The 72,089-nt window shown below is 39.2% G+C and overlaps 5 protein-coding genes across 7 annotated transcripts in view; 2 read left to right on the forward strand and 3 right to left on the reverse strand.

Annotated features, from left to right (window-relative positions):
* Nucleotides 1–336: 336 nt before the first annotated feature.
* Nucleotides 337–41,453, reverse strand: LOC141899450 (fibroblast growth factor receptor-like 1). Of its 2 annotated transcripts, XM_074785762.1 has the most exons (8): nt 41,400–41,453; nt 36,209–36,308; nt 18,326–18,598; nt 7,509–7,547; nt 5,798–6,079; nt 4,322–4,443; nt 3,512–3,749; nt 337–2,851 (listed from the first exon to the last, which is right to left on the reverse strand). In XM_074785762.1, the coding sequence occupies exons 2-8, from the start codon at nt 36,288–36,290 to the stop codon at nt 2,502–2,504; spliced, it is 1,386 nt and encodes a 461-aa protein (XP_074641863.1). In that variant the 5' UTR covers nt 36,291–36,308; nt 41,400–41,453; the 3' UTR covers nt 337–2,501. The 2 variants fall into 2 exon arrangements, with proteins under 2 accessions (XP_074641863.1, XP_074641864.1); XM_074785763.1 differs by lacking the exon at nt 41,400–41,453 and having other exon boundaries at nt 36,209–36,312.
* A 1,918-nt stretch (nt 41,454–43,371) lies between these two features.
* LOC141899851 (L-proline trans-4-hydroxylase-like) lies at nt 43,372–47,720 on the forward strand. Its single transcript, XM_074786419.1, has 9 exons — nt 43,372–43,665; nt 43,949–44,045; nt 44,520–44,601; nt 44,954–45,052; nt 45,139–45,230; nt 45,312–45,402; nt 45,713–45,842; nt 46,721–46,872; nt 47,355–47,720. The coding sequence occupies exons 1-9, from the start codon at nt 43,659–43,661 to the stop codon at nt 47,478–47,480; spliced, it is 876 nt and encodes a 291-aa protein (XP_074642520.1). The 5' UTR covers nt 43,372–43,658; the 3' UTR covers nt 47,481–47,720.
* Nucleotides 47,721–48,801: 1,081 nt separating this feature from the next.
* LOC141899628 (glutathione hydrolase 1 proenzyme-like) lies at nt 48,802–55,822 on the forward strand. Its single transcript, XM_074786043.1, has 12 exons — nt 48,802–48,937; nt 49,485–49,703; nt 51,443–51,568; nt 51,692–51,768; nt 51,937–52,129; nt 52,291–52,448; nt 52,692–52,838; nt 53,178–53,308; nt 53,609–53,790; nt 53,959–54,184; nt 54,813–54,926; nt 55,449–55,822. The coding sequence occupies exons 1-12, from the start codon at nt 48,888–48,890 to the stop codon at nt 55,602–55,604; spliced, it is 1,779 nt and encodes a 592-aa protein (XP_074642144.1). The 5' UTR covers nt 48,802–48,887; the 3' UTR covers nt 55,605–55,822.
* Nucleotides 55,823–58,974: 3,152 nt separating this feature from the next.
* Nucleotides 58,975–62,451, reverse strand: LOC141900427 (protein rolling stone-like). The gene is made up of 2 exons (XM_074787321.1): nt 62,366–62,451; nt 58,975–59,814 (listed from the first exon to the last, which is right to left on the reverse strand). The coding sequence occupies exons 1-2, from the start codon at nt 62,444–62,446 to the stop codon at nt 58,993–58,995; spliced, it is 903 nt and encodes a 300-aa protein (XP_074643422.1). The 5' UTR covers nt 62,447–62,451; the 3' UTR covers nt 58,975–58,992.
* Nucleotides 62,452–62,828: 377 nt separating this feature from the next.
* Nucleotides 62,829–72,089, reverse strand: part of LOC141899964 (SMC5-SMC6 complex localization factor protein 1-like) — a 13,645-nt gene continuing 4,384 nt past the window's right edge. For both annotated transcript variants that reach the window (XM_074786612.1, XM_074786611.1), the window contains exons 7-20: nt 72,051–72,089; nt 71,662–71,835; nt 70,699–70,874; nt 70,095–70,277; nt 69,519–69,651; nt 68,431–68,572; nt 67,837–67,991; nt 66,883–66,995; nt 66,226–66,323; nt 66,068–66,139; nt 65,787–65,933; nt 65,149–65,265; nt 64,300–64,398; nt 62,829–63,258 (exon numbers count right to left, since the gene is read on the reverse strand). The exon at nt 72,051–72,089 is cut by the window's right edge and continues 27 nt beyond it. In XM_074786612.1, coding sequence (XP_074642713.1) covers nt 62,882–63,258; nt 64,300–64,398; nt 65,149–65,265; nt 65,787–65,933; nt 66,068–66,139; nt 66,226–66,323; nt 66,883–66,995; nt 67,837–67,991; nt 68,431–68,572; nt 69,519–69,651; nt 70,095–70,277; nt 70,699–70,874; nt 71,662–71,835; nt 72,051–72,089 — 2,025 coding nt within the window. In that variant the 3' untranslated portion in view covers nt 62,829–62,881. The remainder of the gene's footprint in view (nt 63,259–64,299; nt 64,399–65,148; nt 65,266–65,786; nt 65,934–66,067; nt 66,140–66,225; nt 66,324–66,882; nt 66,996–67,836; nt 67,992–68,430; nt 68,573–69,518; nt 69,652–70,094; nt 70,278–70,698; nt 70,875–71,661; nt 71,836–72,050) is intronic.

The following is a 72,089-nucleotide window of genomic DNA, read 5'->3' on the forward strand; positions in this document are numbered from 1 at the left end:
GAGAAATCGGATGCCCCCGGCCACCGCTGAACTCATCATCCATAGAAAATCCAAAGGAAATCACGGAAATACGGTATCGCCGAGGTAGCAGACGTATTTTCAATTACCAGCATGACATTATCAATCACATGAAACCAATTGACTGGAACTATCATTATTTTACCAGTGCGGGGAAGGCACGGCTTATAACGAGAGAACGAACGAGGAAAAAAAATCATTCGCATTTCATACATCAGTAATCATAAGTACTTAATTTTCTAAGTACAATCACTACAATATATGTTTATATATATATATATATATATATATAGGTATATGTATTAGTATACATCACAAAAATACAGGAAAACAATACTATCCGTCGCGAAGACGATCGAAATAAAAGTGCCACGATTAGAATTTAGAAAATTAAATCGTATCGTTACTTTAACGGAATGCTGCCTCGTTGTACTAGGGGGCAGCCGATAGTCGGTATCAATACACAAGTTATGCCTTCTTAAAACTAAACGCGGCCTTATAGTCTATTGTAGTAGGATGCCTACTATATACCTTGTTTTTCAATTACCCTGTGAACGATTTCTTATTCGAACGAACAGACGCTTCGTTTTTATAGATTTTATATAGAAGCGCAAAATCAACGCTCGTCTTAATCTTAATTATATACCCTGTCATTCGTGATCATTTACGTTAGTGTATATTGAATAATGAATAACGTTTTACGATAATTTCTTTTTTTTTCTTTAAAAACTCAAAGAGTACCCTGATTACTCCAATAACCCTGTTCACGATCATACGATGAATTGCGAGAAAGGCTGAACACGAATGATACCTTGCTTCTCCTCGGATCGGCCGGGTCATTTTAGTAAACCGCAATGAAATTTGTTATCAGTTCATTTCTACAGCTGCTCGGTCTGTTATGGTTAGCCTGATTATGATTTAAAAAAATAATGCACAGAGTAGATAGGCGGCCGACCGGGTCAACAGAAAGGAAAAACAAGGTATCAATTTTCTAGCCTAAAATCATACTTTAAATTAATTTTTTATGAGTACCCTGATTAATCCAATTAATGAATGAATGATTACACCCTGTTCACGATTCACGATTCTTTCGAATCCCCCCACCCGCCCCTAATTTTTAACCGCTCGTTTTTTCATTCATCGCAGTATTCAACTTCGCGATATTCGTTTTTGTTCTATCATAATTTTACTCTCAGCTTGACGAAAGCCGTAGCGATGAATGCAACGTGCACGATATTATGCTTGAGTACACCTCAAATCGTGACGAAACATAACGAACAGCATAGCTGCGACAACTTAAGAGGCCATCCATTAAGTATGCATCGAAATCTAAATTAAGACATTTTTGAAAAATTCTGAGAGGCTTTTACGTCAATGTTTAAGCCTCAGGGGCCGGTTCCGTAGTCATGGCTTAGACTTAAGACCAGTCTAAGACCATCTTAGTTCTATGGAAAAACTAACAAATTAAAAATTAAACAATGATATTGTTATGACTGCACGATAAAACCGTTTTTGAAAATGGCCCATAGAATTGGATAGAAACGTCAAATTATCATTCAGTTTTTTTTTCATTATCTTGTGGGATTTCACTTCAATTATATCAGATAGTCACTTGTCTACGGAAACCAAAACGATTTGACGAGTTGTGCTACAAATTCTCATCCTCCCCGGGCAAGGGTTTCGTGCTGTGACCGACTCAAGCGATGCCATCAGGTTCGAATCCCTGCCGGGTGGGAAGCGAATTCTTTGTGTACAGAAAATTTTTAGACTATGAATACTTAATGAATGGCCTCGTTCGATGTACATGAAATAAATATTCAACATTCAAGAGATTTAAGAAGAATCGATGTGAATCCTAACAAAAAAAGAAACATGACCATATCATACGTATATAGTCAACATATTTGTTTTGATAGCTTGACATAAAAATTTCATTTTCACGATAACTTTCTCAAAATGACATTAATAATGATAGCAATGATAACAATAATAATAATTATTATTATTACTACCATCACTGCGCTAATATACAATATCATCAACAACATTTAATATGTAAATAATAATAATCTTTCGCACACGCATACGTATGGTAATTTACATTTTTAAAAAAGAAGAAAAAATAACATATTTCACGAGTCGACGACGACGACGTTGCCTCAATATACAATGACTGTGTGAACGCCTTTTTTCTATTATTACCCTGTTGTCCAGTTGAGAACAATACTGTCTATACACCGATATAATAACATATACGGACATAACCAAAAAGCACATGCCCACATTTCGTAATTGGTTCATTCCTTTTTTTTCGTTAAATAATGAAGCTCGAGAAGAGGTTTTTTGTTTGTATGTTTGTGTATACAATATATCACATAATCGTCACGAACAGAGAGAGAGAGAGAGAGAGATAGAGAGAGAGAGAGTCAGTGAGAGAGATAAACGACAAAAAACATCGGTGACTAATAGCGGTCGTTACGGAACTAGCATTCACCGTACATAGTGTGTTGAGGCGTTTGCATGTACATTCTCTGCATGTTCGACGAATTGTTGAAGTCCGACTGCGAATGCATGTCCGAATTGTAGTTTTTTAACATTCGTTCGGTGGTCGGCGCAGTGCCCGCGCCCGCGGCCGTGCCCGGCGCGTAGCGTTTCGCCGGCGTTTTCTGAGGTTTCCTCGTGCATTTTTGGCGCACAACGATTACGATGATTATTATTATAATGAGTAACGCGATCGGAATGCCAATGATTAACGAATAGTTTGATATATCGTCCAACGGCGTCGAATTGTGAACCTTTTTCGTATGGCGGTCTAATGGCTTCGCGTTCGGATCTGAAAAAAACCGAAAAAATTAGAAAAATAATGACGGTACTTCCAAGAATCACCGGCAAATACATGGGGTCAGTTGCTCTAAGGTTGGATAACCAGCGGATAACACAGTTACAATGCAATTTCAATTATCACTATGTCAACTATCCGCTGGTTAACTCTAAACAATTTTTCAGCAACCGACCCCTGCATTTCATTTCCTTTAAAATGGTGTACAGATTAGGTTTATCAAACAAGATACTGCATAGCTAATTTAGATTCAATGAAAACATATGTTTCAAAAAAGCGTGAACATTATCCAAACAATAAGGATCTCGAGGGATCGCCACAAAATGGCGCCTAGAAACTGGAAGCTTCTTTATTATCTCTGAGTTTCATTTATCTGGTATTATTCTGATCGTTAAACTATGATGAAACCGGCGATATTTAGATAGTCCATTGGCAACGAAATGATTGACGGAAAAATCTGAATTAAATGTCGAACACATTACGGTTGAGTGGGGATGTGCTATTTCGATCGGGAAAGTGAAACTTGACTATAGGAAAGTCCTTGATCAAGATACGTTACGCACCGCATTAACGGGCGATTCTGTAAACAACATTATTGAACGTTAATGCACCCGTAACTAGATACGACGAATACTCTTAACGGCGTATATTTACCTGGCGTTACCACTAAATATGCTTCTTTGTAGTTATATCCGCGGTTATTAGCACCAAGACACACGTACATGCCGGCATCTTCCGCTCGTGCGTTGTGAATTGTCAGTTTATTTAAATAGGAGCCATCTTTGCGGAACCAGACCTCTCCCTTTTTCAGCACGTGTAAAACCATGCCGTTCACTTCGATAGTTTGATTCGGCTGCGTGACGGGCATTTTACTGTCTAACTTTTTCAACCACTGAAACGGTTAGAGTATAGGATGATGAATGATACAATCTATATAGGAGCCAGTTGCTCAAAAGTTAGCTTAAGATAACCGGTGGATAAATATCATAGTTAAAAGAACTTTTAATTGTCACTATGTCAACTATCCACTGGTTAACTCTAAGCAACTTTTGACCAACTGGCCCCTGGTTGTACAGACAAACTATCAGAGGCTTCAGTTGAGATCTTTTTATACCCAAAATATCATAAACTGACATGCAACCAGACCCACGACTAAAACAGAACCATAGTACAGTGGAACAAGTACCAGGTACTCCTCTCTATCAAAGGGGATTAAAAAAGCATCAAATTATTAAAATGGACTTTTTGAAGCCACTTTCCAAGACATAAGTTCTATCAGTTCCCAGTTTTCTCAACACCCAAATCCCGAATTCCAAGTGTAGAGTGCTATCTCAGCTTCTCGTTGAAGATTCAACCTTTTTAACATTTTCCGTTATAATCGAATCGTAGGAACTTTGTCCAACAAATGTATTATTGTATAATAACATTCAGATTCACTTAATACACAAAACAAACAACACTTACCGTTATATGAGGAGCCACCTCGCTGCGAACCTTACATTGGAAGGAAGCCGTGTGACCGAACTGAACAGTAGTGTTCACGGGATGTGGTGGAATTAACTCCGGTTTCAACATTAGTTCGCGTTCTGTAAATATCATAAACATCGCATGTTATATCGTATAAATATCTTAAGTGTATGTGCCAGTTTTTCTTAAATGTTACAAGAAGACCGAATAGCCGAAAACTAATGAAAATCACTACGACCTCATGGTACAGAATTTCATATGAAAATCCTCTCTCGAGACCTCGGAGAATTATCGGAGCATTATCAAATCCGATAGTTAATCTTAGGTCCGTATAGTTTTTGATGGACAAAAAACTAAAGCGATCACGGTCTTTTGAGCAACACAGGATCTCGAGAGAGTATAGGCTATATACACTTTATAACGCGTGTTGAAAAAAATAGCAATATAATTCTGCAATACAAAATTACGAAATCTGCTAATTTCAAATTTTCATTAGAAACTACGTTTCAACTAGTCACTTCCGGCCACCATTCCATTTGACGATGGCTGGAAGTGACCAGTCGAAATGTCGTGGCTACTGGAAAATCGAAAATTCGAAATAAGCAGATTTCGAACTATTTCGTTTTATTAATCAAAGATTGACAAGGTTGAATAATAGTAAATAAGAATTTGAATGATCCGGTATCTGCAGCAAAATTTACAAAATCTCTGACGTTGCCCACACTCTCGACTTGAATGTCTCTTCGCTTCTTACGCGAGAACGGACATAATGGAGACGAGAATATTTTGAAATATCAAAGGTGATGCAACGCTCCAGAGGATGATGTCATCTTTTCCTCTGGCAGTCGTTGTTTCGTTCTCATCAATTTTCATTAATGTATTTTTATATGCTGATGTGTTTAATGCTCCCCGCGGTGGTAATTTATCCTAAATTATGCAAACACGAATATGCTTATCGTTCCCATGGGCTGAATGAGCGATATTGTATTGCGTAATAGATCGTCGGAAAAAAATATCCTCGCTTATTAATCGTGAATTAAAATTCTTCCTCTTAGGCGGAAAAAAAATAGAATTCACCGCGAAATATATTCTACAAATCAATGAAGACTATTTGTTTTGTAAACTCGCAGAAAACGAAAATATTGTTCTTCATAGATAAGCTTATTCAAAAGTTTTTTATTCATTTATTTTATCAAATTGACATTGAAACTTTCGGACAGCAAGCTTTTTCGCGTCTAGCGCCAAGACTTTGTGGAATAAATCAAATCTTTCCGATTTATGTCATCTCAATCTGGATCAGTTATAAAGACATCTCAAAACCACTTTGTTCTGTGACTATTACGATAAGATTTACCCACAGGGGCGCATATTGCTCTGTACTATAGGATCCTTGCGCGATATAAGAACAATTTATCATTCATTATTTCTATCAAATTTAACACAAGCCTGTGGCACGTAATTCCCGAATCTTACCTATTATTTTAAGCTCAAATGTGTAATTTACATATCCGACGCGGTTTTCGGCTCTGCACATATATTTGCCACTGTCCTCTTTATGCAAATTGGCCAACTCGAGCGTCCACTGGGACTTCTTGATTCCTTGCGTTTCTCTCCATTCTCCGTCGACCTGTTTGAACCAGGTTATTGTCGGCCGCGGTTTACCTTTCGCTTTGCATTTCAGCCGGATGTCGTTGCCGACTGGCCGTAGTATCGGCTCCCTCCGTAGCTTCTCCGGGTGTACGAACAAGGGCGCAACTAGATTTCGAGAAGAAATGGCCAATTAGAAAAATAAAAAGGCTTTTACACCACCCTCGATGACACCGAAATAGGTGCTGCCAATATTCGCAATCGATTTAGGCACTACGATAGATAAATCAATCATAAACAGAATTGCGAAATCGACAAAACTGTCCAATACGTTCTATCATCAATTTCACAATGTAAACTAATGGAGTAGGTTTTTTTCCGCTTCTGTATATAAACCAAATTCAGCCATTTTGATGAAATCTTGAATTTCGCTGTTTTGCAATTGAATGATTCTAAGGAGGATAAACCGATCAAAGTGAAAATATTTCCGACATTTTTGAATCCACTGTTACGAAGATATAAAGAAAGAATTCATTTCATTAGGACATGAATATCTTATGAAAATAAAGAGATCAAACTGAAAAGTATGTTTTTGCAATTTTTGAATCCATGTGTACACATATAAAGAAAAGATCGATTCAGTTTGCACCTGAATGCAAGCCACAAACCACGGAAATTGTAGTCCAGTTTTTTATTGCTTTCTTTAGATTTTGTTAATAACAGATTAAATTCTATATCGAATTACGTTCCGTACGGCAGGGTCAATTTCCAAGGCAGATTCTCTCCGGGATCTCTCAACACGATCGAGATTACAACCGAAGGATCGGATCTCGATCGGAGGAAAGCAACCAGAAATCCCGGAGAGAAAAATCGTTTGTCAGCAATAAGAGTATCGGCTGATTTCGCGGAAGCTACACCGTTCGAAACTAGCAGCAAATTTGAAATCAATATGGCTGTTGATGATTGGTTAGCGATGAAATATAGCTGATTGCCAATTTCGAGTTGCTACACGGAATTCACACCCGACGCATTCGTTCACCGGGGAACGCAGATACGGAAGGCTCCGAAGAGACCCGTGATTTGGAATTGAATTTCCTCCGCGCATTGATAGCGTATATAACTCGAGTTAACGCGGGCGAAAATTTGTTACTAGCTTTATGGTCGGGCTACACAGTGCGCAGAATTTATCAACTCGAAATTGAGCGGAATGAACTGAATACGAGGAATACCCTCGGTACAGGGAGCGAAATGATTATACATAAACGTTCGAATCTCCTACCGAAAAAGACACGATTGAATGGGTACCCGCAAAACCAGCTATCCCACCAGATGGCGTGACGAGCAGTAGGTCGTCGGTTGTCAAAAGTGAACTGGATTTTTAGACTCCCCAATAGGTATATCATCACAGCACCCAGAGAAAAGTTCATTTCGATTTAATTGAAATGTAGAAGAAAACGAAGGCGGACGACCAACTTGCTACTAGCGAACCTGGCGGATCCTCGCCTGCCATGCGTGGAATCCTCGATTGACACAGCAGCACCCCTGCGGGTACCTCATTGACTTGAGATGATGAATATCGATATGAATTTACACTTACTTCCCGGTGAATTTGAAAAGTTCGCCGTGGTATTTCCATCTGCAAAATAGAAAGACGAAAATTTAAAAAAAAAACGATGATATATTATTTCAGACGTGATATAGAATCTATTACGGGTAAGGGTTATACATGGTCGGATGTGACATTTTTGACAAGGCGAGCATTTTGTTCGGCTTATCGTTGGGAAATGGAAGAGGATTTCTGATGTCCCTGAGGCAGTAATTAATTGACTTCATACGACAAGTGTGAGTGAAACAAATTGCTTTCTGATCAATTTCTGCCCAGTCGCAGTTGCTTATATACGGGTGGTATTTAAATGAGATCGGACGACGAGAAAGTAACGCTCTGACCGGTTTGTTGCAGCCGATTATCTGACCGCGGAGCAACAGTCAATTGTGCGCGCGCGATGGCCGTTCGGACCACGTAATTTCGAGTGACGTCTAGCAAGGAAGGATTACTAATATCGCAGTTGATTTGAAGGCGCCGACTTTCGATACGAACTGGCGTGCCGAGTAATTCCGAACACGGCGTTTTGTGCGCATAACCTGAAATGTGTCGTTCCAAATCTCTTACTATTTCGATCATTTCTTTTCCGGTCGAAAAGACCTCATCATCCCGAAATATCATCATTTGCTCCACTAACCTACATTATCATTATTGTATAAGAGAACCTTGTGGCCTTCTCTTCGTTATGTCATTATCGTCAAACTATTTGGTTTCCAGCATTTCAGATGATTCAGGTTTCATCATCTAGACGTGCCTTATCGTTTTCTGAGAATCTGAAAGCGACCTCCGAAGCATTTTCAAAAACTTAAACCGACACCAAACCAAACCTACATTTCTATTTTTCTGTAAATCCGAAACAAAATGGCGGCCTTTACGTAGTAAAGCGGCCTCCGAAGCATTTTCGAAAACCTTAAACAAGAAACCAAAGCTATATTTCTCTTTTTCTGTGAATTCGTAACAAAACGGTATTTTTCATACTTATTCAGGAATCAGTGATCAAAGTAGAATTTTCTGATAATTCTGATAATTCGTATCACGGTATTTCTCGACGATAAGCAGGCCTCGGCAACCTTCGTTGCAGAAATTTTTCCAGTTTTTTTTCTCTCCCCGCGGACGATTTCAGTCGCATATGGCGCGGCATTAAAAATACTAACTCTCCCGACTAAAATTGTTACCAGACGAAAACATGAAACGATTTTCAGGACTTATATCAGTGCTGTTGAAAATCAACGTGTCAGTAGACTTCTGTGTTAATTCATTCGGAGCTCTCTGTCAATCACAATCGGATGTATACACGTAACCCTGACTTTTTTTCGTGAGTCATTCCATGACCGAACGCTCTCGTATCCCACAGGAAAACTTGGGCAAATAACATGCATGAATTGTGCAGCGTTTGAGCTGTCATTGTGCGCGCGCGTGTGTGCGTTTATTGTGAATCATCTAATTAGAATATTTGCATAAACATATCATATTATTATATCCCTCGATTACAGCCGACATGATTCTTTTCGCCGACCCCGAAAACCACTTTCCGCAGCGAAAGAGACGAACAATTCAAACAAAATATCTTATGTTTTATGTTTTTTCTTTTAAGCGCGGAATTTCTTCAATATGCTCGATCGGCCGGTCGGTCGATCGTTCATACCTCTTTTTGAGATTTAGGATTGAGTCTATTAGAGTTTGAATTCTTAGAATAAAACTACAATATTCGATTCAGATGAGATCCGGATAAGAATATATACCCTACTGATTTCTCTTCGAACTGAATAAAACATTATTATCATTATCATAAAGTATATATATCTAATATCAAAATTCCTTAAGACTGTCTTTATGCCTTTTGCTAATATTCAAGCCAAGAAATATCAATATTCTGACGAAATACATAGTTATAAGGGTTTATTGAGAAGATAGTAGACCCTTAGCGACCAATGATTGAGAGTGTGGCAGGTAGCGATTGATATTCGAAAATACTTTCGAATGCAAATATTGCGTTCATCATTACATCGAAATTATGTGCGAACTTTTATGACATAGCACGCTAAACAATACACAAGCACTATCATAATATTATATAAGCAAATATGCGTTATGTAATACAACCTTTACTGGTGGCGCACTGAGCAAATTTTTGTTCGGATTTTCCATAACAACAATTATATCAAATATTGTTACGCAATGCGGCCGGGATGGAAAGGTATGGTTGTATTATATTTGTATTTATCCGGTCGAAGATCTAACAATATATATGAATATCATTTCGTATATCGGTGCCATGATGCTCTCCGATTATTTACTTGTATTTGACAGACGTTATGTTTGTCTAATACATTAAATATTGATCGTTAGGTAAATACGACGGAAATTTCTGCGAAAATCTACGCCAGCCATAGGCTATACCGCACGAAGACTAGATCCGTATACCCACGGACGAACGAGGCATTCGTCAGCCCGAGGGAATTTTGTCTTTACCGGAAATCATTTTGAGACAAACAAGTGCCTGATTTATCGCGAGACCGATCTAATATATTCAAAATATTCATCAAATATACAAAAAGCCCATCGGAATAAGATGGCGTAATTAAATTTTTCCTGATTTTTCAACGCGACCGCCGCGAATCGACCGAGTATCGATATTTCCTTCGGCGTTTCAGCGAGAGATGGAAAAATAGCTCTATCCAAGAATTGTTTCGAATTTAAAACTGTCGCGCGGTACAAAAACAGCCTCGGCACTCGTATTGAAGCTGACACATGTTAGTTAAACGAAGTTAGACTCATGAATACTGGTTGTTTTTAATGACCGCGTCGGGCGTTCTTCCTCCGCGCTGCGCAGCTTGACAGCTCCAATTCTAATGCGAGTCTAAAATCGTTAAAATTCTGTTCACGCCGGAATATTTTTCCCGGCAACGACGCGTAATGAAATTACCGAAGACTGGCTTTCAGAGATTACCTTGTTTCAATCTCTGGGCGGCGTATATAAGCGTATAGATCAATCGCTACCTCGGCGACTTGAAATTGAGTTCAGACGTTCTGACACGGGATCGACGCTGATTCATTCAAATTCGAAGTCCCCGCGAACGCGGCCGGTCATAACATTATGCGACATTTATTTAAAACGAACGACGCGGACGCCGCTCTAAATAAACCTAAAATAAAGGGATCCCGGTTGCTTCGTTATTTCCCGAGGGAGACGGCATAGCATATAGCAATCACGCCACAGTCAGTTGAGGTCTTCATGTAAAGGCTTTCTGGTTGACTGACGACGTCAAAGTGATTAGAAGCGTTCGTCGATCATTGATTGGGTTTTTTTTCATAATCATGATAACATTTGAATAATTGGTTTACGGCAAAAATGCTTGTCACAGTGATAGGAAGCATAAATGGATTGCCCGTAAGGCATTCAGATCGAGTGAACCTCCGAGAGACTCTGAACTATGATTGAAAGCCACGGATATTTTGCTGATCGTGATTTCCAACGGTCGAAAATACGACTGCTGTTACTCGAACTTGTTACAGCCGCTGATGATGAACAACTTGAATCGAAAGCGTCTCTTGAAAAGTATGAGCAGCAATCACGCAATGGTTTTTGGCCCGTGCCAAAAGGAGCAATCGTTCACAAAGGTGCTAAATGGATCCGTGCCTGTCTAGCCCGAACAGAAAACGTCGTACCAGGCCCGGGCCAAATTACTCTGTATGAATTGCTACTCGTTCCGGAAGTGTCTCATTTTGTAAAAATATGGTGAACCCGCTCTCTGATAAGGCGCAGGCCAAATTTTACTCGGGCCTGATCCGGGCCAAATTGTCTTCGAGTGATCGCGGCTATAGTGTTGCATAAGTATGATCTTGTAGTTTAGCATAGAATGTACAAACTACATTATACGTCCGTGATCTCAGCAACACCGCAATATGTAACGGATTCTAAGCTCGTTATAAGAAATGTTTTGAGAAGAAAATTTGTAATTCACAAACAAATATATCAATGAATTGGTGCTTTCATTTACGCAAAAGAAATCTCGCTTCAAATCACCACCTTCATAAAGCATTATGTATCGAGTTCATGCATTAAGGAGAGCTATTTTTCCTCTTCGGAAATGTTGTTGTTTCGGCCTCCAAAGCGTAAAGACGTATATGATTGCTTTTCGCTTTTTGCAACAGTAGTTCTCTGTGTGCGCTATTCTCCCATTACTAACTAGTTCGAAGCGGCAAATTATAATAAGGGGTATCCGCATAGCGCGGCGAATAAGCCGAATGAAATGCCAGCGTCGAGCAAGCTGCGTCGGCAACTGGGCCTCTGACCCCAACCATCACGAGAACTCGACGGTTAACTGTGTTTCAACAAACAAGAACATCGACTCCGGTGGGCAGGGATTGTGTAACCGACCGTGCTTCGCAGACATAAGGGATATCCGATTTACTAGAGGATGTAATTTTTTATCGTACCCGTCCAATATGATACGGCCGCCGCCGAGATAAGCGAGCTTTTAACAGGTAAAACGGTAAATCGGATCCCGTCTTATCAACTTATTGTGTTTTCTGCTCGACGCCGACCGGCATTTCAATCACGAAACATTTCAAACATTTTCGAATGAACGGCGCTCGAGCAAGAGCTGATCGTAGATTCGAATATCAACAAAGCAAGTATATTTGAAACGGACAACGCCGTAACATGGCTATAGTTCCTATAGCGAATGGCCTGTGTGATGATATGAATCAAGAAAATTTGCCGGACGAAAAATCTGCTCTTCGCCCTTCGACAGTATGGAACCGAAACATTGTGTGTCGTTTCAAAAATTCGCTGTTATGGGGGAATTTCAGATAATCGTTTCCAATAAACATGTGAAAAAACAGATCGCCGAAAGTCCCTGCCAAAATGAATCAAATTTTCAAGGACAAAAGGACGCTACAACGTACGTAAACATATTTCAGAACTTTTGTTAATTAGTACAATGTGTTTCATTCAAAGTTTTCAGCTATGAAAACGTCACCTAAACACAAATACTTAAAGATATCGCCATACTTGAAATTCTGGTTCATTCATTCACCAGTGAAATATGAACACGCACGAAGTTTTATACATAAAAAGAACGTTGGTTCTATAGAAATTCGATGAGATAATTTATTCGTTGACGAGTGATTGACATTGCGGGGTGTTTGTCAAAACGTAAAATGAGCAAGATGAGAAAAAGAAAAGCCAACTATGTGAGTCACCTTTGTTGTTCTTGTAAAGACCGTGCCCTACCAACAGGATCGTCAAACAAAACCGTAATTATATCTAGCTGTATGATTGACAGCAGGTATATAGGAAGTAAACAATAATAGCCGAGTATGTATACATTCTTGCCGTGACAAACTTTGCCCCTGAGTTCATATACCGTCTTCCATTATTAGCCATTTCCCGAAGATATAGTGTACACTTGCACGCCACGATGTTTGGATTTCGACAAAAGCCTTTGTCGCGATATCAAACACATGGCATTCGACCGGGACTGGAGACATTATAGGCCATCTATAGTTTCAATTACAAGCTCTTTTTGAATTCAATGCTAAAATCGTTTGATCGCCCCCGACTTATTCATGTTCTATTTTCGGCGTCCTGGACCGCTTGAATACGCCAACATCAACGGCATTACAAGGGATTCTGCTCTTTCACAATTGCTGCCAAACCTCCGGTCCTCGTTCCGTTGAACCGTCCAACAAATAGAATAGAAGCGTCTTCAAACCGGCAGCAGAAATCTGGGTTTGCCTGTAGGCAGTCTGTGCGCGCACCGGGGCACAAAATGGCAAAGCTTATTCATTTCTGTTTGGAGGAAGAAGAAAAAACAACCCGAAATAAAAGGTTTTTCATCCGCATCGACGCTCTAAAAAATGCCAAATTTCTATTGACGGAGTTGCCGGGCATCTTTGTAAAACTACCTGCTCGGGAGGCCTCTTAACATATCATAAATCATCAATATAAAGTGAGTAATGACAGCGCGCACACTTCTCCTTCTGGGCTGCTATCAATAATGCCGAGCAAGTAGAGAGATACGGTTAGGGCTCCGTGCATTAGTTTAACTATTGACTCTAAAACGTTACCATGGTTTAACTCGAGCACCGGGACTTCTCCAAGCGTTAGTAAGCGATGACCCGGTCAGAAAATAGGCCGTTCGGGGGCAGGTAGGCTCCCCGCTAGCGAACCAATTTGTATCTGGCTGCTAAAACTTCTGACAGGTTTTGCTAACACTGACGAACGCTCTTCTATCTTATGCGAAAACCCATTAATCACTTGACACGTATATGAGTGAAAGATGGAATTATAATGTACAGGCTATCTTTATCAATACTTAACAACAACTAACAAGCATACGAGTAATAGCGTATATCAGCCATAATGATATCGTATATACAACTTGCATCTCAATACCGTTCTCATAACAACTTTATGAATACCTGTCCACTAAACAACACGCGTTAACCCTTTAAAGCCCGGGCCATCCTAGGAAACTAATCGAATGTGAGTGCGTGACGCACATCCCTATCACCTGCCTTCTATAATTTCCCAGAGAGGGAGTTTGTCAACAACCAGTATGCTGGGCAGGATACAGAATCTACATCCCGGAGGAATCAGGCCCGATTCCCGTCCGCCTTCATACTTGGCGTCGACTCAAAAGGTGCCTTGGGCTGTAAAGAGTTAAACGAGCGCTCGTTTCTGCGCGATTCATGCTTCTCAACGCAGAAACTGTCGAGCACTAAAAACAAACCCTCAAGTTCGTTCCCTTCTCTAGACGCATGAAAGAAACACAACCCTTATACCATTTACGGTTTCTACGCGTTTAGATATGGATCGACCTTTTTGTTACGTATATGCATCAATCTCAACGGCACCGTTCTCTTTTTTCCGCTAGGCGAGTTAGAAAAAAATCGATCGTCTTTTTTTGAGTTGAATTTATCTTGATAGCACCACCACCGCGTGGCATTCCAACTTTCGCTGCAGTTCGAATTCCTGTACACCGAACGCATCGAGATTGTGAGAGACGTCTGAGATTTCCGTTTGGTTAAAGAGAACAAGTTTGCGAATGTTTGGCAGTTACTCGGATGAAGGGTTCATTGGAGTGCATAACAATGTTTGATCAACCTCTCCATGTCAAAAATCACGCACTGCCTATTTGGTGAACCCATTTGCCAAAGTTGAATTTCGGGTCTTGTGACAAACAACACAGGTCAATCTATCAAACATCGATGTGATCTCGAAAGTTTAACTAAAATCTAATTTTGATTCGAGCGTCGATCGTGATAATGTGTATTCAATGACAATCGGGGGTTCCAAAGAACTGTTGACCAAAATCTCCCCCTCAATCGTTTTGCTAGAATTTTTTCTCACGGCCAAGTTTGAGAAATGCTTCAGTTTGAAACAATAAAGTGTGAACCATTGTGCTTATTGAGAACTTAAAGTGTACACATCCAAATTAAACCACACTTTTCAGGTAAACCGGGGCCACGATTTGAGTCATGAATGAATATGTATACCACAGACAAACCTTTCGAATACAGGGACGGATCTATAGAGTCTGATTTAGGGAGGGGTGCAACCCCGAAAAAAGGCATTTCATATAATTACAAAGACACCCCGAAAGAAAACCCATCGCAAAATATTAACTCATTCTTGGAACTTCGTATGAATTTAAACTTTTTAAGGTATACCAGTAGTTGTTTGATATTTTTCATTTTCCAGTTAAATTTTAATTCTAGGGCAACTTGACATTTTAAGGGGCGCACCCTCCCATAACTCCCCTTGGTTCTGCCCCTGAAATACGGTGATGTTATTTGTTGATTTATGTTGGGCGAATATGATTCTATAATGGATAAAGAAATCCAATTCCGATTCTGAATTCGAATTACACCCTTTCCCTGTCGCTGTCCTAATGCAAACCATCATGAATTGAAAGATCTAAAACAAACATCATCCGGGATTAAGAATAATCCTTGTAAATAACTGTTGTCATGGTGATTGTAATCAATCGTAGCTTAAAAGATGGTCTAATTTGTTGGTCATGTTCGACAACACACACGGATACACGCCATCTTTGATGTCGAATCCAACGACCTCGCTGAGATGAGCGTTGCGAATGTCGTCGCTGCAAATATTGTCACATCGTCCCTCGGCATGAATTCGAACCTAATGGCATTTTCAAACAATACCATACGAAATAATATTTTCGAAGTTTAGAGCTTATGATCGAACGCATTATAACTCGGTCTTATACCAATCTCACAGCGTCGGCCATCTTGGAATTAGGTTTCACCACTAATATAAGAAGGTCCCGCAACAATAACGAACAAATAAAGTCCGGAAATGTTTCCTTGAGCTGTTAATTTATTCAACGTTTCGACTATATTCTGATGTTCACCATCTTCGGGAACACTGAATTCAGTATCGGCTTCAGTTGAATTCAGTTTTTTCGTCATTATTGTGGGATTCTCGTTATATTATCGTCGCAATACGGATATAGTGTCTCACTAACGGTGATAATACGGTGACCAATGTTTCGATAAAAAAGGTCAAACCAACCGACGTTCCGTTTTACTAAAGTTCGCCAATAGTCAACCGACTACACAAAGGTCGCCATTAGTTCACCGGGCACGCAGCTATTTGACTTGGCACCATCGGCTTCACGATGTCGCCATGTTCGAATCTCTGCCGACGAGGGATGAAGCAACTGTATCATTCACCGAGATACTAAAACTTAATATCTGCATTATCGGTCGCCGAAGTTGAATCTTCTGCGATCGCCACACGGATTACAGAATCATATAGACATGTAGAAATAGGATGACAGACGAGATTTGATTGATTCACACGTTGCGACTGGACGAGACACACACAACGCACGCCGTGTAAACCCCCGATTAAAATATATCGATGTATGATCCGAATCCGTGTGTTATAATCATTGACGACTTTTGCAGATGTAAAATAGATGCAGATAATTTTTTTTAAATACCTCAACCCACTGAGAGCCACGCAGGGCATTATTGGCTGGTTCGATGTTTCTGTTTCTCAATTGGGGAGAGACCAGAGAAAGACTTTCGACCAAGAAACTCTGTCGCCACCGGGATTCGAACCCATGAAATTAGATTACAAAAACTCTGTGTGAATTTATAGATTTGTAGATTGTATTTGTATAGGTTAGTTTATTCTAAACTGGGAAAACAATAAAGATAATTACCAGGAGTTTTGATATGTTGTATCAAACTGGATGAGAGTTCGGTATGCTTTATTACCAAATAACAGGCACAGATTCGTGTTTGCTATTCAGATCAACGTATATTGTTATAATTTCGGAGATGATTTGGCGAATGTGCGGAATGAAATCTTGATTGAGTTTTGAATTCATGCGATCTCCGTTCGACGTTCGGCAATCATAGAAAAAGCACTCGCAGCCCAATTAGTTTTGTTTTCAATTTCCACGGAGAGTTCGACTGAAGCGAGATTGCAATTACTCATGGTATGAATCAGATACTGACAGTTCTTCCATTCACACCGCTGCCAAAGGCGCGTAGAGAGAATGACTTTCTGACATCGCTACTATAGACCCGATACAACCTGATCAGCGCTCCCCCGCTGGCCGGTGAAGTATGAAAAACACATCATGGTCGCCCTTATCATCCGTATGAATCGGAGCGATGACCGCCACGCGGGTGTCAGGAGTAGATAGCTTTATACAGTCTAGTCGCAGTTGTCACAGCGGTCAGCGCATGATTCAACATCGCCCGCCAGGGAAACCTATTTACCTATTGTATACAACTTTTTTACCTCAGAATGATATGACATTTTTACTAATGCGCTTGTCCGCGACGTCTGGTTCATGGCGATTGTCGGCGGATTATTGTCTCGATGCGGAAAAAGATGCGATTAAAAGCGAATTCGTTATTGCTCAATTGTGAAAGGATGGACAGCCGAGCAGACGTGCACTGTCGCCCGAAATTACGTATCAATACGCAGCGTGTGTTTCTAAACAAACGAAAACCGTTGCGCGCCCGTGAGTCACTTGTATACTTACGCGCGCGCGGACGCTAACGACAGTAACTATGGAAATGGCGAATGATGGATTACATCGACGTCGCCATCTACAATGACATTTCACTCGCCGGAAATTATTTGAGATATCTCTCATTTGACAATCGGAAAGGCATCGCGGAATGCTTCGCTGTCTACAAATTTCAGATGAATTGATCACCATTCAATTGAGACAGCACGTCGCGCTACAGCGCGGCCCTATATGGAGAAATAAAAACAACAACCTGACCGCGCGAGGGCAGAGTGTTGAATAATTTATAATTTATGTTATACTCGCTTTCCGGAAATATTCAGGCAAACTACGATAATGTATTTCCTTGGTAACCAGCCATCCCATTAAGTGCAACGGCCCCGCATAATCTAGTTTAGGGATGCGTTGAATTCCGGAGACTGGACTGCGCATTAGACTAACAGCAGCTCCAGGGACGTGTCATCTTTTCAGAACAAAGGATATGTTTTCCAGCAGAAAAGAAAATTCTGAAAATGACATCTGATCTAGAAACATAACCTGGATGTCAAAAGCAGACCCCGGTAAAAGCTAATACCGGGAATCATTCGTTTTTTTTTTGTCAGAAGTGTCTTGGTGTTCTCTTTATTCCGCCTTCGTCTTTCTCGAAACTTCACAACAACCTTGAGCCAGAGTTCGGTCGGTTTTCGTGACGTTTTATCCGGCTAATGAGCCGCCTCGTTCACACCGGTGGTATCTTTAAGGAGCGGAATAAGGGCCTCGCTTAAAAGCCAGGCGCGAACTTACCGATCACTTTTAATGTAATGTTGACGGACACCGAACCAAATCCATTAGTAACGGTGCATCTGTATACACCTGAATCTTCCATGATTACGTCTAAGATTCGCAGTCTTTTGTTCATTACTTCAAATCGCTCCCAGCCTCCGCCGATGATTTGCATGTCTTTGTGCCATTGGTAATACGCGTCCGAGTCGGATTCCGCCGGACACGGAATCTTCGTGTTGTGTCCCAGGCGGGCCGTGTGGTATTTCGCCACGCGCTGCGATACCACTGGTGGACCTGAAAAATATAACAGAAAAGAAAAACGATTTAGAAAATAACATTTTTTAGGATCACGTTCAGGAACTTCGTGAAACATTCTGCGCGCAACTTTTATGGAAATCGAACCGTTTAAATCGATGGCAGAAATTTCGCGAAATTTTCGTCGGGCAAATTTTTGCCGAAAGCAAACTATGGCTTATACTCAGATAACAAGGAATTAGCTTTTATTCGCATTCAACGGTTGCCCAGGTATATTCAAGCGGATCCAGGGATAATAGTCTCTCCGACATCAGAAACCTGTTACAGGAAATCTATACTTTCAAGTATAAAGTCGTGTACTCGACTTCTTCTGTCGTTTCGCAGCCACATGCGTAGCTCTTGCGAATTGGAACCGTTTTAGAGAACCGGGCGCGGGTCCAACGAAACGAAGAAAAAAACTTAGAAAGTTGAAAACTTCTGGTAGAAACGCAACCGATAAGATGTATGATGAAACCGTCACCTGATTTCACCGAATTAGTTTATTATTACGTATATACTAGAAAATACCCAGCCACGGCATGGGTAGAAATTTGATTTGATTTGATTTGATTTGATACATTTCATCGCCACCGTAGTATGATTCCTCACAATCGAGAGTGTGCGTTCCTTGTAAATTGGAAAGATTCGTTGTATATTATCTGAACAAATCCTAAAATCCCTGTTTTTGCATCTACGTACATGCATTATCTGAAATCTGTATAATGGAATTACGAAAATAATTCGTATGATGTTTTAAACAAATAAATCACTCAATCATAATTGCGGGGAATGGAGCCACACCTAAAAACTAACAAAAGAAGAATGTCTATAAAAACGAACCGAATGCATTGAATGATGCGTTGTTACGGAGATAATGCCATCGCAAGAAATGCCACCGGAAAAAATGCTATCAAAATTCAGTGAAACAAAGGAGAAAATGCCACCAGGTTACTTTTAGTAAGAAAAAAATAGGTTAAACGGCAACCAGTCAATGATCTCTTTTTACTTGATCCTTTTGCTTTTTACTTCCTTTTCCCTTAACCCCCTAGTTTGCTTTGCTTTGAATATATTCAGTTTGTTGTGTTTATGCCGTATATTATTCTGTTTCTATCATTAATACATAAATGATAAGAGTCTTTTCCTAGTACGTATTCAGAGTTGATTAACTATACTTCGGACGTGTTATCATCTGGATAGAGGAAGCGTTAAAATAAACTATAGCGTTTAATTATCATAATGTATTCATTTTAGATTGTTGGAAAAAAAATTATAGGTGGCATTTTTCCTATCCTAATGTCATTTTCCATTGGTGGCATGTTTGGCACTGGCATTTTTACCGGTGCTAATTCTCCCGGTGGAATTTTTCCTACATTCCTATATGATGAACGCCGTCCTATTCGTTCGACTTCCGGGGGATGGGGCGAGTATTTCGAAGCAGAAACACGGTGAACGCTGTAACCGTACGGTTGGGCCCCGACTGCGGAAAAGAAATACTATCGATAAGAACCAGCGGAGGAATATACCGGCTTATCACGAGACCACTAAAAAACTCCCCGAGCGATCGTTTTTATAGTTTTACGTCTACTTAAAGCTGCGATCGCACGAGCGTTTTTGGAACAACCCGACCAAATTTTAGTACGGGACAAATGATTGCGTTCGAATTGCAACTGGTTCCGTTAGTGACTCACTTCACTTTGCACTAGTAGTTTTAGATGTTAGTTTTTCTGGCCCAGAATTTTATGAAGAGTCGAAAATCAGTGGTTGAAACGTTCTATCGATGATGGTTTCATTCATCGTCAACTGAAACAAACGGGACATTGTTAAGTATCGAGAGAGTGGTTTACGTGTGAACGCGCTCTCTAATTAGGCATAGGCTAAATTTGACTCGGGCCTGATCCGGGCCAATTTAGATAAGATAGCTTTATCTTTCTGAAAATTTGTAACGAAACATATATAAAATCATTCATCGGATACATGACGAGTGAAAACAATATTTCATACACAATATGAAATGTTGTTACAATATCCCGGGCCAAATCGTCTCCGTGAGATCGCGGCTTTCGAGGTGGCTTCATACAATGCAGTCGCAGTCGTCACCATTTCTTTCTCACACAATCGCTCGCCTCTCTATCGACGGCATTATTTATATAGATCGGCCATTTATCGACATAATCGTTATTAGAAACATCGCGTTCTGTACCGTTTTAATGATTAACTTTAATTATCATATACCCAATGATTGGCATATCTCATAATCAAACGTTGATTAGGTGACAATAAACGACTATTAGGACTATATATCATTTCGCTCTGATGGCTGTCAATTATCATACCAAATGTAAATGATACCATATTTTTCGCGGCCAAATGACTATTGCGCACGTATTATACGTGCTGAATATAGCGTGAGTTCTGCCGTTCTGCCTTTTTCGAAGTTATATCGGCCGTTCCCAGAATTTCCAAATACGAATACCAACAATATACGATTCATACGAATTATGTCTATTCACCATATTTTATACACATCCACGCTACAGAGCATGATATGTTAAGTGTTGCTGGTATTCTACAGGACGACCAGGTGACTGGATGACTAAATTGCAGGTCGACAAAATTCGATGCACTTAAATCTAGTCAGCTAGTCGTCCAGTCAACCAGTGGGGTAGTCATCCTGTCCTCCGGTCGCCCAATCAACCAAGCTCCTAGTCACTCTAGTCCAGTCATCCAGGGCCAAATTCGGTTTTCGTATCTAGTCGAATAGTGGTCGGAACTAACAACCGAATGCACTTGATTTTCGAACTATTTCCGGAATATAGTTCCGACTAACGGACATTCGGTTTCGTTTAGTTCGACTATAGTCGACTAACTCAGATAACCGAAGGTGGTCCAGTCGGACAGTCGCCCTTTACTTGTCACCTGTCTACAGTCTGTCGGCGGGTCTCCGGATAAGGAACTGCGTCCGATCATTGACGAATAAACTATCTAGTTAATACGTCCATGGTCCGACGTACGGGACATCTTCCTAGACCTGTGCACTATTCCACCAGATTTTACACACGGGCCCGGGATAAGTTATTCACAGTCCTGGCATTATTGTGCAATAGCCTGATCATAGGAAAATGACAAGCGCCCTGGCTGTCTAAAGATCGCTGTCAGGTATTTGGGTTACCTGCTGATCGTACATAAACAAACCAGTTCTCGAAATAACAAAGAAAATCCAATTTATCGTTTAGAAATTGCATATAGGCTCGACGTATTGTATATCTGTTCATGCCATACATGTGTTTTCATTTCTGGTAGAATTGTAGTTTTCTGCGTTTGAAAAGAAATGGACTTCTTTTAATTTTCACCGGTTGAATTCGCATTTGATGCACACATATGTGACAGCTAGGAGGAAGCGGTTTATTTTCTTTTCAAAACTATAACGGTAGCATTTGAGAATGCGTTTTATGCTTATATTCGTTTGATAAAGGCTAAAAAAAATCATACTTTGTTCTCATTTATGCCGAGCTTAAAAATTGACCCATACGACAACCAATCTACCCTGAAAATTCCTTTTTTTCAATTCAAGTATTTTCATCCAATTATGTATTGGATTTGCTTAGAATTCAAAGCCGATTACATAATGCTGTGAGAATATTTCGGTTTTAGTTTGACTTTCGATCTGAAATTATAAGGCTTGAAAGTTTATTCCGTTATTTCTACTTTCTGCTTTAAAGTTGGCCCAGTCGGCCGCCATTATAGACTACCCTGTACACTACTTTTTTAAAATCACGATCAAGTTAACCATAAGAGACCCGGCAGCTATAGAAGTGAACTGATTACAAATGTTATTGCAGTTTACAAAATAACCCACCCAGGACCCAGTTCCACAGTAACTGTGGTTATAACTGTTGTCACAAATGTTGTGAGTTAAGAGATAACTCATTGAAAATAAACTAATTTTAACTATGAGTTAACTCTAACTCAGAACTACGGAACCGGATCCTGTTGATTATGAGATACAAAGTATCATTTCAAAATTCAGCCATATATTCAACATATATCGGGATCTATAGATTGATCCTTCGAATAGAGAATCGACTGCAGAAAAAAAACCCGACGTGACTGCGACAAATTTCTTGTTTGCGTGCTCAAATTGAATTACACTCGCGTGATTGACACTGGATGGAAAACGTGTTTTCACATATTTACGGCGTCGTAATACGGCCCGAGCTTGATTAAATGCAAATTTTAATTGATATGTAAATGAGGCTGTCCAGCCACATGTCAATTAACGTCAGTTTACTACGGAACAGCGGCGAAGATGCCGAATTCTGTGATTACGGTATATTACTACGGGGAATTGCATCAACCGTGTTATTAAATCTAATGAACACGTCGCAGCTTAAACGGCATTATGAACGAGAATGTAAAAATATTTATGAAATTGATTCGCGACCGACGCCGGACTTCGATATACCTATACGTAAATGGAAGACGGATAAAGAAGATGATTTTTTATACTTGTACATTTCAAACATGGTTTATCTAAATTTTATATTTTTCACTAAATACAAAAGCTGGCGCAAACTCAGGATGAAGTTAATTCGCTATCGAATTTGTATACGCGCCATTTTCTTCGCCAAGTTCTGTTGTTTCCCTATTTTCACAGATTTCTAAACACATATTCAAAGGGAATTTAGTTAAGCTTCTATCGCTTTCGGTGAAGGTCGGTAGGGCCTTACTTGCTTTATGCCCAAATACTTTGATTGTTCTGTTTTCCATATTTTCACAGATTTCTAAACACAAATGCTAAAGCTGGTGCAAACTCAGAAGAATTCAGTTAAGTCTCTATCGATTTTGGTGAAGGCATAGAGCCATTTACTTGCTTAAACCCAAATACTTTGATCGTTCTGTTTTTCCATATTTTCACAGATTTCTAAACACAAATGCTAAAGCTGGTGCAAACTCAGAATTCAGTTAAGTCTCTATCGATTTTGGTAAAGGTATAGAGCCATTTTCTTGCCAAATACCCAAATACTTTGATTGTTCTGTTTTTCCCTATTTTCACAGATTTATAAACACATAGAATCGAAGAGAAGGAAGCGACGTTCAGAAACCTAATTTCACCAAATTGTTCGAAGCTTTTTTCTCAGCGCAAGTTTGTTTTAACTGTATAAATAGAGGAACTTTGCTCGAATTAGATTGAGCAGGTAAATAAGATATCGGCTGCCTGGAAACTGCCACCGAGACATGCTCGGAAGTTATGCAATACGATTTGGCACGCAATTAACCTGACTTCTAGAGCAATCGGGAAACTAATGAAAGTAATTCAATATTCACTTAATAGAATCATCGACCGACCGTAGTGCTGCAATTCCGACCTACTACACAATCTGATGACGTAATACACACTTATCGCACCACGACAATGGCAGAAGTGTTTCGGCAAACATCTCGAATGTCGGCATTATTAAGTGATGAAATTCTGCCTCGAGAAAATCAAGAAAAATAGCAATTGTGTCTGTATATTTCAGCAGGTGCATTTGGCCCGCTTTGCAAGTTGAATTTATAAGCTAAATTTCCTAAATGATCTAAATTTCCCAACTTTTTTCCAAAATGAAATTCTGCGCCAAAAAATCACGAAATCAAGCTATTGTGCTTGTGTATTTGGTCCGCTTTCACCAGACTTTTTATATGGAAATTCAAGCTCCGATGTTTTTCAACGTCTTTCGATTTTATTTTCCCGATGGGGACATTCAGACAGCCATCAACTTTGAAGAGCAGATTGTGTTGTCTTTTTTTTAAATTTTCAAACAGATCCACGCCGTAGCGCCATCAGATTCCCGTCATCAACGCGTCAAAACTCTTCAATCGCGCACATCTCGCTAGAAACGCTTAAATACAGGCGACTCGGCAGAAATGTATAAGTAACGTTGCGGCAGATCTGATGTGTCAAGCATACACGAGTCGTTATTTCGCACATAATCACCGCGCTGCGAAGTGCTTCTCATCTTGGTGACTGTCGAGATGTTTAACTCAGACATCTGACACCTATAAGTCATCCTCGAGAGGTCTACTGCTACATATCATACAGTGATATATACGGCGCTCAGTACATGCAAATATTCTGCCTTTCTACTTTCACCCTAGTCAAAGAAACATCATACGTCGTTTCTAATGTTTCTGGCCGTTTTCAAAGCAGTTAAACACGTACAAATCGGCAACAAACTGAAGAAATCTAAAGCGGGGAAACTTAAGGGGTACTAAAATACAGCCAAATACAATAGTTAGTCGCAAATTTATTTTCCTACTATACAAAAAGTCGCATTTTTACCGATAGCATTTTTCCTATGGTGCAAAATTTTGTGGCATTTTTTTCCGGTGGCATTTCTTCTGTATACCACATGGCTTGGATCTGACCTATACGAACAATCATCTCGAGCTCGTTGATATGACAGTTCATGGACAGTCTAAAGACTGAAATTGACTCAACTTGGTCTTATCTGAAGCCTAGAGCGCGTAGATCCAATCCTGTTACCATACAGACTTTGGAGATCCCTTCAAATCGAAGAAAGTGTTCTTTCTTTTTCTTCGGAATAGCGTTTCAGAGAGATTTTGTATACCGGATACGATTAGGAGATCTTTGTTTTATTCTCTGGCATAATCCAGCTCGGAGAAAATAATCGCGTTGCCTTCCATAACGTTAGTATCCGAGGGTAAACTATATCGGCGAGGTTTATCAACGAAACCGTATTGCTTACAACCGCACCACATGGCTGCAACGTGGTTACTAAAAGGTTGAACGTTATACCAATTTTACTGACGAGCACTCCGAATATCTACCATTCTAGCAACTTTTATTTTATAAGTAAGGATCACTTTGAGTTTGTAAATATTTCGTGGTAAATGCCAAATGTGAAATCAATTTATTGTCTAGAAGATTATAGCTAACTGTATCAATCGATTTTTCCAAAAACATAAGAAAAATGGGGAAACACTTTTCAAACTTTTTCCCCATCACACCGAAACTATTAAGCCGTCAATCATCCCGTCGTCGTCAATTTGCGCAGTAAAACGCAAAGCTTAGCATAATCTGCGCAAAATTCGTTTACAGGATAAAAGTGTCGCGGACGTAAATAATGCTGACCACAGATGTGCCGGTCATTAAATACTGATAATATATGCCCCGGGTAAGGTGAATGCCGCCGCGAGTTTCTAGCTCGTATTAATATGTTCTATTGTCGTCTGGTTTGCGAATGTTTATCCACAGATATTGCAGTGATTTATAACTCCAATTATGCGTTCATTAATCTTGGTGACGATGGCACAGACTGTCTTATAGCGCGATCGCACCGGCTGGCTGATTTTGCCTTCTCCACCACCGACTAGGCGGTTCGAAGATGATTCAAACGATCCGACTATCAACTCAGAGAATTTTGTACAGTTCGTACTAAAAACAAAACGAAAGCAGATTTTCAGAACAAAAGTCTGGATCCAATTTTACAACAAAAAAAAGAATTATCATATTTATTCACCTAGTATAAATGATATGCGATTATAAAAAAGGTGCTGAAACATACATATGCTCGGAAAGCCAATAGAGACTTTTTGTCCCTTTAGGGATCCACGCACCCAGAACCGTATGAATCCAAGCACCCAGAATCATGATAAGTTCCCATTTCTGCAATGTCTATAGTCGCTATAACAGTCAGGTTTTTGCTGGGAATCGGAGCGCAGTCGACATGATATAAGCTAGGCTACGATCGCGGTTGCTCTCAGTTGCGTCGGTATCGGTCGACATAAGTCAGCCTTTATTCAGCCGGGCCCAGCTAAGGGCAGAAGGTTAGCTACCGACATCTAAACTGTCGATTTTCAACCGATCATCGGGCGAACCAATCTTGCACTGTGCTTGTAAGATATGCGAATATATATATTTATATATATAACCGAAAATAATCGCATTGCGGGATAGAATTTTTGATCAGCGAACGCTGCTCCGTCGAAGAAGATTCATCATGTTATGTCAGCGTATTGTCAGCTTATCTATACCCGAACAGGATTGAGTAAGGCAGAGTAAGGCATGTTAAACGGCTATACAGCTAACGAACGATAACTTGTAGCATTTGATGCGGCGATGTTAACCGTACCGTTTTTCCATCTTGCGCCTTACACATTATTTGTCAGTGCACAGATGGGCAGGATGATGTCTCAGAAGCTTTCGATAATTTAGTCGGTAACCGGACTGTGTGGTTTTCGTTACGCGAATGATGGCTTTTTTAACCGGCTCATCTGACAGCCAACGATCGGGTTACCGCCCTATACCATCGATAACAGAATCTACGAAAACAACTTTCGATTCCACTTGAACGAATCGTATCGTTCGTGTGATCGAATCCTGTTGCTGATAGATAGCATGTCTTGATTGATAGGCCTTCGACTTATCCCTCGAATAAGTGGAAAAATAAACCCTAGTTCGCAATGCCCTAGTGGCGCGCTATACGTAGACTTTTTTCTGATACGTAGGTTATGGTAACAACGGGTGTAGAAATATTTCGGTGATCGTTGAATGAGAGCTATGTGGTACATTCGCCATCAAAAATGCCACAAAGTTTACTCGGAATATCTACCGAATAATGACAGTTCGTAACTGGTTCGTTTATACAGAAAGTGTTTGATAACAACACCTTCTTGCACCGATAGACAATTAGCATACAGGCATCTTTACTCACAAATACTTCAATTTGACACCGAAAGCGACTGGATATACCGAATCTCTAAACAAAAGATTAGTTACCACAACTGGTTACACTCACGGCGTTTCCCGACAAATGTCTAATATTTGTGTTCGAGGTCTAAAATATTTATGTTTAGATGTTTTTATCAGGCTCGGATACATTAGGGCTGAAGTGCGTGGCAGCGTAAATGGAAACCGGTAGAAAAATTCTGTTTACCCTTCAGAAACGGCCGTCTAAAAGGAACCACTACATCATCCGGAGGATAGTTATTGGAGAGCGACGAAGAAGTAGCCGGTCGGAGCAATCCTCTTCGCTTTCTAATGGCATCGGCTTGCAGATATCATCAACTGACATACTCGGCGTCAAGATGGCCACTTCGTTTGCCGAGTGAAAGAGTTAACAGAACCAAAACTTTATGTCTTGGTATAACTCGACGTAGAATGACATTTAGATAACTATAAATGCTTTCTAAATTTAGGCTTTTTCATTAAAACGCCGGCATCGATTTTGACGTGTCGGCGAAAACAGGCTATATATTCTGCGTTACGTGTGAAGGCTACCTATGGCATTTTCCTCTTGAAACTTAACTCACCGGATGTTGCACGTTGAACGGCTCGCGAACATCAACAGTTTACGAATTGACAGCCCGAAGCCGTGATAGAAAAGAACAGCTTTTATACACTTGAATGCGAGCCTCCAACTGCAAAAAGCCAACACAAAAGTGTTGTTTAGCTGGCGGCCATTGATAACAAGTAGACGATGTTTAATATCAAAATCATCGATAAGCTGCAGTGTTTGAATTCCTCATCGGGTGAACTTCGTAAACGGGCGAAATATAAAAATTAGAGATTGTTAGTTCACAATATCGCAATTGTCGTTTCCGACTATGCGATCTGAATGGGAACAGCAAAATATGCAATGTACGGTCTGAAAAAAAACCATGATTCCATGAGGAAGATCACGAGATGTCCGGACGCAAGGCTAAACAAGAAAACTAACGTGAAAGTGTATTGACGCCTTAGAAAATAACTTAAAATTGCTTAAAATTGTCGATGGTAAATAATGTTTATATACATTGATACCCGCGTTACTCGAAGGGGTTCTTTGAATCGATGTGCACTACGTCATCAATATTGGCGTTTCAAAATAACAATTATAATTGCGCATTTTGGCGTTTATTTTGTAATTAAACATATTTCATAACTACTATCATTATCTTATCTTTGATAAATTTCAATGATTACTTTTTGAGAGGATGTGCACTGCGTGAATACATCGGGGCTAGACTGGTTGCCGGTCAATTCAATTCAATTATCGATATATTCAAATCCGAAATAACTTTATTGATCCTTGATATCATATAACGTATGATATATTATTCATTGTCGACAATATCAAGCAATGGTATTTTTCAAGGCGTCAAAATACACAATTGTAATTGCGATTTCTAAACGCCAATATCGATGACGTAGTGCACATCGACACACACAGCACCCATTAAAATAACGCATAACAGGTACTGATGTACATAAACATTATTCTAACGGTCTTTACGGCGACAAAAATACGTTATCACGGTGTAAAAGTGATATAATGCCGTCCACGGAGCTCAAATAGCTGACTCAGGATTGTTTTTTCCTGCTCGACATTAAGTGTTGATCGCTTATGGGCCATTAATTTCATTAGTTCGGTTATAATGGACTGTATGAGTGTCGCTGAGGGATTTAAAGCTGGGACATCCAATGATTCCCAGGGTCCCAAATCTTATTCCGGTCGTCGTTTGAGTTGAAACCATTATGCAAGCGATTAATAATTAAAAGTTACGTCCCGTTGGGCCAATTTCACTATAATTGAAACAGAATAGTTGAAAACCTTAAAAAATAACCTGATTATTGCTCTCGCGGTTCTCTCAGTTTTAGCAGCAAATAAAAATCAAAATTTAAACATTTTCTTTTTTGATTAGAATTAAAAAGCACCAATCATCAATCTTTCAAATAAGAAAGCTATTTATATGCTTTCGTGAAGTATAAAGTTGATTTGCTTTTCGTAATGACGGTTAGAATTCATCGATTTTCGAGATAGTTGAAAACTAAATACTTATCGGTAGATTTCTCCAATTCAGACAATTTTCATTCGTACTAGCATAGGGTCTCTCAGATCAGTCATTCCAGAATTCAAGGACACTTCAAGGAGAAAATTTTCGATGAGTGTATGCCTCACCTTCATATCCCAATTACTGCAGACTCCTCCTAAATCGGTACTGTTTATCTCAGTAAACAGTTCAATTAGGTGGAATATGTGTGTATAGGCCTAAAACTTTCTTAATTGCTAATTTCTCAAAATTCAAGGAGTTTTCAAGGAGTTTTGGGCATTTTGCTCAAATTCAAGGATATGCAAGGACCTTGAAAAATAGAATCTAATATAGAATAGAATAGAATATTTTCGGTTTACCATTTGTTTACAGTTAAATTTTACGTCTCTAGGTGTCGTGGGTGTCGTCTAGGTGTCGTGGCTTAAGGGGAGTAGTGTGACAAACGTTTCCTCACCACCGCCAATTATGGTACGATTGAAAAAAAGGATTTTAAAAAACCCCATTCTATAGTCAAACACTTCGCGCCGCCCGTAACGTATTAGCGACAAAACTCATTTTCTCCTTGTAAACTTAAAGATGACCTACGAATTGAATATAACTTTGTAAATTTAAACCTATATACATTCATTCGGCCATTCATTTATTCCTAACAAACAAATTGTCAGTATATTTCACGAAAATTATATATCATGGACTCGTAAATATCACCTCTAGAAAATCGTATTTGTATTTTGTCGCTCTATAGATATGTTGTTTCTTTTTTTCCTTGATCTTTTTTTTTCATTTATAATCATGCACTTTTGATTTATGATGAATGAAATGAATTTGAATATCTTCCTCGAAAGCGATCTTCGGCGAATTCGTCGCGTGACGTAATACGTAAATCGATGGTGCATTTTTAAAGACATCAAAAAATCAAAGAGTGTCAGAGAAAGATTGCGTATTGTCTGAAATCGTCTACCTTAAACGGACCGATTTGCATTAAAAAATATTTTGGCAGACGCGAAATGACACGAACCCCGAATATCCGTTTGTCCGTTTGACTGACAGCTTATTCGGGATTAATTTTACTCATTTCGCAGTCGCCATTTTCGAATACGCGCAGCCGAAGCGTCGATTGTCATTCAAATCGTGCACTGCACAACCATAATGCGTCTTCCTGAATATTTTTAGGATTGAATCGTGAATGGAGCGTTTTTCAATGCATCTTTTATCCGGCGTGGCATTTTCATATTTTCCCAAGCGAAATATGAATCGACTTCGAATGTCGCCGGCTCCGGCCTTGTATAGTATTCAATCAGTATACACGCATGCCGCAGTCGGAATTAAAGCATCGGAAAAATCATTACTGTTTCGTTCAAACATATGCGATAGATTTTCTTTATTTCGTGTTGGCAAAAGTAATTTTGTAAACGATCAGAGAAAGTTAGAGAATAAGTATCGATTCCTGTGAATGTCGAATGTGTCTTTGTCTGTGAGTGCTCGAGAGCGCGTTTAGGTCCTCAAAAACACTACAAAAGTCGTAGATAAAGGTGTTCCCAAATCTAGACACCGAATATTACAATATCTGCCCCAAGGCAGGCGTCATTACGTTTTTAATATTCAGGGCAAGGGCGAGGCATCTGCCGACAGAGAAAAAAATCCATCGCGTGCACGCATGCAAGCATGCACGTGTGCGCGATCTTAATGTATTCCTAATGCGCTGTTAATAGATAACCGATAAATCTGTAAGTTTTAATTAAAGCGTCCACTGTCAGATGAAATCCTTCGCAAGAAATTATGTTTGATTAATATAAGAATATCGATTGATGTCGAGTTGATAAATAAGAATAAACCACACGCGTACGTATTTATAGTGTGTAATTTATTGCGAAATGCGAGGTTTCGACCGGGATTCGAACCTGATGAAATCGAGACTTTCTCCAGTTTCGCGACGTTATCAGGCTCAGTGCCTGTCAAGGAAAGATGCGTCAGAAGCAATTTCGATTTTCAATAAGATTTGAAAGACCTTCAGTCAATACATCCGGTTCAGATTGCGCAGACTTATCCGATTTTGCTAACATCCACGACGGTGCCGAGCTTTTTTGATCCTTTGAGAATGGATGACTTCTCATTTTAAAAACCATTAAAATTGTATCGAGATTTCGAAAAATCTTGACCTAATTTTTCTTATACTGACTTTCCGAAGGGAACTGTGACGATTTTAGGGCGTATGTTCGCTATCACCTACACCACCCCCGCCCCCCTCGGAAAGGGCCTGAAATCAGGGATCAGTCGCACAGTCTTGTGTGGTCACTCCAAATTTTCAAGACAATATTCGGACCGTGAGATCTAGGAATGCTCTTGCAAGATAATAATGCTTAGATATATATGGATTATTTAGCAAGGTATCGGCACAACAGGAAATCGTCCCTCTATGTTTGACACAAAACAGTATGATCGCGTATAAATATTACTCCATAAGCCGAACACAACAGATTGACACGAAAGACAACATTGTACTATTGACATTACAACTTTCAAGGAGTGGTATAAAATTTCCGTTCAGAATTTCACGGGATTATTTCCCCTTGTGTACAAAGGCTTTTCGATTGAAATATACGAACGCCTAACTCAATTTGGCTCGCGGTCCGCCGAAACAAAAGCCCGGGTCGGTGGCGGTTTTCTACGGGGGCTATGTTTTCATAAAGGCCGAACATGAATGCCGAATGCCAACGAGACTGAAATAGGCCAGCATGAAGTTTTTGTGCTCGGTCTCTTCAAGTTTGAACCCTAAACTAGTTACAAGTTTTGTTCATTTGACAGCGCGTCCATTCAGGTCGGAGACGACGCTGACAGCGCCCATTCACAGCGTTTCTAAAGATTCTTCGACAAAAAACCATCACAATACAGCCGAAAGCTAACAATGTAAAACCCCCTCTTTCGTCCACATCGAAATACGCCAACAGTCGTTACTTGGAGCTGTACATTTCGACGAAATGTTTCCAAGTACCGTACATACATACAAATCCTTAGTCTAAAAATGACCCGTAATCCCAATTCGACATCGTTTCGCGCGTTATGGTCGCACTTTCGAGATGGAGGGGGCAACATCTCCGAAATCTTGTCGAATTCTTTCTAATATCTAAACTAAACAGATTCATTTGTTCAACTGAAAAGCCATACTAAACAAATCGATATAAACATATATAGTTATAACATATCTTTTAAAGCAGACAATTTCTACCGAACAAGATGAAGATAGTAACCATAACCTAAATCCTAACGTTGTAGGCGACAAATATTTCGAATCTATTGAGAAATTCTAATTCAAATGGTAGGCGACTAGTTTTTAAGAGTTGTGTAGACGTTTTTTTCGTAGCTGATTTCTTCACTGCAGCACAGGAGATAAGACTTGGTGTGTGTGTGTGTGTGTACTGCGCGACTTGTTCAACAATCTTGATTTCTCTTGACAAGTCTTCACGGGAAGTGTGTGAGATATGATAACTGGTTTTTGATGTGACTGACATGCAAGCACCTCCACTTTCAGATAGTGATCATAAGCACTACTATAGTGACACATTCAATTAACATTCTCCTTTTAAGGAGAAACATCGACTCGGCGAGCATGTATATGCGCATATATATGAATAATTGCCCGTAGCTATATCTACGTAGTCCAACGTTGTGTATATAAATACACGTAACATCAAATCACTTCAATCAAGGAGATAGTCAACACACTCGTCGGTCCCGCTATCGCCTAATTGATGAAATAATTCACCTGATGGACGACAAGTACCCCAATCCATGAGCTAAACGCGATTCGAGAATAACCTTTGTAACCTACATACGCGATCGACGAGGTTATGAACTCGCGATATACGTATACTTGTCGCCATGTGCGACGATCGGAAGTCAGCCCATCTGCGCAGTCACAGAATGGCTATCACCAGCCCAACACGGCCTATTCGTGTCATTTCAAGTCAGTTTCATTTACTTGTAAAAATGGTCTTAAAATAGCTAGAGCTATCGTAAGAATTGACGTATGTTACTACGAATGCTAGTGAATAATGAATAAATCGTGTCGATGCAGTCATTATAGGCTAACGTATGTCTTTCTGACGATCCAGACCTCTATGAAGACCATATCGACGTCGGAAAAGCCATAAATAATTTCCTGCGCAAGAGAGTGTAAGGGGTTTAATTTATGACTGTGGGTTTTTTCATTGTGGCTTGGCACCTGACGCACAATGCGACGCCATTGACAACTCGATAATGTGGGCCATAAAATTATTGTCACTTCTGCTGTTAGCGAACGACTACAAATTACTCGGGTGATAAGGGCAGGCATAAATCTTGTACTATGATACCTCAGAAACAATCCGTGGCTTTCACACTCGAACTTAGCTGTGAACAAATGTATTTTCTATTTAGGGTGATTTATAGCGCTATGAATTGCCCCATTAGCCCGTAATGCAGTATGAGAAGCCGTGTAATTTGTCTGACATATATCGTCACATTGAACTCGAAGATATTTATTAGTTTGATGACAAACCTCGCCACTGGATAAAGATTAAACTATGAATACCTAGAGTGCCTTCTACCGAGTGATGGTCTATGAACCAGGAAAGACCATAAACCATGATTCACGTTGGCTTAGTTTGGTTGACCGTATATAGATTTCAAATCCGGCCTATTCTAAACAAGCGTTTTGCAATTTTCTAATATCAGGCCAACACTGTATCGGGTGCGTTATGTACGAGAAAGTTACACGCGCAATTTCGGCCTTGACATTGGAGAAAGATATTCGCAAACATTTACCCCTGAAGCTGTCAGAAAAACTTGACAATGTTTGCAGTGTGTTTACCATCTGTACTATATAGATCTTCGGGCACAGATGGTCGCGCGAAACAATTTCTGTCTCATTTACTCGACGAGAACAGTTGTTTTCCGTTCTTCTGATAGGATGATAATTTCGCTCGGTTCGATCTATGTCACGATCGGCCGCTATACGTCCATTATTATTCGCACAGACCAGACCAATTAGCGTTATGATTATTATATTTTGATTGGCCTCTCGATATTCATTGGGATTGGGTATTCATACGCTGCCCGAAGCCTATTACGCGGTCCATTGTCCTTCGCAGTCGAAAGCATCGATTCTGATTTACTGATACTTGATTTTGAGAGTACCCAGCATCCGTTTTTCGCGGATCGGTGTATGTCCCGAGTCTTCTGCCAAGCTTATCAAATAACTACATATCTAAATTCTAAATTCTCATGTCGGATTTAGACGCAAATTTGCGTTTTCATTCTCATCATAAGCTGCATAAAATAGCTCTATTTACTTCACCAGATCTGCCAAATCGCTGTGTAAATCTTATCATTGTTTGTCAATGTCTAATGCATATATCAGATATCTCTACATTTACACTATAGCACTATGACCTGGCCTGTCAATCACCAGGAATGTTGAACAATTAACGCCGTAAATAAAGCGTCGACAAACGAAAATTTAGGATACGTGGCCAAAAATTAGCAATTCAGACATTCCCAATACTAAGTTTATAATCCTACCGAACTTGCGGGAATCGAACCCACTTCCAAGGATCTAGGTTAGAATTTGAGCAATTACTAAACGAATTTGCAATGGCTAGATCCCCATATGCCTTTTCAGCAAAGACACTGAAAAATTAAATTGCTCTTAAATGGATCGATCTTTTGTGTCATTACGGCACCATATCTGTTTGTAGCATGCATGCACGGCATGGCGCACGATACCTGCAGATTTGCAGCAATTCGGATCTGGCTGCACTGTCAATCCTGGCTGGCCATCAATCATAATTTATCATACTGCATTTTCTGGTGCGTCTGAACATTTTGCGAGATTGAGAAATGATAGCTGGCGGTGTCTCTCGATTTTATTTCACAAACATGTGATGCATCAAACCATGGTGAAATCATCGGAGCCAAACTATACCGCGCGAACGAACGAACGATTACACGTGATCAATTTTGCGTAGTGTCAAAACTAGACCGTTCTCGTGACATTTCTAAAAAGGCTCTTTAATACCAACCCATGATCATGAGAAAAAAAATCTTTTCTCAAGGCAACACGTTTGCTTATCTTACAGTGCAAGATCGGTACAACGAACATCGATGAATGAGAGAACCACAACCGATAGCTCGTTATAATCCGAGGTGAAATCGAATGTATAAATCTCATTTTTGATTCAATAAAATCCGAGTTCATGGTTTGTGTTCTACCGGACACAAATGTTTCTTAATGATTTAAAGAGCTATTTCGTTCAACTGGCGTAAAATTTAAATACCTCATTTTTTATACGTACAGAAATGTTTCAGATACTTTGTTACTTCAGTGCAATGTTATAAATATCATATAGTGCGCTCGTTGCATATATGTCTACTAATTGTATGTACTGTCAATTTTCTTTGTCTATAATATGTATTATAATGTATTTCGTAACTGGCTTTTGTTTTCCGCAAATTTGTAAATTTTGTGAGCAATAAATCTATCTATCTATCTATCTACGAGGCTCAAAATCGCCGCGGATTTCAACACAATCTAATTCGGGTTTTTCAATTAAAACGGCTGAATAACGGAGATTCAGATTACATGTAGACATCGCAGTTGCTTTTAATATAAGGTTATATAAAAGGTAATGAAACGGAAGAATTGCACACACTGTGTTGGTAACAGCTTAATTAATGTATATAAGTCTACGTATTCAAACGTGCTTAATCACATTCGATGATGAGTGTACAGTTTAATTACGTAAGAAAGTAATTACTTACCATAAGCCCGACAAATATTTATTATGACGAATAAATATAGTAATAATCCACTCCAATGACGATACATGGTCAACATAGCCATATCTTCTAGTTGAAAAAACTGAAATGAGATTTTTTGAAAATAGCGTTAGATCGACATGATTTCGAGTCCGTTCCTACGTCGATGTAATGGTTATAGGGGAACTATTTCCGAGAGACTGCAAGCGCCTGCGGGTATGAATGTATTTTACATAGAAAAACCTTCGAAAGTTTCTTAACGATTAACATGTTAACATTATTACTCTGTCCCTGCGATGTCCGGGTTGCGGGCAGTGTAGATGAAGCGCAATCTTTATATCTTAAAGCCTCGGTCAAAATTACGAAATTAAAAATGGCCAAAAATCCGTCGCCGTTTACATGTTTACGGCCGATCCATCAACGGACCTGTCAAAATGATATGCATTTGTCATCTCAGATAATGCAATCGACTAGATATACACGCACGGGCATTGATAATAGCGTAAACTCTGCGCATAAATCGGAGAGGTCACTTCTAAAATTAACAGTACATTCGGTGTCGAAATCTGCGACCAAATCTTCCTCGAATTCACGAAATAGCATCTGTTTCTAATACATATACATAGATGTTTTATGCTTACCCACGTTTTGCGTCAAAGCTATCCATTTGTTAACATATACGTCTATGCGAACGTACGTTTTATTTACTAATCTAAGTGAATCTAGCGCAATGTTCAGTTGCCCGTATTATAAATCCATACATTACGCGTTTTAGCAAACGATAATATGCGAATGTCTGCATGCGCGCCGCCGTCCCCTTTTCTTAACTGAACAAATCTGTCTTCATCTGCCGCATATAATAATCCCTGCCTTTGTGAAGCCAGCCCATGCCTGGCGGACAATAGGACCTTTCATTTTTATGGAAATAAGGCCTCAAACGCTTGGACGGTCTATAATTGGTTTTCAATACACTTCTGCATGAAATACCGAGTATTTTTCTCTCGCGCAACCTAAGTGGCGGGGCTAAAGCTGACAGAGCCCCGGGGGGTTCCGAGGCGTTTCTTGTAATGCGCGCTATAGAAAGTGTGTATTTCGCCAGCGGGTCAATCCGACGACTACGGAAAAAAACTACTATACGTCAGTCTGAAGATCATACAAAACAACACATGCTAGACTATTTATAAGTTACTTACTTGTCAGATATTTGGATATGTAACAGTCGTATTCAACTTTTGACAGTCTGGATAGGTTTGCTGTTACTAAGCATTTTCGATTTTGGCGTTCCCGTCACCCGGAGTAACATAGCGAGCAACGCGCAGCCTCCATCCGCTTTGCTAGCGTTCGAACTCTCGCAATTGCACACACAGAGCAAGGGCGAGTTCATTCATCGAAGCCACAGGAGGCGGAATAAGCTTTCACTGTTTAACACGTTTCACGCAGAATAACGGCCGTTGTTTGTAACCGAGAACGCCAATAATATCCCGGCAAACGGCGAAGAACTCGGCACTTCCCGTTAAATTGACAGCATCCTATCCGAGATATTTCATCGAGTTTGACTTTTGACGGACAGCTGATATTTTTGTCTGACTGTTAATAGCTTTCTTCTTAAAGCATGACTTTTTACTTAGCTGACGCGTCTATAGGAAAATAACTTCGCCGATTAGAAATTGCGCGCGCAATCTATTCTTCACATTTTCTCTCTCGGTTCTTGAGTTTAAAACTTCGCGAATGAAAGCCTTGTTTCACCCGAGAAATCGTAGGGCAAAAAGAAGGTCATCAAGAATTATGTATTATTTGTTTTCGAAAACGAAACACGAACCAGCTATTCAAAAAGAGCCCATATTATCTGCGATACTTCGTTTCAGGAATCTTTTTGTACGCTAACCGGTCCTAAAAATTCATCTTCTCAATCCTCGCACATCTGCTTCCGCGCCCAAACACCTCAGGCACTTCCCAACGAAAATATATTAGTTTCTCTCAAGTGGTTATCACGTAATGATATTGTAATGATGTCTTGCTTTACAATTGTACATTGTTAACTAAATGCTCGATAGCCGGCCTGACAAATGTTTGTGTCAGACGTTGATTTATATTTTCTAATAAAATCTCGACCGCGCGGCACTAATTCCGCCAGCGCAGGCGGTGCCGAGGCGGCTCACCAGGCAATTTGTTAATTTGGATAGAGATGGAAGTTTGATGGGGTGTTTACATGGTTCGCGTCTCGCTAAATGCAGAAAACCATTTATTTTGTTTCTCGAGTAGTGTATGTAGGCTGGTAGTAAATCTATGTTATTACGGAGTTGCGCAAATAAAAAATCCTCTTACAGTTAAACCAGATGGCAGCACCATCAAGTAGCACCGCCTGTATGGTGATTCATTAGATTAAATACCCAACAGGCGTACGAACAGGGGGTGGCCTTTTGCTACTTTCCCTTTCATTAGGTGGGTTGCTTTCACTTTTCAGCGTTTTAGAAGACCCACTCGGATCTAAATCGGAGATAAATTCCAATTTCCAATCGCAGGCCGTCACAACATAAAATTTATATATATACGTACGTTCCAATGCCGGTAGCCAATCAAAATAACCTTGTTATCATCGCTATGATGAATAAAAAAACTTTAACTCTAATTCAAACATTAACTTTCGCTAGACCTAACGCCTGAACCTGAATCTGGATCTGTCCACGTCTAAAAATGATAATCTCGCGAGGAGTGACGAAATCCTTAGCAAACAATTAGAAATTAAATATCGAAGCCTAGAGATCCAATTGAAGGAACAACACTTAACGATGAAGAGAGATTTGCTCGGTCAGCGGAGTGCAACGACTCTACCTCTGAAATAAGTAACATACACCTGTAGCTCAGGGAATTTCTAACCAGATCTCCGAACACATGGCTGCCGCGCCGAGATAATCGAGAAAGCTCTCCGATTACTGCGTGTACAAGCGTTGCAGGTGCGGAACGCTGAAAAGCCGTCAAATCGCTCAACAAAACTTGCAGACGAAAACAGGTATAAAACCCCCAGACACTGATGAAAGTGTAGATTATCAGAATTGCATTCTATACAACTTCAATTCTTGTCTTCGCTAGAGATCATAAAATCTAGTTCTTCAATTTTGACCAATTTGTGATCATACGGAAAAGAAGGCCCCTATAGTTCATGTGTGGTCTTCATTTTTTCCTTTAAAGAAAACAACGCTAATGTTTACACGCGAAACCGAAGTGTTATTGAGAAGGAAAATATTTGTCCAGATTTTCGCCCGCATATGAACTTTCATCCCGGTATTTTAGAATCCAAACTTTTTCTGACTCTTTTGACGATTTTCGAAAAAACCGATCGTTTTTTCGATTTTGTTTATGTTGTTGATTGAATCTTAGCAAATCGTATATCCTGATCCTATCGTCTGGGAATTTGTTGGTCAAAATTAGGGACTTGATATGCATGTAGCTCCACAGTCGGAACTTGAAATTGACATCGCTAAACCGCCCATCTGCACAAAACTAACCTATTCCAAGTGAAATAACATTTTAAAGGACTAAAGACTGGATTCATTCGTACGGATTATTATTTCATTCTATGATCAATAGCAATATCGGTCATGATTACATTTTGAAGGAGTGAACTTCGGGCGGAAATCGTCGCTCATCTTGCGTAAACCATCGTTATACGCCGTTACTATAACAACGACCGGTAATTAAATTTTCTCAATTTCCAAGGCAGTTTATTGTCGTGCCGTATACGAAAGATCGTAACGCGTTTTTGAACGCGGGAACGCCGAGGCCGCGTAGATCACGGATCGATGATAATTGCCCCGACGCGTCGACACACACAGAGCAACAGAAATAATATTTGATCTGATCGTCAGTCACGGCCGTGTTTGTTCGATGCGGCGAAAACGAACGGTTTTAGTGGATTTCTCGTCCAATATCCGCGATATTCTATATTCTGGTATGAAAATGTGAAAATTTGTGCCAGCACGCCAACTGTTTAAACACCGAGATCGTCTGATGAAATTATCGATTTTCCCACTCAATTGTGTTTTCCGGGGATGTTTAAAACGGGTGGTATATATATATATATAATAATGCAACAGGGCTATGGAATATTGAACAAGAAAGCTAACTTGATTGACGCATGAAAAAATAACACATTTTCAAATATTGATAATGAATGATTAATCATAAAATGCAATTTATCGGACTAAATCTTTCGAAAATGTGCAAGAAAAATCTCTTGATCATAATTGTGATTCTCATGGTGCATTAAAAATGCGTATCTTTTTCAGATTTTGGGGGGTTCGAAGGACCCCTCCCGCATACGCCCCTGCCATCTCCGCATCGAATTTCACGATATATAAAAATACATTACGACAATAACTAGAAAAAAGTCGTCGTCCATACTCAAATTTATATGATGTACGGTCCAGCGACGCCCAGTCCCGAAAACTCTCGTTTTGGCCAGTTTCAATAACGCGCCGCAAGAACTGGGGACATATATCATATAGGACGGCTATTAAACACGCATGCGCAATTCTGTCGCAAGCTAGGTTCGAATGCCACATTTTGCAAGTATTTCTTGATAAAGCGTTTCCCGAAAGAAATGTTTTGACCAGGTTTGATCTTGACAAAAGTTTGAACTGGCTACAGTGCACTTAAACAGTTTGATAACACTTTTTTGCTGAAGTAGGAAAATATCGTGGCCGGCTTATATCTGCGAATGCGTCAATTTTCATCGGTTGGTATTGGGAGCCGTGGGCCACGTTACGGTAGAGCGCACATTGAAGAATACAGTCAACCCCCGATATACCACCCTCCCATATACCGCCACCCCGCCTACCGCCAGGTTTCTTAATGTAGCATACATCTCTATATAAATGCATAGCAAAACATCCCCGATACACCGCCCATATACTCTCTCTACCGCCAAAATCGTTCTGCTCCGATGTGGGCGGTATACCGGGGTTGATTTTGATTAGAAAAACAACTCCATAAAATGCAATTAAACGTAAACTTCTTTTTTACATATATTGGTCCGATATCTTTCCACGTACCTAATCAAGGAAACAAGATATCGCTTTAGCCTTTAAATGTTCATCAAGTGATAAACGATGTACATATCGGTAGGCCTACGTTATATAGTCACTATGATGACGACTACTACAAAATACAAAAAGAAAAAGGAGATTCATCCTACCTGTCATCAACAAGACGTCATCGAATACAACTAGTGTGTACAAGATGAACAGCACGTCAATGAATAAGTGTTTATTACGAGTAGTTTGGAAGTTCAAACTCGAAACTGACAGCGGTCCTAGCTCGTTGCTATCATAATTTATAGCGGGTTTGATCGCCGATAATTCAATAATGGGTTACCTAGTACATTAAAACGCGTAGATCATGTCAAAAAACACTCAAAAACTCTCAAATCGCCACTTTCAGACGCTCAAAACAAGAACGCCAGCAATTTTATTACGCCTATAAATCAGATAATGTCGCGATAGGTTTTTGTCACCGTATAGGTGATTTGCCAAATAACCTACACAAATCCAGAGATAAACTTTACTTAGCGATAAAGAAATACCATCGCGTAGACTCTTCGTGTCAATTCTATCAAATACACGATATACTTATGGCTTCATTAGCAAATTCCAGATTTCCATTTGTAGAATTCAGAAATAAAGCCATTCAACATCAACGACATGACTGGAATGGGTTTTCTCCAAAAGATTTTCGGAGGACGAGTGCAGCGCCTAAAATTTCGAATTACGCCACCGCCGATCACACAACTGTACTTCGATTTCCGATTTCAAAATCAAACCCCCTGTTTCGCATTCGGCTGGTTTGGTAGGTTTGTAGGGGACAACAAATCAAAACAAATCAAATCTTCCAATCAAATAGGTAGTATATAGGATAAATCCCTATTTCAAGATAAATGAAAATATTTTGTATAGTCAACGACGGGGCCTCGTCATTATTACGCGAGACAACACTCTTTACGTTGCGTGGACGTGATGAAAATGTATGTTTCTTTTTAGAAATAGATCACAAACTTAACTGTGTCTTTCTGTATTCGAGCGTAGGCCTGTCGTTTTGATACGTACCCACAATGAAATTTTAACGAATATTTTTGCTAATATTTTTACGAAACCCTACCTAACTTTGCAATAATTTAGATATATCTTGTTGGGAACTAAGTCTTAGTTTCCAATGCGATCTTCAAACTTTTGCGTAGTTAATACATGCATCTTTACTGACGATCTCTAGTAGAAGACTCCATTGTGTCGCCACCTATAACGTAGTTTTGTAGAATAAGATATGTACGTGTTTGGTGGAAGCCAATTTTCAGCGTTGTTTTATTTCTTGTCTGAATATGCCGACACGGGAGGAGCCCCGTCCTCCGGGCAAGGGCGGTCAACAGCGATCGCACGAGCGTTTTGGCCCGGGTCTAGTTTGGCCCATAAGGCCCGGACCAACCGTTCACGCGAGTGCCAAATGGGTCCGTGCCTGTGCTTGGCCCGAGCCGGACACGCCCGCGGGTCAAATTTTAACGCGGGTCATATTTAATGTTGCGTGCGAATTGTTAATACAGGTGATGAAAAAGTGACTCACTTCGCTCTGTTAGAGCATTGTTTTGTATCGAGTGTGGTGGATTACGCGTGAACGCGCTTTCTAATTAGGCACGGGCTCTGCTCCGTGTCAATTTGGCCCGGCGCGCAAAATCTTTTCCGGTGATCGTGGCTGATGATGTCACTATTCACCAGCGGGCATGATGCCAATATTCAGGCTTTACAATATTTCAAAAAATTAGAATAAGGATACCTCCGAAGTATATGGTTCAAACCCAGCGCGGCAGATATATATCATTAGATTAGAACCTGCCGAAGAGATGACGGAGGGCCTGTGCGGCTAGTTCTAATATATTATAATATAAATGGTGCCGTGGTATAAACTCGATTCATTTTCTTCTTAGTCATGGGCTTAGGCCGGTTAAATTTAGTAATTTGAAACATCATGACAGTCTTTTCCGGAAGGTGGCGAAGTCCACACGCCTTAATGCAGGGTTTTTGTTTGTTCGTTTGTTTTTTGCTTTACGTCTCTTGAACCTTGGTTTGCTTATACTAACCATACGTAGTATCGGAATCATTCATGTGACCACACGGCGGGCGTTGCCGCACGCTGTAACAGCCAGCAGGACTCGAACCTGCAGTGAATGCAACAGCATCAGACCAACAAACGACGAAACAAGAGTACCGAATGCATAACGAAACTTCATCGCGTCATCAAACAATGAATATTTTTGTACGTACTTCAAAACGAATTGATAAACTGGATAGTTTATAGGCCAACTTTCGTATCATACGCTTGGGCTATATAATGTCTAGTGATTATAGTTATTAGTACAGTGCGTGTTCTCCGGCCGAATGATCGAGGAGACCAAACAAAAAAAATTACAATGAGAGGTAAATAATGACAATGTAAAAATAAGTAATAAGTTTATGAAGTCTTTGATTTTTCAAGAATCATTTGACTTCGTCCGAAACTTTATCTCAGAAATTACTGAAACATGTACAAACCCGCTGTTGAGCAGAAATTGAAATTAAACTGGTACTATATCAAACTATACTTTTTAGCTGTACATACGATGAGCTTTATATTCTGAAATCCGACGAATTCAGAATAATTCCCAGGTTATTTAACAAAAAGGATCGTAATCTGCGACACATATAACATTTCCTTTTTTAGGCTTACCTACCAAAGATTTTGCTTACGATCCTGCAAATTTTTCGGTGACAGATGATATCAAGGAACAATATAGCAGCAATGGGTTTGTTGTTATAAGGTACGTATAGGCGAATATGTTACATATCTATTTTGAGATACTTCGTTGATAGTGCAACAATCGGGTATGAAAAGTCTTAAGTTCTTATATCGTTAATTTTACCCGGTTCTGTCAGGTATCGATGTTACTAAGATTAGGAATCATTTAGTTAGCATAATAATGTGTTAAATAAAACAAAGATGACATAATTGGGAAAATATTGATATCTTCCTTTCTACGTGTGTCTCAGCCAGTGGCGTCCGGGCATCCTCCCTCCTAAAATTTTGAGGTCCCTTAAGACCAACTAAACAAAAATTGATTTTGAAGTGACAATTGTTTACCATTCTAGCGGTTCTAAAATCATAATGAGTGTATAATGAGGGCAATGAAATCACGACGATGCTTGGAAAAGGGCCCTCAAGTGGACGCCCCCTTTCTGTTAACCCTGGATCCCTGTTAGCAAGGGTCTTATGGATTTTGTTTCTACGGTTTCAGAAAATTGTTCAATTCAGGCGAAGTCGCTAAAATAACAGAGGCGGCGGAAGATGAAAATGGCATAACAAAATATGCACTTATTGTGAGTAGTATTACTAAGTTATCTAATAGATTCAACTATAAAATTGATACTTCATCGCCAAACCTTCGTCTTTCGAAAGTCAAAAAAGCCCATTGCTTATTTTCATAGGCCTATTGTCAACCTAATTTTCGAATGTCTTTGATGGTTCAAAAAAGAAACTTTTCAATTTGGCGTTGCCACAATATATTGATGTCCATTTTTATTTCGTATTTTGTGTCTCGACCTATGGCTACAGTGATGGTCTTATTGTCATTTAGGTATAATTGTTGTCCAAGAATAAATTGGCATTCATATACGTATTTTCGTGATAATAATGTATGTCTGATAATGTTTAACTATGTTTTAATTAAAGTCAGATCACGCGAAAAAGCTCACTTTGTGGAACAAACCAGGAAATGATATTACCGGGGTTATTTCTCAATCCGAGAAAATTGCTGGTACAATGACTGAGGTATACAATGTTGCTGACTTGGAGAGAACACCATTTTACTTTTCCGTTTTGATTACTATTTGCTTCCTCGTATATATATTTGCAAGCTCATGGGCGGAGAAATATACCCGTATCACGGAAAATTGATCATGAAAGAGGCTTTCTCGGGCGGAGCGCATCTTTGGCACCAGGACTACGGGTAAGTAGACAAATAAAGATGCGTATCTATAGATTTTGCGTATTTGAGTGGTTCCGAATAATGTTAAAACCTCATATTCAGATACTGGTACCCAAACGGTTGCCTGTTTCCCGATATGGGTACCGCGTACATAGCGGTGGACAAATGTACTGTTGAAAACGGATGTCTCGAGGTAGGACTATGAATATCAATTTTGGCAATTTAAAACAAGAGCTTTTACATCGGTATACAGGTGTATATAGCGGAAAACTTCTAAAATATTGCAAGCGGTTGTATTTCTATTCTAAGCCTGGGGTCGGTTGCATAGTCACGGTTTATAGACCTAACACCAGTCTAAGACCCAGTTCTAAAGCCAATATAACAACTTAAGACCAGTACAAAGATTTAATTAAAACCACTTTTGGACTTAAGCCACGACTGTGCAACTAGCCACTGAGATGTAAGTACCGTATTCAAATCGAGGTCGATTTTTTGTGTTAAAGGTATTAAAAGCTTCACATTTGGCGGGACGTCTCGACCATAACTATAACATGTCACAAATGGAAGCCGATCCAGACCGAGTCGATGCATTGAAGAAGATATGCGAACATGTTTATGTCTGTTTAGAACCAGGTACGTTGAAAATATATATATATATATATATATATATATATATATATATATATATATATATATATATATATATATATATATATATATATATATATATATATATATATATATATATATATATATATATATATATATATATATATATATATATATATATATATATATATATATATATATATATATATATATATATATATATATATATATATATATATATATATATATATATATATATATATATATATATATATATATATACATATACAGGCTTTGATATAAAGAGAATCCCACAATAATGACGAAAAAACAAAGTCCGAAAATGTTTCTGCTAGTATAATTCATCGAACGTTTTGACTATATCCTAATAATCATCTTCAGGAATACTCCTGTATTCCTGAAGGTGAGTATTAGAATATTATCAAAACGGTGAATAAACTACTAACTCAAGAAAACATTTTCGGACTTCATTTTTTGTCGTTATGATGGGATTCTCTTTATATCATCGTCACAACACGGGTATAGTGTCTTATCAATCGTGATACAAGCTTTGCCTAACGCGCTTCAACTATGCCATTTCAGTATTCGATTGGCACATCCCTCTCGCAAAATTTCAAATGCATAGTCCCCTATGGTTAAGACTGAGAAATAATAGCAACTAAAATATATTTATTTTCGTTAATTTAGTTAATTTAGCCTACATACAGTCAAAATGAACAATAAATAGTTTTTAATCAATCGCGTGATACGGTCACGAGGGTACCAGTGCAGGCCTACTAAGCGTTTACGAATAACCATGGACTCTAAAACGAAATGCTCTCGTTTTAGAGTCCATGGAATAACCAAGATTGGAAATAGATTTCTGTCATCGATGTTTTCAGGTGATGCCGTGTTCTTTCATTGTAAACTGGTCCATCAAGCGAAGGAAAATCGAAGCCCCAATCGGCGTTACGCTTTACTGTACGCGTATAACCGCGCGTCCAACAACTCGTTTAAACCACACTTCCATGCCAGTTATTTTCCGATGAAAATAGTAAGCGAAATGACACTATCCACTATCTTAATTGCTGGTTCTAATAAAATGTCATCCGTGATAAGTATATTACTCTAGATTGGCAATATCTAGGCCTACGTATACGTACAAGACAGATTGCGTGTACGGGAAGTTTTTCTTCACTTAATGAAGGTCAAGATAAGGACAATTATGTAGATTGAATTACATTTTTTTCAAGGTCAGGCTTTAGAACTTATACATCAAAGCCCGCATACTATCACAATTTTAGTATAATTATGGACCCAGTTACACATCCTCGATTATGATTTTATTCTACATAGAGTTGAAACATCGGAAATCAACTTATTTAAACTCTGAAATCAAAATAAACGGTCTGCGCAACTGAGTCCTGAGTCCACTAACACTTTTCTGTAGATGCGTTTTAGACTATAGGACGAAATGTTCATGATGATTTTTCAAATACTCTTCGTTTCACGACATCTAAACCGTTTTTCTTACAGTTGGCCAATTCGGAGATAATGAAATGCACCAACAAGGACATGTCCGGAAAAGATTTTCTCGATCCAAGTGTTCTTGAATCCAAGAGTTTGATGAAAGATCAAGTATATTTACAACGTGTGCACTAAGTGGACAACATCAACCTGTATTTTGATTTTGATAGTGATCGTCATCGTGGCTTCTGTTCTGTTTTTGCTTTTGGTTATGATGGGAATGAAGCGTATACATCGTTCAAGATAAAACCAAAGATTCACCTGACATGCATTGACGATACTTCGATGAATAAATTCATAATGTTAATAATTATCATAATTTTTCTTCATAATGTTAATTATAGTAATAATGATATGACAGACGGCTAAACAATACACGAAATATTGAAGTTTTATCTTTACTCGTCTGTAAGAAACCGCTTCCTTTCGCCAAACACTTCTTAATCAGATATTCCCCTGTTCTTTTGATTAAATTGTCTGAGCTATTGCTCAATAAATGTGTAAACTTGAATAGGGGGATCCTGTCTGAAATATTGTGGGAGGAAATGTTTTTGTTGAGTCGGGGTACCCGCAAAACCAGCTACACCGCCATTTTGAATCTGTGTCAAATTACACCGGCTTATAACCCAAAACTTTGAACTGGATTTTTAGACTCCGCAATCCATATATTATCACAGCACCAACCAATACAATATTTACATCCTTCTACTCGGATTTCGGTAAAGTTCTTTTGAATAATTGATTCATTTAAGAGAAAAGTTCAAATGTGAAATGTAGAAGAAATCGAACGCGGACGACCAACTATCTACTAGCGAACCTGGCGGATCCTCACCTACCAGAAGTGGAATCCTCGATTGCCACAGTAGCACCACGGGTACCCCATTACATTGTTACAGGGGTATGCATGTATGCATTTTTTTCATCGTCAAAAATGACGTAAACCTATATTCAAAAATTTTCATTGAAGAACAAATTGCCATCCCAGGATAACCAGATTTCACATAAATTTCACCAAGAAGCCCAGAAAGAACGCTGCCACAAGTGAAATGGATCCATTTTTAAATCGCTAGGACTGCATGGATGATGATTTTACAGTATATAGGGCCTCGGCAATCAACTAGAAGGCGATGGGTCATACCTTAGAATAAGATTAAAAATTTTGTAGCATATTTTCGTTTTTGTATATAACGTATGTCCACTATTCATAATTAGCGATTAGATCCTTCCTGTAGAAGGGAACAACGCATACGCCACTGTCTTTTGATATTCGAAATTACGGTCAAACCTGCTAATATGTACCTTATATAAACATAATGTACATACGTATATAACTTTCCACACAAAATCATGTTCCAAGAACAATAAAACGAAACGCTTCAAGACGCACAGACGCTACTATTCTATACACCGGAATTTCTTAAATACAATCTATATATAGCGTAAACAGCAAAACCAGTACTGCCTGGGCGCGGTATCGGGGATCAGTACTTCAGAATATTTGATTTTTGTCCGTTCTGTGAACTATTATTACCTATTCGAACGATGGAGTCGAACTGGGAAAGAAACCTTAATCTGCCGAAACCATGGAGAAGGTACGTAATAAATGTTGAGAAGTACTATAAGATTTTCCCAGTTAATTAGGGAATAGTTACGTCGTCTCGGTTTGTGTCTCCTCCCACAAACGCCATAAGAGAGATAATATTTACGTTCAAGATGAGTGAAAATGTCATTAATGTAAGACTACTTCGGGAGAGTAAAGTGTTTGGTATGACGGCCGATTCAGGCCACAAAATTTCCATTAAAAGAAAATTGTTTGAAGAAAGAACCCAATCTGCTAAAAACAACTTAGTTGATTGATTTCAGCACCTAATGAAAATATCTGTTTTAAAAAACAACTTTTACCTAAAAGATGGTCCGAGTAAATTAGGGAATAATTACACAGATGGCGCACTTGATGACAACAACTGTTTTTATTTCAAACAATTTCTCTCTTTATCAATTGGAAATTTTGTGGCCGGGTCAGCCGTATTTCGGCCTCTCTAGTCTCTTCTGAGCCCTTCCGAAACGAAATATGTGAACTAATGGTTAAAGGGCAACATGGCTCAACGTTTGAAAATTTGACACATTTTTGTTTTTTAGTTGCACGAAGAAACAAATGATCGGTTTATTGGTGTTCATGGCGGTGATCATCGCGTTGTGGCTGGGGCTGATTCTCGGGGTAATCATGAAGTTGAATAAAGGCGAGAAGCGTGTGGAAATAAAGCCTCCGCCGCCTCTTCCGCATTGCGCCGGTCAAGCCAAAATTTACAACTACGCCGCTGTGAGCTCCGAAGTGAAACACTGCAGCGATATCGGCAGGTAAAGAATATCGAGTCAGGGGCGGATCCAGGGGCCGCTGTTTTTTGAAAATATATATCTTAAGTTTATTTGCCGTTAAAGCTGAGCGGCCGGTTGTAGAAAGCTCCATAACAAACTAAATCACATCCACTGGAGTAGGTGGGGGACTGATCAGTTTAGAAAATTATATATATATATATATATATATATATATATATATATATATATATATATATATATATATATATATATATATATATATATATATATATATATATATATATATATATATATATATATATATATTTGAAATTTCAGGATAAAGAGGCATAATATAGAAATACTGCTGAGGGTAAGGGAATTATCCGCAACAAATGAGGGGGTCTGGGAGGTCCTCCCGAGATAATTTCTACTGCTTTTTGGTGCAATTTCCAAGCAATAAATGAAATCCTGGTGCAAATTTCTTTCTAGAAAATTTACTGCATTGAAGTGTTGTTTCCAGGCAATAGAGATGAAATCCTGAATATGGTAGGCCAGGGTCCAGTTCCACAGTTCCGAGTTAAGATTTAACTCTGAGTTGAACTATCTCTGAGTTGATTCCGCCTATGGCTGGTGAGGATCCACCAGGTCCGCTACTTGTTTACTCGGTCTTCCGCATTCAATTTCTCTATATTTCAGTTATTTAACTTCTCTTTTAAAAGTGAATGAACTTTTTCTGAAATTCTTTTGAATCAATTATCAATGAAACTTTACCAATCACTGAGAGTAGAAAAGTGAAATTTATGGGATCCTGTGATAATCATTAACACAGGATCCCATTTAGAATTTCTGTACAAATTTCGTTGCAATTTGGCATATCATTTCTCGTGATACACTCGGATTGGTATCTAGGATGAAATGTAGCAAGATTTTTACCATTCATAGAATTAGAGAATTTTGGAAACAATCCTGTATCGTTGTCCGAATGCACAGTAGCGAATGCACACGAGGTGGAATTTCGCTTGCCACAAGCGCAATCTTCGATTGCCAAATTGGAACGTAGATTCCTCAAATTAAGAATCGACAAATTGACATGGATGTAAAAAAAAGGCATAGAATACCAGAAGCTTTCCCAATGACAAATATGATAATCTTTCAGTGCCAATAATTTCGATGATGGCTCAAACCTAGATATAGCCTGTTATTAGAAGAATAATTCAATACTCAATATTAAAATCATAATCTTCAATATTACTATGAAGTCGATACAATATAAACCGCACGTCTGTATGATGTTATTATTCATGGTAACAAAATATAGATCTGGCCGATTCGGAGATGTTAATTTTCAAGTCTTTTAACTAATTCCTGCTCGTCAAAGATAATGTCATTCATGGACTGGGCTTGAATGAATGATCCATTTACTAATAACATGTTCAATATTATAAACATAATTTCTTTGGATATAACCTCGTAGATAAAAAGGTACATATATAAGAAGGACAAACCCAAGCCCTAGGGGCTGAGCCTGATAGGGGGATTGCCCTGGGCTTCGAGTAATTTCGAGTAAATTCCTGCTCGTCATAGATAATGTCATTCATGGACTGGGCTTGAATGAATGATTTATTTACTTGTAATATGTACAAGATTATAAACATAATTTCTATGGATATAATTTCATAAGTACATATATAACAAGGACTACCCCAAGCCCTAGGAGCTGAGCCTGATATGGGCATTACCCTGGGGTTCGAGTAATTTCATATCTATCGATGTTTCAGAGATTTCCTGGCAACTAAATACGCCTCGGCAATCGACGCTGCGATCGCGACGCAACTTTGTGTCGGGGTTTTGAATTTTCAGAGATCAGGAATCGGTGGAAATATGATGATGACCTACTACAGCAAGTACGTAAAATGAATATTTAGGTTCGGTGGATAGTCTTCGCGTGAAACGACGCCGAAAAACAAGCCATTTCCAGACTATCTTTCGCACGGTCTTTTAATAAACGTGAATATTTTTTCAAATAGGAAGGAAAATAAAGTCTACACGCTGAATGCCATGGGAATGGCGCCTGGAAATGTGAAGAATAAGACAAATTTCGATGGTAAATTGATAAATTCCAGTCGGGCAGAATTAGAAGACTTTACGATCCGATTTGCAATTAGTTAAAATACATCGTAGGAGTTTGATAGGCCTATATGCGTGTTGAAATGACATGCCATTCTACTAATATCTAGAAATTTAATTTGACATATTATTGTTCCTCGTTTAGGTGCTAAGGCTATCACGGTACCCGGAGTTATCATGGGTTACTACGAGGCTCATCAGAAATTCGGCAAGATGCCCTGGAAGGATTTGTTTCAACCGGCCATTAAACTAGCGAGATTCGGATTTCCATTAACGAGGGCGGTGTACATGTCAGCAATGGCTTATCCAGACGTAGTCAATAAATCGCCTGCGCTGAAGTAAGTACCACGAGAAAGTGGACAACCAAAACTTTCCCGTTGATTATTTCGATGAATCGATCAGAACACTTCCCGTTTAACGTGTATCAGTTAGTTTCGCGTGGCGTGCTCAGTGGCTTTCATTCGGTTGTGTTGGTTATTTTGGTCAACTTTAATTACAGGGAAATGCTTTTTAACGGAACATCGCAGTTTCCGATTGGAACGGAGCTGAAAAACGAGAAACTTGCTCAGACCTTGGATAAAATTGCCACTTCAGGTCCCACGACATTCTACGATGGCCCGTTGTCTGGTGATATTGTTAACGAGATACAGAAAGCAGGTGATGATGCGCTGTAGACGATGTAACAATTCGCTTAAAGATTGACCTAGATTTGCAACTGAAAATACAGGGCCCAGTTTTATAGACTGGTATTAACTTTAACCCGGGGGCTAACGGGTTAAAGATAATACCAGTCTGTAAAACCGGTCCCAGGGTTTCATTTTCTGTTTCTGAAAAAACACTATTTGGACCAATCATGTTCCAAATTTTGCAAACATTTTTTCAAATCTTTGTGTTTTTCAGGCGGAATTATCTCCTTAGAAGATCTGAAGGCGTACAAGGCTAAGTGGGTGACCTCCGCGTCACTCCGCCTGGGGGCGGATTTGATTGAAACTACACCGCCGCCATCTGGTGGCGTCTTAGTACAATACATCCTTAACATTTTGAACGGTATTATTTGGATAAAATTCACGAATTTAGGTCTTAAGTAAAATTTTCAATCGACCATGCTCGCATTCCGAAATCTGTAATGAATTTTCAGCTTGACCTTGACCCTGCAGTTAAATTTGAATCGAAATTTTTACTTCAAATACTCACAACTTGATAGTCATCTAATGATCATGTTGTCAGGTTCAAGATCAGGCCATTGAATATCTTTTTTACGATTAGAAAAAAGCAAAGAATTGTTTGAAAATCTAGATGAATGCTTTGGTTTGAATGTTTTGTCCTTGTGTGAGAAACCCTGACAATTTTCACGAAATGATGTTCTAGCGTATTATCTGTTTACAGGATATGGAATGAATGCGAGCAGCGTGGCCACTACAGCCGACAAAACACTGACCTATCACAGAATGGTCGAAGCCATGAAACTAGCGTTTGGGAATCGCGTCAAAATAGCCGACCCTGAATCCGTCACCTATGTAAGATACAAGACATGTAGGCTACTTTTAGTAAAATGTAGTAAAATTTTCAATAATAACTATTAGGGACCAGGTTCAGAGTCAAAACTTAAGAAACATTAAGTCCAGGCTAAGCTTATTTTGATGTTTTGAATCTATTTGAAGTATTTTAGACTGGTCTTATTATTCAAGGCAATTATAGACTTTTTTCCTTTGGAACTGGGTCGAATGTTTTCTAACAAATCTTAAAAGATGTTTAATCGTTAAAACATCTTCACCTGGATAGTCTTGAATCTGTTTTTTTTTTTAAATTTCATGCAGGCCTACGCTAATATGCTGATAGCAGACACTGGAAGTGAAATGCGAAAGAAAATAAGTGATACTAAGGCGAAGAACGACACGGCCGAATCAGAAACGGGTGCATTACGAGGCGAATCGTCACACCTTTCGCTGATCGCGCCAAACGGAGATGCCGTTTCTATGACAACATCGTTAGACATGGTGTAAGGAACTAATTTATCGTTATTGTTTACGAGATTGACTGAAACACATATTACGAAGCTGTCGCAATATTCATTCGAAAACAATCATCCTAAAACGAAAAAAAAAACGAAAACCAATCAGCATTGTTCTGAATCTCGTGATGACCTAATCATATTTTTTTTTGTTAGATTTGGTTCACAAGTATGTGGAGACACAACTGGTATTTTGTACAACGATGCAATGGTGTCGTTTATGCCCGATAGCGTCAATGCACCGGGCACTTCCAACAATAAGGTCGCCCCGAACAAGCAACCGTACACACCGATGTCGCCGATAATCGTGGTTTCGAACAACGCCGCAAAAATCGTCGTCGGTGGAGGCGGCGGCGCAAGAGCCACTTCTGCTTTGTCCACCGTGCGTGTAACAACAATCTTAAGGCGAATTCATCCCGTCAAATCAACTGATTTTAACTAAAAGCGCATTCGATCCTAGTATTATCAAATTGGATTTAGTCTAATTTTTCAATTCAACGCGGCGGAAAATTCAAATTGATTCATCAAATCACGGAATCACCTCCGGAAGTGATTTGATGCGGTCTGATTCAAGATGGCCGACTCACAATTTCTCACAGGAGAGTTTCCGTTATTTTGTTAGCAGCGAACATGCTCATTGCTGTGTGTAGATAAGATCACGTGGAATCATAAACTGAACATTTTAGAGCCAATCATCAGTGTTATGAAACCTCCCTATCCAAGCTCAACCTACCTTTTTGAAAAACTGATCAAAATGGTCAAAATTTCAAATGAAACTGAAGCTCATCTGAGAGAATGATATATATGTCAAAGACCATTGGCAGTATTTTCTTGTCCGTGGCTTTGGACGAATCGTCTAATTGATCCTATTGTGCTAATTCTATTTGATTAGATGACACGTGACTAGGAAATTCAAATCTGATTTGACGGAATAAATTTGCCTTTTGATTAACTCGATATTCGATTCATTTGTTAGTTTTCGAAATTGTTTAATTTCTTTTGATTTGTAGATCTTAGCCCGTGCGCTTTGGTTCGGCGACAGTCCGAAGTATGCCGTGGACGCGAAAAGACTACACAATCAAAAAGAACCGAATGATCTATTTTACGAGGAAGGATTTGATAAGGTATATATTAATTTCATTCGAGAGTAGTAGCTAATTGTATTGAGCCACGAACGCGCTCTTCCGTGACCAAGGAACTCGTGCCCCCGTCGCAATTTTTGTCTGCAGCACAAGATCTAAATCATATCCTCTGAAATGTCCCGTAAGAGCCTAGAAAGTTCATGAAAATGACATTTCTAAATTTTCTAGACCCTTGTTTTGGCTGCGTGGACTTGTTTGGACTTTTTCAGTTTATATTTCCATTTCTTCGTGCTCCTGTCAAAGTCTGCCTCTGGATCCGCCCCTGATTCATTAGAAACGTTATGATAAACTACAATATATACTGATAAAACCTATGATGCAGTCGTTCCCTGTTTAGTTTTACCTATGCAAGTTACCTTGTATATATCATACTCTGGTGACTTAAAAAGCCCGAATGGGATCTCGTTATGAAAATAGGCTTCACCGTACATATTGTGTCCAAGTCACAATGATGAATTAAGTTGACGAGTATTTCTAAACTAATAATGGTTATATTTGTTGAAGGCCGTGCTGGATGGTTTGAAAAAACTGGGCCACGAAACAAAAGACGACGAAGATTTGCCCGGTAAACCCGCCAACATACAAATGATCATGACTTGGCAAAAGAAGATACTGGCGTATGGCGATCAAAACTACGGAACCTGCCCGAGCGGTTATTGAGACAAAAACAGTAACTTTCGAAATAATCAAATTGAAGAACGATTCAACAGGAAAGAACAGTGGTTGAACGATTACTAATACCATGACACAGCGTGTGTAATCATTATTACTTAAACAAGACAGCAAGAATATTTTATTCATGTTTTGATACATGTAAAAATCGTATCTATAGGTAATCAATATATTCTCCTTGCAATTTGTAATCATGTTTTTATATATTATGAGAATAAAAACGAAATTTTTTTTTTGAGAAACATAGGCTATATATCGGCATGTTTTTAGAATTAACCGCTTGCGCTTAGGACAGGCCCGTGGGAGTAACGAACGAGTCCCCTAAGATTTTCAAAGCGCCCTTCAAAAGTCAGTGTCAACGAAAATTTGGGTCAAGATTTTTCAAAATTTGGAAAAATATTTCATGTTTTTTTTTGGAAAATGATGAGTTATTACACTAACACGTTCTTGGATGTAAGCTCACTTATATACATAGGGTCGTGATGGCGGCACATTCAAAGTTCAACATATTGTTATGTAGCTATTCTTGACGCACCTTCCCGAGTGCAAATCGTTAGGCTACGGGCAAGAATAAAAAAGGCATTATTACAACGAAGATTATAACAAACGTGATCAGATGAATCATTTTATTGCTGTACTCAATTGAAATGTAAATGATGAAAATCCCTTAGTTTGAAAATCACATTATCATTTCTTTCGACGCCCAGTAGCGCCCATATAACCGTTGTGATAAATTGGTGGGCGATTCGGGAGATTGTAGTATATCGGAAGTGGTGGTGGATACCAGTGTTCCGGTGGTATGCCCCACGGTGGAAACCAGTAGTATTGACGAGCCGCATTACCGAATTGACCATGTTTAGGTTGAGATAATTCTTTGCTTTGAGTCTGCGAAGGTTGTGCGGTCGTTTTTTTAATCCCGCTTGACTTCTGGCCATTGGTTGAGGCCGCCTGAGGTTTGGTTTGTTTTTTAATGACGTCACTGGCAGACGACGTTGTCGCAGTACTCGGTTTATTTTTCTTTGTCGTTTTAGACTTTTTGTCGCCCGCTGGTTTTTTATTTTTATTCACTGTTTCTACGGGCAGCTGAATCACTAACGGCTGCTCGCCAGCGTACATAAGATCGGCAATCGACGGCATATCAATACCCATAGCTGGATGGAAAAAAAACAAAGAGGCACCTGAGCAAAGCGAAGCAGATTCGAATAAATCAACAGAATCCTGTCACACTTGCAAGGAAGATTTGACATTTTGATTAAAACCAGTGTCAGATTAAACTTTTCGCTCGCTTATGAAATTACATGATTTTTTAGACTGCGGATATCGTCTGCACTTGCACATCTTTGCACTCAAAGCACCGAGAGGTGCAGTGACCTGTACAGCCCATAAGACAATCACCGTTACCTTCATTTGACTATAGGCCTACTTAATTTTTCTTTGCTGTCAATGTAGATTTAAGTTAAATGAAAAATAAATTATTATCATCTTAACGATAAAACACTTACGGACGCACTGGCAAATTCGGCAGCCGTTTTTGTCACGTACGAGTTCACAAGTGTTCGCCATCACCGTCACACACAACGGGTCATTACATTGGGTTTTAGGTTTTTTCTCCGCTCCCAGAACACGATCTAAAAATGACGTTTAGTAACAGTTATTTAACATCTAATAAGACAGCAAAATATGTATTCTTTCCTTAGGATGTATACATACGTACGTCAATCTTTTTGATGATACAAACGTGGGGACTGAGCAAGGCCATAGGAACGTGTTGGGGATGGAGGGGGCACAGATAGATATATTGCCTTTTCTGATAATAAATACAAACAAATTTTCGTGCAAGAAATTTTTCTATCTCACAAGTTCAAAGTCCCCCCCCCCCCCCGTCACATTATGATTACATAAATTCCAGAAAAATTTCTTTTGGTAGACCAAATATTGGCCCACCCTGCCTCTGTTCCTACGGCCATGCTGAGCGATAATTTCTAGCACTTAGTAGATTTTTTGCTCGCATATATACCAGCTTGATTTAAATGCCAGCTTAAAGCGGTTAAATAAAATCTAAGGGAGATAGCAGGTTAAATCTTTAACGCAATCTGGTATGACGCCTGCCACAGGTGTTCGTTTATAAATCGCGATCTTAAGCGTTAAGATTGCATCATTACTATTTGCATATGATAATCTTATTACATTCACTCACCGTAAAAGTTGAATACAATCCCATTTAGAATTAGTAAAATGAACACAGAAGAAACCGTCATTGTGAACTTTTAGTACTGTTAATACGCACGTAGCCAGTATACATGTAAGTCGTGTATCTCGAGATGGTGACGCGCGTGGGCGGCTAGAATATAATTTATCAACCGAAGAAAATGCACCTGTTGTCTTCACGACACGACTCTTGTCCCGTTCATTTGTCTTACAACAAAAAATTACTTTACGCGAACAAGTTGAGATTTGTTGTGAATCCCCTAGTCATTTCTCAGCCGCATTGGCGGTTATCTTTAAAAGAGAAGGTAGACTCGATCAGGGAAGTGTAATGAGACTCACTACACTTCCCTGGATCGATGATGCTTACAATGTTTACTGTTTATGTACTCTGTCTTGTAGGTGAATGTGGTGTGAATGGGTATAAATGTGAGTGTTTGGGTGACTGGCAGGGGCGGATCCAAGAGGAGGGTGCAGGGAGGAGGGATGTCAGGTTTTCCAGAAATTTTACGGCAAAATGAGATATATGAACGATGGGTATATACCTTTAAATTCATAAGCTTTTCTCTGTTTTGTTCCAAAAATGAATTTATTTTTCCGATTACACATGTAGCCCTTTTTGGGGGATGCAACCCTGCCTGAATCCGACGCTATGTTCGCCCCTGACTGGGCCTTTAAGGTCATAAGTTATCTTTTAATTTCACCAGTCGTTATTATTGTTATCAGTATTATTATTATTAGAACTTATCCATGAATATCAATATGACTGGCAATAGACTGTGACCATATAAAGATGACTAAAATGATGTTCAACCCATCGTGCATAAACTCGGTGTGCTCATTTTCTTTGTAAAATATGGAGTAAATAAACTAGAAAACCCAGAAACTTTGTTAGTTCGACACGTACTCCTACAATTTCAGTAGAAAACTTCACATCAAAACGAATCAATTTGGGGAAATATAAAAAAATGTTACACAAATTGATAACCGTCAGTTTTCGAAACAATTCTATATTCACCAGGCTTCCCAAGTGTTATGGCTAAAAATCGACAAAACAAGCCCATTACTAATAAGGAACAACTATTTATATATTGATAAAATAAAACAGCGAACGTATAACATTTACTATTGATTAACAAATTAACGTGGTTTTTCATCGCGTTTATATTAATTATTGCTCTTCGTCGGTTGTTTCGAGTTTCATGTAGTCTCTATGACTTTTCTGACGAGCGTCGTTCGATCGTTTGGAAAACCTATTGAACACGAAAATCCGCAGTTTGTAGCACGAAAATACGAGTAGATACGCCAGAGGCAACGCGACGTACACTCCTACCAAACACATGACGATCGGCTTCACCGGGTGATTCCAATCGAGAATGTCTTCGTAAATGATGTGCGTCTTTTCGTTAGTCCACCAGTAGAACAGCGTGAACAGGATATAAACGTGGCCGAATATGAACGGGTGTAGCATGTGACACACGCGAACTGGTATCGCGTTGACGGCGAGTTCCACGAAAACGACCATTGAGTTGGTTCCGTGTATGACAATATCCCTGAGGAAGTTGAAATCCGTTTTTCTTTTCGGAAAAAGAAACACGAAAAAGCCGATCGTAATCAACGGCGCCATCGGCGCGGCCATGACGAAAGTCCACCACGCGAATTTGTGCCTGTAGAATAGCTTATTTTTGGGATTAGGCGGATTTTGTTCGTTATCGGCGTTGTCTTCGGAAGCGGGATCGGCCGCCGACTCGACTCCGGCAAGCGGCAATTCGGAGGTCGGTCGAAGGAGCTCTTCGACGGCCAACGCGGCTGTTACGATCGAGAACATCGTCAGGAACGTATACCCGAATGCAGTCAACTGCGGCACGCTGACGGCATCGACTATAAACTTCGTCTGCAAGGCGTTGCCGATCATAACCATCATCCAGAAGCAAGTCTGAAATACGGCTAGACTGACTCTGTATGTTACGAATAGGTATTGCAGACATCCCCACTGTAAAATGCCAAGAACAATGAGATTAAGTCGGGAAGATACACAATATCCATAATATACGAGAGAAATCCGACAATAATTCAGTCAAAGATGTAAAGTTCTTGAGTAAAATGTTTAGATATTTGAGCAACGTTTAGACTAATAGCCATCATCAGGCGTACTTCATCTTTGGATGAATTATTGTGGGATTTCCCCTTTAACAAAGAGATTATCATTGAAATGTAAAAAAAAATATGGGAACAATTTTGCTCGAAACTTAGGCTAAAAAAATTACGCCTTGTCCTAATCGGCAGGGTCGTTTTGTAAATCGCAATAGAATTTTTAATCAGTTCATTTCTACAGCAGCGGGTCTGTTAATTCTAGCTTGGTCACGATTTAAAAAAAAAAACGCGACGTACAGGGATGATAAGCGGCCAGCCGGGTCAACTTATAAGCTCAGCAGAAATTAGAGAAACAAGGTATCAATTTTTTTAGCCTTGAAACTGTGCAACTTTGGAAGGTAACGGAGATTCCGTAGCAACTTGGTGTAAATCAATGCGATGCGACATCCTGGTACAACCTAGACAACACCACATTATCGCACCACAAGGGTTGCTTCAATCGTACTGCAGGTGATTCAATGTGACACCACAGCGCTTCTAATGTACTGGGGAAGCAACACTCGAGTTTCTAGCGAACCAATAAAAGAAGCAATATCAATATAGGTCCATCGGTAATTTTATAGTCTATACAAGCATAATAGCATTCTATCGATTAGATAAAATATAAAATGAAGAAACAAGCTGTTACGCTTTTCAGCGAGGTTAATATAGATTTTTTAGCGAGAATTGACGACATGTTTTGATTCCTAGAGTATGAAATTGGCCGTGGTAATAATATCGGAGAATGTAAAGCGCTCTGAGCAGCCTGGCTGGATTTAGCGCTATATAAGACACATATTATTATTATTATACTATCATTCCTGGAGCCTGGTTGGTTATTATCGGCGATGTCTTAACCATCATAACCTATTGATCGGTTGGAGTTTAGTCCGCACAATGTATATTGATCAGTCCGCTTAATGAATTTTATTTATCTATCTACGTGATATATACTCATATTTTGGTTATGAAATCAGCTGCTTTTAGGTCTGTCGCTTCCACCCCATTGCGCCGAGACAGCTGGGTAATGCATCATTGTACATGTACGCTCAATTGTATGTATATGTGTGTATAGATCATTCGATAGACCTATTGAAAAAATAAAACGCCCAGAGTTGTAACGTGCTTTAATGCACAATATTTTATCCTGTTTCTAGTAATTTTGTTCTGATGCGAAAAGACCTCATTTTTAGAGCTTAGGTTCACTTAACGCAGGGTGGAGGTGGATATTCATGAGATTCCGGATGAAGCTGACTCGTCCGGCGGCTACGGAGCAAAAAGTGGAATTTAGTAACGGCACCCTGTGAAATCTCAAAGTGACCCCCGAGATAAATTTCATCCAGTCGAAAATGTTTTCTTGTCTGATTTCAAACTCATTTCTAGCTGATCAATTTTTCCGTCATTGTTGATTTATTGTTGCAGAATGATAGAATATATGCAGCTATTGCACAGATTTAGTTTTGTGCGGAATAAAATGAAGCATATGTTTTGAAGGATTAACAAAATCAGATGTTATAGTTGGAATACCGGTATACATAACACGCAAAAAATGTGTTCGATAAGCGTATTGGCCTATACAGTGTTTAAGTCTATCATAATGCCACTGTTGGAACTAATGAAATATATAAATGGCGTTACAATTTATTCGGTGTTATAAAGAATGGTATTTCCATTAAATTTTTGAGTTAGATTGACCAAAAATGATCTCCGAAAAAAATGTAGGCGTTAAATGGGGTAGTGGTACGGTATTGAAAAGGATGGTATTGCGGATTTAGACTGTATGCGTATACTTCTAAACATGACTAAATGAATCTAATTTTGTTCGATTTGGTTCATGTTGGTTCATCAAGTCATATTAAGAAGTACGCATACAGTTCAAATGTACAAATCCTTGTACAAATGAATACAAGAAAACCTGAAAAAGAAGCGAAGAATTATAACATTTATGTATAGTAATAAATACAAAAGAATAGTACTTTATAGGTTAACGCGGACGAGATTCTCGCTACTAATGTATGGTAGCGAGTGAATATTAATGTATCATATAAATTGCTGTAGTCACCTAAAATCTTATTTTCGAAAATGGCTCAAACCACCTAGAACAAATAATCGAAAGAATGATTGAATATTCAATATGACAATCCTCATCCTCAGTACTACTCAGGTACGTAGGCCTATGATTATTCTGTCGGATGTCGGAATTCTCCCACATCCTTTTAGATTAAATCTTAATCTGGGGAATGGCCACCAAATACGTTCTTTCCCGAGGAAAAGGAATAGCGGAGTGAAAAGAAGCCGAGTTTTAAGATTAATTCCATTCCAATGATTTATTCAGTTTTAGTAGTTTGGTGCAGATTCATCTAACATTTTTGACACTTAAATTGAACCCCTTTGAACAGAAATAATCTTACCTGTGATTTTGTAAAATTAGCGACGTTCGGATAAGAAAATCCCAGCCGATTTCGATCGAATTCGGGTTTAACGCAGTCCATGCCGACTACGTCATCGGGAATGATGAGTGGCAGCGATTATGAATGAAACAGCAATGTTGACAGCTGATATCGATCTTAGTAATTTGATGACGAAAGTTTTTCGAATATAAACAACCAAGGATTCGTTTCCGACAAAAACATCATGCGCAACAGGACAGGGGACTTTCTAGGGTCTTTCGTGTTCCTCGTGTCCATTTTGCAGGTATTTAGAGCATAAAGCCAGGGCGGATCTAGGATTTTTGTAGGGGCGAGGTCCGGGGAAAAGGTGACTTAACGAAATGTTACTGCAAGGACGATGCAAGCTGTGAATATTGATTACCACGGAGAACAAACAACACGCTTAAAACATTCTCTAATATATAATCATAGATATTTTATTCGTCTATCACTAATTCTTATAAATGTACATAACAATTTTCTCCAATTTTTCTCTAACTACAAATCAACAATACAACTCCACTGATACCGTATAACGGGCCACTTTTCTAAACCTTTTCCATCCTGAGACAACTGCTTCAAATGTTCGTCGAACGCTTCTAGCGACCGTTTCATCGACGCCGCTGTCGTATTTCTCCTATCGGCGTCGGCGCGAGTCGCGTCGCGGCAGACGAGATACGACTTCAACATGTTGAAAACGAGCACGACCAACTTGTTGCATTCGTGTTCGCCGGCGAATCGACGAAAAACGCCCGAGCCCAACACGTCCGCGTACGCGGTCTCGATCGCCGTCTCGTGCAGCAGCGACGAGTCTAAAGTCATATCGCCCGACTCGCTGATAGACGACGATTGACTGTTGGATATTTGCGAAAAACCTAATAAAATAATAAACAAACACGTGTAGTAGCAATTAAGATTTCTAGAATAATAAATTTCGTTTTCCTAATCTTAAATTTGTACGTGTAGTTGGCTTTTAATTGTACAGCGGAACCTCGTTATAACGGACTCGGATACGACGATTCATCGGATATAACAAATATAGAATTTCACCCCGAGTAAGAGAATTTAATTTCACACTGGATACAACGAACTTTCGGTTATAACGAACACATTTTCTGGTCCCGTGAAGTTCGTGGTAACGAGGTTCCATTGTAAAATGAATAAACATTCTTTCGAATATTCTATTTAACCGATTACAAATGTCTGGAGGTGTGATCCTGAAAATCATTGACGATCACTAATTGGTACAGTAGACTACGAACCCTAGTCGGACGTTTTCGGACCGTATAAATGTGTCCGACTTGACTGATATACCAGTTCGTTAGGTTTTGTTTTTTCAAAAATAATGTCACAAAAAATATTTCAACAGACATCCGAGGGAGTCTACTGTAGTCAGGGTCATTGCCTTATGTCGCTGTACAGGTTTTACAATCATGTATACCGGTTATTAATCCATGGGCCAGTTGCATAGTCGCAGCTAAGACTTAAGACCAGTCTAAGACCAACTTGGTTTTACAGCCAATCTAACAACTTAACACCAGTCTTAAGATTTGAGACCACTTTTGGACTCAAGTCACGACTGCGCAACTGGGCCCTGGGGTTAGAACAATGAAATCAGGAATTTGCACATTTTTCAAATCCTAACAATTGGCTTTTTCACATTTTTTCTCGCAAAAAAATATCAGCGTTTGTCACACATAGATGCAATAACATAAACGGTTACTGATCACAATCGGCACGGATTAAAACGAAATTTCGTTTTTTAATGAATAAAGCACTTTGCGCATAAAATTCCGAGCTCCATGGTATACAGAACAAAAAGGGGATCAAAATACTTGATATTTCGATGGGCGCTTCACTTAAATTTTTTCACAAATGATTAACATATCAAGTGACGTTCCCAATAGTTTATTTACCTTGCGATGGATTCAATAACACTTGCTGCATTTGTTCGGACTCGGCCAGATCCAGGGGCGTATAATTCAGTATCGTTTTTGCTTGCAGCAACAAAGAACCTACAAATGAACGAAATCAAATATTTAGCCGTACCCGATTCATTTCGTATGGAGGCCTATTCAATTGAATTTCGGAAATAGATCAGCGTCGGAGTAAAATTCGAATTAAGTACAATTAAACCAGCTTAAGTAATCATGGGATAAGTCATACGGTAACATCTTTCAAGTCATTTCTATTTTTAGTCTAAATTTGCGATTTACTTAACCCTTTCAGTGATGACTAATCAATACCCTATAGTGCTGGAGATAATTTGAGCATTTTTTTAAATTCCACCCTAGTGTGTTGAATAACGGGAATACCACTATAGTGCGTCTACACCGCGGCGCGGTGTATCGTTAGTAACTAGTATTTCACTATGTTTCACAGGTGCTGCCATCTTTCAATAGAGATAAAAACTAATTACTTATTACATCAATACACCGCAGTGCGGTGTACTAGCAAAAAACATCACCAATTCATACACCGCAATGCGATGTAGATGCACTGAAAGGGTTAATACATGTTTAAGTTGTTTGAATGAACATCAATGCCACTACGAGTTATCTCCTAGCTTATCCTTCTTATTCACTGTTAGATATTTGTACTCCAGCAATTGGAATGACGCAGTCCTATTGACAATTTTTTTAACATTGGCTAATATACTAGCTCTATTTCCTAAACTAGTAGTAGTAGCAGCGAATGAGAGGAAACATGGCAGCCGCGAACGCGAACGCGTTCAGCGGCGTATTTTTCGAGAATCGACTATTCACCTCCGCGTTTGATGAGCAACCTAGCGACTTCGACTCGGTTGTTGAGGACCGCGTCGTGAAGCGGCGTGACGTTCTCGTCGTTGCAAGCGAGTAGATCGACCATCCCCGTAAACTTATCTAAAAAACGAGAATGTTTTCGTTCCTTGATTAATACCGTTAAGCTGTTAATAGTTAGTCAGCGTTCAGATGATAGTCGTATATTCATTAAGAGGTCATTCATTTATTAAGTACGCATTAGGGGAGGGGAGGGGTCAGTGCAATTGCATACTGTAATGCTAAATGTCTATGAAAAAATGGCCGATTTTGCGTACAGAGGGGGATTGAAAAATTCAAATTTTATGCGTACGTAATAAGTGAATGATCCCTAATAGTAAAAATATTCGAATAGAAGAACTGCAACAAAATTGAGTCAATATTCTACAAATCTACTAAAGTAATTGACAATCTTTCAAATCACTACAGAACTGGTATGATATCAATGGCTCAACCTTTGTCCCAGATTTCCAGGTCATGTCAACACCTGAATGAGTTACCGGTATGTACTACAAACATCGGGCAAAATACCGCAAAAAAACAGGTCTTTGCTACAATTGGAAATATAACTTGCAGATTTGTGCCCCGGCTTTACTAATACTGACCATTATTGTTATTGTTCTTGAAGTAACAATTAATCGTTTTGTGCGGTTTGAAATTGAGTAACAGTTTCACGCATTCGGTGCTTCCGTGGTTGCAGGCTTCGTGAAGAGGGGTCCAACCGGCGTTATCTTTAGCGTTTATGTCTATACCTAGAATTTGGAGAAGCATTCGCATTTGAGTATTCAACAGAAAATAACACGAAAGAATAAAACTGTTTGTGAATGCAGATTCCTTGACAAATCCAACTTTTCCATGACCGTATGGAAGCCTGATATATACTCACCAGGGATTGTTAAGAGCTCTTTCACTTTGCAAAAGTTATTCCTCCGACAAGCGACATGGAGTTTAGTCTCCCCTAGAAAATTTAGAAAAACATGCAGTAGGACTTTCCCGATGAGCGTAACTCTCTGATAAAAGCATTTCGACCTGAATTCCACGCACCTTTGGCATTTCTCTTATTAATAATCGCGACCTTTTTCTGCGGTGAATTCTTCGCATCCGGCTTTTCTTTCGTTTTCACTAGTAACGTATTTGAATGACTGAAATTTAAGATCATTAACCCTGGCAAAAAGAAGTACACGTCATTCGGTCGGCCGATTTTTTTTTAGTCCAAGGAATTTCTTCGTTTAAAATTTTCAATGAATCAAGCATTAATTAAGAAATGCTTAGTCAATAACATATCCAAAATCCCTGAGTTTTCCAGGTTTTTTGCAAAATTTGTCGCATTGCCAATGTTTTCCATGATTTTTTTCGAGATTCCTTACGATACCCTGAGCTTTCCAGGTTTCCAGGTCAGTGGTGCCGCCCCGAGGGAGCGCTACAGTATGACAGTAGACTCCGAGTCGATTGTGTCCTCGATAAAAAAATGTTAAAATTTTTTGTATTCTAGTACATATGGCAACAACCTATGGTCCCTCCGACTGGGTTGCAATTCGCTAATACCCCCCAGGGAATTTTTAAGTCCTGCGAGATCTGAGGCAAATGAGTCTACTGTATATGTGAAAAGCATTGGATACTTGGGGCTTATAGATTCATTGAAAATCAGCATAGACCAAGGCAAACGATTACTAACAAGGAGAAACCGTATTGATATCTTACGCTATGACTTTCAGGGCTCTCTTATCTTTCCGCGATCGCGCGGGTCGTTTCGGTTTGTGAGGCGACATCGGACCACCGATCAGTTTGGGCAGCACAAACAAATACTGAGTAATCTGCAAATAATTTTCATAAAATCAACGATGAAACCTCCATTAGATACAGCCAGTTAAAGTCATCATTAGATGAGTCGTTACAATTTTTTCAGTTCCAATCAATATTTCCAATTCAATTTACTGAGTATAAATTGTCAATTGGATAAGTCGACAGGTTGGATAAGGTTGGTGACTGAACCGGAGTTTGCCTGCATCTAATCATTAAATTCAGAGGACAATTAATAATCAAAGACAAATAGTCCCACTTTTTCTCACCAAGTATTTCCATTTTGGAGTAGTTTTCAGCACTAAACAGAGTAATTTTGACATGAAAAATAGTAATTTGATTGAAAATGAACAATATGTTATTCTGACTTGGAGGGTATTTAATAATAATAATAATCTTATTCATATACCACTTTACACTGCGTTTCAAGGCGGTTTACAATAATGAATACATTAAGATAATAATATAGTTTTAATAAAACATTAGTTATCATAATACTGAGTAAAAAGAAATGTTTTTAGATTGGTTTTAAAATAATTAATATCATCACTAGTACGTAAGGTTAAAGGCAGATTATTCCATAAAACAGGGGCAGCGCAAGCAAAAGCTCGATTACCGTAAAAAATTGTATTGCATGACACATGAGACAGTTTAAACATATTAGCTGACCTTAATGAACGACTCGGTTTGTACAGACACACTAAATTAGACACTAAATTATTTAGATAATTTTGGGGGTAATTGAGGTTTTCAAAAGACAACTCTCAAATAGAGTGTAGTCGTAGGTCTTCAAAAAGTAGTACGTAACTACTCTCAAATATAGTAGTCGCAGTCAAGTTTGTATCGGGTACTCACGATTTTTTCGAGGTCTAACGGCTGGTCAGGAATAATTTTCACGATACTGTCGTCCATAGTTTCGAGCGTAACTCGCGCCACGTGCATCGTTAAATGAGGATTCGAAAGCGTTTGTAAAAACTTTATCATCAACTCCGGTTTGAGGTGCCATTCGCCTAGCAAAGAAAATCATAATGCACAAGTCAATTAACACGTTCTTATCCACACTTTTACCCAAGTTCAGTTATGTAGCGAATTTCCCATTAACTCAAAATAATGAACTAAATTCCCGGAGATTTCCCTAATAATTTTCTAGATTTTCTGATTCCCTGGGCGTACTCTTTTATGACCTCCGAAGTCGCCATACGAAATCTCCGGTTGGCTCCACACAAAATCCGAATCACACCATCTCGACAGAAAGGAGGTTTCAGATACTCCAAAAAGTCACATGACCAATAATAGAGTACGATTGGAGGCAAACGGATTCTCCGATCTGGTAAAACTCCCCCTGAGTTTTCCAGGGTTTCCAAGTCAGTAGCCACCCTGTTCGGTCATAAATGCTTTCCGATTTCAAAAGTTGTGGCAAGTAAATTTCACAGCTACCTTAGTACATACCCATCATTCTGTTAGACAGTTCGTGTACGAACGAAGATGTCCGATGGCCTAAATCGATAGATCCCGCGGTCAGTTTGTCGGCTTGCAAGAAGCACTGAGACAGAATTCCAACCATACACTGTATCATCTGAATTACTTCTTGCTATAAAGGCGCAAAAAAGCATGGCAATCATAACAAATATTTGCCATCATAAAGAAGGCTTTTTTCATCGATTTTGAGTTAGATTCGTAAAACAAGAGATGGGCGAGTAACGATTGCTCATCAACATTTTTGCGACCGAAACGAACCGAGCGCTTTGCCAGGCGCCTCCAGCTGGAGCGCCGCCAATATCTCCTTGTTCTCAGCCAATCACTGTTGAGTACAAGTTCCTTTCTCTTCCGCATCCCGAGCGTGAAACGTTACAAGGGCCACTCTTTTCGCATCGGAGCGGCTACCAGCGCAGCAGCCAGGGGGTCCCCGATGCGCAGATAAGGGCAGCTGGCCGCTGGGGGTCGGAAGCTTACCGCAAGTATATAAGGCTGTCTAGATAGTCTCTGTGGGCTCAGCCACATATGGGTGGCTGTGTGGCATTTTCTGAGCCCACTTTGGCGTATAAACTCATTAATTAATTAGGTCAAACAGCTAGGGCGTTTGACTTCGTCTTAATATTACGTAACTCTGTATTATTCATCTCCATAACTAGGTCAAAACAGCTAGTTTTGGCGATAATTTTATTATTCTATGTTTATAATATCATTGTATAAATATTAGTTAATAAGTTTGTAATGGGTTTTTTTTTGTATACGTCAAAAACAGCTAGGGCGTTTTTGACATTTCTAATTTTTATGTTTTTGTAATAATAAACGTCAAGCAGCTAGGGCACTTGGCCTTTTCATCCAAATATGTCTTCGGGTCGTTTCTGTTGCAAAAATACATATTATTTGTTCACGAAAACTCTTGGCGTTAAGTTACATATTCATCTACCCGGTAACCATATTGTGAATTGTCTCGGACCTAGGATACAGTAATATTCTCTTCCAGTTTTTAAGAGCTTACTCAGCTTTTGCGTCGGTGGCAGAACTAGAGAATCAAGGTACAAAACGCTCACCTCAGCTTCATTCGAAATTGCTTCGACGAGTAGATCAAGCAACTGTTTACAATGATTGTTAACCGTCTGACCGGGCTGACATCCGGGCCATATAATCGTACCCAACAGACAAGGAAACACCTTCTTCTCCGTGCTGAAAGTAAAAACAACTATTCTTTGTCATGCCAATAAAAAACTAGGGGTGCAGGGACACTGGTGCATGCCCACTAAGTGCTTTTAAATGCTCAACAATCCGACAATTTCAATGATCTACACCTCGAACAGATGAACAATAAGTGAACTAAAGTCTCAAGCGGGCTAAAAACTAAATATTGGTGTCCCTATTACCAGACTTTTCCCTGATTTCCAGGTAAGTGGCCACCCGTATAAGCGCAGTCCTAGCGCTAACAAATAGGGCGTAGTCCAATGAAACACTTTAATGTTTTCACTGTAGATAATCAAGGAAGTCCCACTATTGGAATTAGATATTTCATATGATATATTTTATCAAAACGAAACGATTAATAAATAACATAATATAATATTCTATTTGTGGGACTTCTTACATTATTTACAGAATTCGTTTAACATACGTACTTGTGAAAGTAGTAGCGGGCGTTTTCTTGGAAGAGAGAGACCAAGAATTTCAACAGCAGTTTATTATTGCGAGCGCGTACGCCGGGAGAGATTTCCTCCTTTGTGTCGTCGTCATCCATCGACTCGTCGTCGCTGTCCGTCTCGTTTTTAATCGGAGCACTTTTTACATTCTGAACCGACTGACTGAAAAAATACAACAGGAAGAATAACGTGAAATTTAGCAATTCAAAGAAAGTGCTCAAATCTAAAATTTTAGTTACCGGTACATTTCGTGACATTATTAAAATATGAGAGAAAATGTTCGAATTAATCAGTAATCAACGGTAAGACCCTCGGATTCATGTTTCATAATTCAGTATGCATCAAACAAATCAAATCAGCATTTCTCATTATCAAATAGTAACTAGAACTACGAAGTTCAGAAAGAAGCTTCAAAGAAGTTTTGGGCATTTTGCTTTTATAAAGAGTTTCAAGCGCCTTTAAAAGCATTTTCTATTTTGAAGGAGTTTTAAAGGTATCAAGGAGTCGTAGATAACGCGACTTGAAAGGATTCCAGTTAAGATGAGTCTACCGTAGATCTAAATCCTGAGAAAACCGAGCGCACCTTATCACTTCTTTCACCAAAATCCATTCTTGGCCGCGATTTAAAGTCACCTTGCCGTCGACGCACAGCGACTGTTGAAAGCATTCCAACAACGCCAGATTCCGCGGCGGATGAATCGCGAGAATCCTTTGAAGCGTCGAGTAAGCCGTCATAGATTTCGAAGAATCCGTCGATAACTGAAAATCAAGGCGCGCTAAAATGATTATTTCGTAATTCAATTTTTGAGTAAACGAGTATCGATAAGAAATAAATCAAAACGAAGATCTATCACGTACGGTTAACGAGCTGGAAACAGGCAAGTTATGCTTCATTCTGATGTTAATGAGTACGTCAAGAAATTAATTTTGAACAGAATGCATTCACAGGTCGAACTACGCAGTTTGAGATACGGTAAACATGCTTTCCTGAACACACAAGGTTATAAGGCATTTGCATTCACAGGTCCAAAGGCAGCATGAGACAACTGGCATCAGGTTTTTTAACAAACATTTGAGTGACTGGCACCACCCAGCATGATCAGTACATAGTGTGCATATGAAACGGAGTCCCTGCAGATCGGTCATTCCTAGATGGAGTTTTAAAGGAGAAAATTCAAATTTCGAGGAAGTAACTGCATCACTTTCATATGCTAATTACTGTAGATCCTCCAAAATCAGTATTGTTTTCTCAGTGAACCTTTAAATTGGTGGTTTTGTACGCAAACCCTATATACTACCGGTACCTAAACGAAACCCAATTTCTAATTCAGTTACTGCCTAATTTGGTACAAAATCATTTGTATCGATTTAGACGTAGTTTACTGAACACGACAAACTAGACAAAAATTTATATTGCTTATTTCTCAAATTGAAGGAGTTTTAATGGAGTTTTAGGCATTTTTGCTCATATTGAAGAAGAGCATTTTCCAGTTTGCAGGAGTTGAATTTGAAAAGTTGTCGAAGAAATCAAACAAACTTTACGTACCAAAAGAATCTTAGTCATGAGGACGTTGAGGGTGCACGGCTGAGGATACCGAGTCGACGAGATAGCCGATAGCAATGAGTCGACAGCTAGGTGGTGGTGCTGCTCCTCAACGCACGTATCAAATATACTAGTCATCGTGTTCGACAACTGTATCACCGCCACATCATCGGTTTTCTGTTGATTAGTGAGCATGAAAGAGATAAGATAAATTTTAAAGACTTATTAAAATGAAACCACTCTGTCTCAGCTGTTAGCTAATGCCTAAACTCAGGTTGGAGTCGGAAGGAATCGAAGTTGAAGAAATTCAACCCCTCATATTTTCTACGGCGACATCGAAAAGCAAAAGGAAAGCTCCCAAGAAAAGTAAACGTGATTTTAGATTAACTTACCGGTGATGAAAGTTTGTTCACATTTACTATATTCATCGG

This window comes from Tubulanus polymorphus, chromosome 2, assembly GCF_964204645.1.
Source record: "Tubulanus polymorphus chromosome 2, tnTubPoly1.2, whole genome shotgun sequence".
NCBI classification, from domain to species: domain Eukaryota; kingdom Metazoa; phylum Nemertea; class Palaeonemertea; order Tubulaniformes; family Tubulanidae; genus Tubulanus; species Tubulanus polymorphus.

What these genes read in the sequence shown, in the direction of transcription:
- LOC141899450 (XM_074785762.1), bottom strand. Translation starts at nt 36,290, where the DNA reads ATGGCTATGTTGACCATGTATCGTCATTGGAGTGGATTATTACTATAT. An exon ending in CATTACATTAAAAGTGATCG is followed by an intron (nt 7,548 to 18,325) that starts GTAAGTTCGCGC and finishes TCTATTTTGCAG; the next exon opens with ATGGAAATACCACGGCGAAC. An exon ending in AGGTGGCTCCTCATATAACG is followed by an intron (nt 3,750 to 4,321) that starts GTAAGTGTTGTT and finishes TAACCGTTTCAG; the next exon opens with TGGTTGAAAAAGTTAGACAG.
- LOC141899628 (XM_074786043.1), top strand. Translation starts at nt 48,888, where the DNA reads ATGGAGTCGAACTGGGAAAGAAACCTTAATCTGCCGAAACCATGGAGA. An exon ending in ACCCTGAATCCGTCACCTAT is followed by an intron (nt 53,309 to 53,608) that starts GTAAGATACAAG and finishes AATTTCATGCAG; the next exon opens with GCCTACGCTAATATGCTGAT. An exon ending in ACGAGGAAGGATTTGATAAG is followed by an intron (nt 54,927 to 55,448) that starts GTATATATTAAT and finishes TATTTGTTGAAG; the next exon opens with GCCGTGCTGGATGGTTTGAA.
- LOC141900427 (XM_074787321.1), bottom strand. Translation starts at nt 62,446, where the DNA reads ATGGACTGCGTTAAACCCGAATTCGATCGAAATCGGCTGGGATTTTCT. An exon ending in CTAATTTTACAAAATCACAG is followed by an intron (nt 59,815 to 62,365) that starts GTAAGATTATTT and finishes GGCATTTTACAG; the next exon opens with TGGGGATGTCTGCAATACCT.
- LOC141899851 (XM_074786419.1), top strand. An exon ending in AATGGGTTTGTTGTTATAAG is followed by an intron (nt 44,046 to 44,519) that starts GTACGTATAGGC and finishes CTACGGTTTCAG; the next exon opens with AAAATTGTTCAATTCAGGCG. An exon ending in CTTTGGCACCAGGACTACGG is followed by an intron (nt 45,231 to 45,311) that starts GTAAGTAGACAA and finishes CCTCATATTCAG; the next exon opens with ATACTGGTACCCAAACGGTT.